This window comes from Triticum urartu, chromosome 1A (genome assembly GCF_056163025.1).
Source record: "Triticum urartu cultivar PI428250 chromosome 1A, HENAU_Tu73, whole genome shotgun sequence".
In the NCBI taxonomy this organism is placed as follows: domain Eukaryota; kingdom Viridiplantae; phylum Streptophyta; class Magnoliopsida; order Poales; family Poaceae; genus Triticum; species Triticum urartu.
In genome coordinates this window covers 419,027,185-419,099,273 of record NC_141873.1, presented here as the reverse complement: position 1 = coordinate 419,099,273, position 72,089 = coordinate 419,027,185, and the positions used below count along the sequence as shown (strand labels likewise).

Genomic DNA, 72,089 nt, shown 5'->3' with positions numbered 1-72,089 from the left:
TAGTGGGAATTTTCATTATAGAACTTGGCTTGTATATTCCAATGATGGGCTTCCTCAAATGCCCTAGGTCTTCATGAGCAAGCAAGTTGGATGCACACCCACTTAGTTTCAGTTTGAGCTTTCATACACTTATAGCTATAGTGCATCCGTTGCATGGCAATCCCTACTCCTCACATTGACATCAATTGATGGGCATCTCCATAGCCCATTGATTAGCCGCGTCGATGTGAGACTTTCTTCCTTTTTGTCTTCTCCACACAACCTCCATCATCATATTCTATTCCACCCATAGTGTTATGTCCATGGCTTGCGCTCATGTATTGCGTGAGGTTTGAAAAGGCTGAAGCGCGTTAAAAAGTATGAACCAATTGCTCGGCTTGTCATCGGGGTTGTGCATGATTTGAATGCTTTGTGTGGTGAAGATGGAGCATAGCCAGACTATATGATTTTGTAGGGATGAGCTTTCTTTGGCTATGTTATTTTGATAAGACATAATTGCTTGGTTAGTATGCTTGAAGTATTATTGTCTTAATGTCAAATGATAGACTATTGCTTTGAATCACTTGTGTCTTAATATTCATGCCATGATTAGATATATGACCAAGATTATGCTAGGTAACATTCCACATCAAAAATTATCTTTTTCATCATTTACCTACTCGAGGACGAGCAGGAATTAAGCTTGGGGGTGCTGATACGTCTCCATCATATCTATAATTTTTGATTGTTCCATGCCAATATTATACAACTTTCATATACTTTTGGCAACTTTTTATACTATTTTTGGGGACTAAAATATTGATCCGGTGCCCAGCGCCAGTTCCTGTTTGTTGCATGTCTTGTGTTTCGCAGTAAATCCATATCAAACAGAGTCCAAACGGGATAAAAACTGACGTAGATTTTTTTAGAATATATGTGATTTTTGGGAAGAAAAATCAACGCGAGACGATGCCCGAGGGGGCCACGAGGCAGGGGGCACGCCCCAGGGGGTCAGGCGCGCCCTGGTCCCTCGTGGCCACCCCATAAGGCCGTTGATGCCCTTCTTTCGCTGCAGGAAAGCTAATATCCGGATAGAAATCGTGTTAAAATTTCAGCCCAATCGGATTTACGGATCTCCTAGAATATAAGAAATGGTGAAAGGGCAGAATTTGAGAACGCAGAAACAGAGAGAGATAGAGATAGAGATACAGAACCAATCTCGGAGGGGCTCTCGCCCCTCCCATGCCATGGAGGCCATGGACCAGAGGGGAAACCCTTCTACCATCTAGGGAGAAGGTCAAGGAAGAAGAATAAGAAGGGGGGACTCTCTCCCCCTCGCTTCCGGTGGCGCCGGAACACCGTCGGGGGCCATCATCATCACCGCAATCTACACCAACACCTCCGCCATCTTCACCAACATCTCCATCACCTTCCCCCCTGTAACTACAGCGGTCCACTCTCCCGCAACCCGCTGTACCCTCTACTTGAACATGGTGCTTTATGCTTCATATTATTATCCAATGATGTGTTGCCATCCTATGATGTCTGAGTAGATTTTCGTTGTCCTATCGGTGATTGGTGAATTAGTATGATTGATTTAATTTTCTTGTGGTTATGTTGCTGTCCTTTGGTGCCCATCATATGAGCACGCGCGTGGATCACACCGTAGGGTTAGTTGTATGTTGATAGGACTATGTATTGGAGGGCAAGAGTGACAGAAGCTTCAACCTAGCATAGAAATTGATGCATACGGGATTGAAGGGTGAGCAATATATCTTAATGCTATGGTTGGGTTTTACCTTAATGAATGTTAGTAGTTGCGTACTCTTGCTAATTGTTCCAATCATAAGTGCATAGAATTCCAAGTCAGGGATGACATGCTAGCAGTGGCCTCTGCCACATAAAACTTGCTATCGGTCTAGTAAAGTAGTCAATTGCTTAGGGACAATTTCGCAACTCCTACCACCACTTTTCCACACTCGCTATACTAACTTTATTGCTTATTTACCTAAACATCCCCTAGTTTTTATTTACACGCTCTTCATTATCTTGCAAACCTATCCAAAAACACCTACAAAGTACTTCTAGTTTCATACTTGTTCTAGGTAAAGCGAACGTTAAGCGTGCGTACAGTTGTATCGGTGGTTGATAGAAATTGAGAGAATATTTGTTCTACCTTTAGCTCCTCGTTGGGTTCGACACTCTTACTTATCGAAAGAGGCTACAATTGATCCCCTATACTTGTGGGTTATCATGGACCAAGGTACACAAAGCAGTAGACTAGTTGTTTCTATCTGGCGATGAACGCCTGGGCAATGAACGCTTAGTTTTTTGTTATTTCTGGATGAATCAAGTCGCTTTGTAACAATCTCAAACTCAAATCACAGAAGGGTTTTATACTGGGGCTGGTGCGCATGATGCAACCCACCTCCCCCACGATCTGGCACCCATGTCTCGCTTGCCCTGGTTGCCCGCCTATGACGTGTTGAGCGCGACTGGCGGAACAGATCGCCACGACCATAGGGACTATGACTCGTACGCGAGCATGACTGATACACGACATAGACACGCACTCCATGCAAGCACGCCTACGGACACGGCACAGCCACGAACTAGTGCACGGCTCGACCAACACGCACACGTAGGCACACTGATCATCACCGTCGTGGCTTATTCCAGAACCACACACTATGTTGTCGGCTACCGCTGGTGTGCCGAGCACCTATGCCGGCATATGCATGTCACTCACTCTAGTCCGCTGACCTTCATAATGTGTGCACTCACTACAAAAAACACTTCTGTGATGATACATGTTTGTCATAGTAGGTCATGTTTTCTGTCATGCATGTACATCCATGATGATTTTATGACAGAATAAAGATAGCCATACATGTGATGTCATAGAATTGTTCCATGACAATACCAAAATTATCATCACGGAAGTGTCCACTTCCATGAAGATAAATGGCATGTCATGGAAGTGTTTTTGTCAAGGGTAACCGACATGTTCGAAAGTAGGTCGAGAGGGGGGTGATTACACTACTTGTCCAAATAAAAGCTAACCATTTCCGAATTTTAGTTATGGGCAGATTTTAGCAATGAGCACAAGTCAAGCAATCAACCTACACATGCAATTCTAAGAGTGTAGCAGCGGAAAGTAAAACATTGCATATGAAAGTAAAGGGAAGGGTTTGGAGAGTGCAAACGCAATGATGACTCGGAGATTTTTGGCGTGGTTCCGATAGGTGGTGCAATCATACATCCACGTTGATGGAGACTTCAACCCACGAAGGGTAACAGTTGTGTGAGTCCACAGAGAGCTACACCCACGAAGGTGTTGGGGAACGCAGTATTTCGAAAAAATTCCTACGATCACGCAAGATCTATCTAGGAGATGCATAGCAATGAGAGGGGAGAGTGTGTCCCCGTACCCTCGTAGACCAAAAGTGGAAGCGTTTAGTAACACGGTTGATGTAGTCGAACGTCTTCATGATTCAATCGATCCAAGCACCGAACATATGGCACCTCCGTGTTCAGCACACGTGCAGCTCGATGACGTCCCTCGGGCTCTTGATCCAGTTGAGGACGAGGGAGAGTTTCGTCAGCACGATAGCGTGTTGACGGTGATGATGAAGTTACCGGTGCAGGGCTTCGCCTAAGCACTACAAAGATATGACCGAGGTGTGTAAATGTGGAGGGGGGCACCGCACACGGCTAAGATAAGACTTGGTGTGTCTTTGGGTGCCCCCCTCCCACGTATATAAAAGGGGAGAGGAGAGGTGGTCGACCCAGGGGGGGGGGGGCGCCATAGGGGGGAGTCCTACTTGGACTCCCGGTCCAAGTAGGATTCGTCCCCCTTCCTATTCCCACTAGGAGAAGGAGGGAAGGAGAAGGAGGAGAGAAGGAAAGGGGGGCTGGCCACCAACCCTAGTCCAATTCGGTTTGGGCTGGGGGGGGGGGCTCCACCACCTAGCCGCCGCCTACTCTCTCCAGTAGGGCCCATGAAGGCCCATTAACTCCCCGGGGGGGGGGGGGGTTCCAGTAACCCTCGGTACTCCGGAAAATGTCCGAACCTTTCTGAAACCATTCCGGTGTCCAAACATAACCTTCCAATATATCAATCTTTATGTCTCGACCATTTCGAGACTCCTCTTCACGTCCGTGATGTCATCCAGGACCCCGAACAAAATTCGGTTCATCAAATCACACAACTCATAATACAAATCGTCATCGAATGTTAAGCGTGCAGACCCTACGGGTTCGAGAACTATGTAGACATGACCGAGACCCATCTCCGGTCAATAACCAATAGCGGAATCTGGATGCTCATATTGGCTCCTACATATTCTATGAAGATCTTTATCGGTCAGACCTCATAACAACATACGTTGTTCCCATTGTCATCGGTATGTTACTTGCCCGAGATTCGATCATCGGTATCCTCATACCTAGTTCAATCTCGTTACCGGCAAGTCTCTTTACTCGTTCCGTAATGCATCATCCTGTGACCAAATCTTTAGACACTTTGCTTGCAAGGCTCATAGTGATGTGCATTTCCGAGAGGGCCCAGAGATACCTCTCCGATACACGAAGTGACAAATCCTAATCTCGATCTATGCCAACTCAATAAACACCATCAGAGACACCCGTAGAGCATCTTTATAATCACCCAGTTACGTTGTGACGTTTGATAGCACACAAGGTGTCCCTTCGGTATTTGGGAGTTGCATAATCTCATAGTCAGAGGAACATGTATAAGTCATGATGAAAGCAATAGAATAAAACTAAACGATCATTATGCTAAGCTAACGGATGGGTCTTGTCCATCACATCATTCTCTAATGATGTGATCTCGTTCATCAAATGACAACACATGTCTATGGTCAGGAAACTTAACCATCTTTGATTAACAACCTAGTCTAGTAGAGGCATACTAGGGACACTCTGTTTGTCTATGTATTCACACATGTACAAGTTTCCGGTTAATACAATTCTAGCATGAATAATAAACTTTAATCATGATATAAGGAAATATAAATAACAACTTTATTATTGTCTCTAGGGCATATTTCCTTCATAAGGGTCCATGAAGAAGCAACCTTGTCTATCCCACCATGGCCATCACCCACGAAGAACTTGGCTCACTCAGGTAGATCTTCACGAAGTAGGCAATCTCCTTGCCCTTACAAACTTCTTGGTTCAACTCCACAATCTTGTCGGAGGCTCCCAAGCAACACCGAACCAATCTAGGAGACACCACTCCCCAAAAGGTAATAGATGTTGTGTTGATGATGAACTCCTGCTTCAAATGATAGTCTCCCCAACACTCAACTCTCTCTCACATATTTGGATTTGGCGAAAAGACAATTTGAGTGGAAAGCAACTTCAGGAATGCTAGAAATCAAGATTCTTGTGGTAGGAATGGAATGTCTTGATCTCAACACATGAGTAGGTGGTTCTCTCTCAGAATATGTAAGCTGGAAGTGTAGGCACGTTCTGATGGCTCTCTCACATATGGATAAGGGGGTGGAGGGGTATATATAGCCTCCACACAAAATCCAACCGTTACACACATTTGACCCAACTCGGTCAGACCGAATAGAGGAACTCGGTGAGACCGATTTAGTTCAAAATGTGAACGTTAGGAATCTCGGTGGCACCGACTAGAACAAATCGGTGGGACCAATGTGCTAGGGCTTAGGGCAAACATCAACTCGGTGGCACCGATTGCATCAACTCGATGCGACCGAGGTGAAGCAATAAGGCAACAGAGAAGATGTCAAGCAAACTCGGTGTGACCGATCACAATTTTGGTGAGACCGAAATAAATGCAACATACAACAGAGAGTTTGCAAGGCCATCTCGATGAGACCGAGATCCGTATCAGTGTGACTGAAGTGTTAGGGTTTCTGGCAGTGTCTATGTCAAATGAACTCGGTGGCGCCGGATAAGAAATTTTGGTGGGTTCGAGTTTGAATTTGGGGTTTGGACATATTTGGAATGAGAAAGTGGTTGAGGGCTTTGGAGCAACATCACTAAGCATTTTGAGAAAGTAGACCATTAAGCAACACCTCATCCCTTTTTAATAGTATTGGATTTCCTATGGATTCAATGTGATCCTGGATCACTAAAATAGAAATGAAGAGTCTTGAGCTTTTTCCAATATGTGTCCTTAGCATTTTGAGGGGTCCACATCTCTAGTACATGCCATGCCATTCATTGAACTTTCTGAAATATTAGACTTGAATGGATATTAGTTCAATGAGCTATATTTTGTTATGGATTACCAAAACCACCCAGGGATTAGTTGCCCTTTCAATCTCCCCTTTTTGGTAATTGATGACAACATATAGGTCAAAGCTTCAACAAATGATAATATGAATGAAATACATCATCTCTTTGAGAAGTATGTGATAAGCAAGAGCTCCCCCTAAATTTGTGCATTATTAAAATTTGCTTTTGAATGCAAATGCACAACTAATTAGGATCATGGGTCACTCTTCCATGTCACATACATCTTGGTGGAGCACACAAAATGATAAGAGTTAAGTAACATGCACTCATCACCAAGGATACAAGTGATTGATCATACACAAACATTCATAGATATAATCATGCAAGCACACACTAAGCATAATATGATCAAACAAATGATCACATAAGTATCTCACGAGCATAGCACAAATTGTAGCATATGAAGCAACAACCAAACAACCAAAGTAGCAAGAGTAGCAAGGAAAATAAAACCAACCAAAGGAAAAAAGGCACTCTCTCGAAGCCTATGATCTATACACTTTCTGCCCCTTTGGAAACAAGTTACCAAAAAGTTCGAAAACATATAGTGCTATGCGACACTCTAAGCACGATCTCTGGGAGCTCCTGAAGGGGTCCTGTCGTGGAATTGTCACGACAGATGTCCTAGTGAAAGGACTTAGTCGTGGAGCCATCGCAACTAGGAAGCTTAAAGGGGTTAATCGGGAAAAAGGACACGAGAGGTTTATACTGGTTCGGACCCTTGCGGTGAAGGTAAGGCCTAGTCCAGTTGTTGTGGTATTTCTAGGTTTCGATGACCAAGGAGCGAAATACGCTAGCTTGGCTCTCGATCTGTTGTTTCTTACCCTAAGCCACCACCGGGTCGTCCCCTTATATACACGGGTGGACGCCTGGCGGCCTACAGAGTCCCGACTGGCTCATACAACGTGTCCGGCTCAGTGACTTCCTTTACATGCCTTTCTTTACAAGTCTTACTTATACATGGCGGTTTACAATGGGCCTCAAGCCGCCTCTGGGCTTGGGCCTACTACAAGTCTTATAATAAACCATCGGCTTGTATATTCGGTGGGCTTCTTTTAATAACCCGCCATGAAGATTAACCCGACCCCTCCTGGGCGGCTCATACCTAGTAGTCATATTCCCAACATTAGGCCCCAGGTTGATTTGAACTTTGTTCTTGTCAACCTCCAACACTTAGTCGAAATCCATCTTCTGCTGTTTTTAAAAGCTCTGTAACCCGCCATGACGTCATCTTCAGAAAATTTGGAAAAACGCCACGACGTCATCTTCAACGGATCCTTATCTTAAATGATTTCCGAAAACCGAGGCATCCATTTAGCTAGATAATCATTACTTTGGTCTTCCTCGATTTTTGCGCCTTCCCGTTCACTTATCCCCTTATAAATAGGCACGGCCGGTCCTTCCTCTTTCTTCTTCTTCCTCCTCTTGCAATTTCTCTGCCACTCGAGCTCCACCACTGCCACAGCACACCGTCGTCCTCAACTCCGGCCGCTGCATCACCCTGAGTCTGTCCAGAGAATAGCAGCGATCCTCCGCAGCAGCTCTGCACCCGTAAGCTCTCGCCTTCTCACCCCCATAGATCTGCATTATGGTTCGGGAGGTTCCTTTCTTGTGTTCTTCGCTGTTCGTCGTAGATTCCTTGCAGCTTCTCCACTGCACCTCTCCTTTGATCTAAAATAAATATAGAATCTATGCGGTAGTTGTTTTACATCCATTTCAGAGGCTAACAAATCCCTTTCTTCTTGTACAAAGATCTCCTTAGAACTGATGAACTCCTCTATTCTGGTTTTTAGGTCTAGATTTATTTCCCTTTTTTGAGCCATTTTGATCCAAAATAATATCAACCACTTGTAAAACCTGTTTATCTCAGTACTTAGCCAATTCTGACTCAGGCAACCATTGAATATTTTTAGTCATGGCGGCTTATTACTCCAGCTCATTTTTCCTTTACATGTCATTAGCCCTTACTTAAGCCGCCATTACTCATCTGTATTATAATCATGAACCTGTAACTCCACTAATAAATTGAACCAGCAAATTACTTTCTTTTCAGTTTGCCCTTTCTTCATCATGCCGTCAAAAGCACCAATAGTCTGCAACTGGCTCCCTTCCACAGTTACTGAGGATACCTTGAAAGAATTTTTCACCATTGGATTTATGCCAGAGAAAAATGTTATGTCTTATCGTGCTCTTGACCCAGACGAAGAATGGCCTCAGCCCAAAGATGGTGAAGTTATCGTTTTCACTGATCACATGAACTCGAGCTTCTCACCACCCGGCTCAAAGTTCTTCCGAGACGTTCTGCATTTTTTCAAGCTTCATCCACAAGATATTGGACCCAACTCTATATCCAATATATGCAACTTTCAAGTTCTTTGTGAGGTATATCTTCAAGAAGAACCGACCATGGAGCTCTTCAGAGAGTACTTTTACTTGAACTGCCAGAATGAGTGCACCAACGGCCTTAGCTTGGAACTTGGCGGAATTTCAATTCAACGCCGACAGGGTGCCGTCTTTCCTTTAGTGGTCTTACCGAGCCATCCCAAAGATTGGAACCAGACTTGGTTCTACTGCCAAGATATATCACCAGCTGATGAAAAACCACTGCCGGGTTATCGCGCGGAGCGTCTTGATTCTAAGTTTGTGCTCCCTGACAAGCTTACTACTGATGAACGCAAAAAGCTTATCCCATCTATCAAAAGGATTCAAGCTTTATTGGGAAACGACTTAACTGGAGTTGACCTGATCAATTGCTGGATTGCTTAGCGGGTCATCCCTCTAAGCCGCCGATCCAAGTTGATGTATAAATATGGCGGACCAGATGACTCTCTGCGTTATAGCTCTATACAATTGACTGAAGAATACATTGTTGCAATGTCAACCATCCTCATGAACGGAAAATATGAGGACTGCAGTAAGGTTGGATTAAACCCCTTCTGCAAACTTAACCTGGCACCAGAGGTAAATCCCCTTGACTTCCTTTTGTTTTCCTCAGTAGTTAAATACTTGCATGGCTTTTTAACCTGTTTACTTGCTTACAGGCCAAATCTGATTTCTGGAAGGCCAAGTATGATCATGAAGCTGCCAAGAAGGCTAGAGCCGCTGCCATAGCAGCCAGGAGAACGACCCGGAAGCCTAAGAAAAAGAAGACTGCATCTGACATGTTCTAGCTGGATGATGCTTCTGAGTCGGAGGTAGCCCTTGACTCCCTTGGTCAGTTTTTTAACAACCTTATTGACACTGACTATTATCAGGACGACACGGGGGCCAGCCAGGCCGTAGAAGAAGAGGTAACTATTTCCTCCGACTCAGCTCCTTTGCCAAGACAGAAAGTTCGACTGGTAACCCGGAAAGTAAGGTTTTGGCACCCTTTGGCTTATTTGGACCCTCATTTTCTTTTGAAAAAGCAGCAGCATGAGAGCCGCCGTCAGGCCCGGACTGATGACGATAATGAAACGCCTACCGACTTACAAAAAACTCCTCGAAAACGCTAGAATGAGGTTTCTTTCACCTTTGTCATTTGTTTTTATCAATGAATCTATTTCCTTATTTTCTTAACTTTATTTTACCTTTGCAGGAGGTTTCTCGCTCTTCTGGCGACTCGTCACAGACTCAATTTCCAGCTTTCAAGACTGCCCCTGGGTAAGGACAATCATCTTTCTTCTGCATCTTTAAAAACTGCATTATTATACTAACTGTCTCATAAAATCTTTCCTAGTGGTCAAGCAAAGTCCAAGAAAGCTAAGGTGACTAAGCCGGCGGAAAACCCGAAAGATCCTGCACCTGAACCGGCAGTACCAACTCCTCCTGATCAATCTGAAGCGCCAGAAAACCCAGCTTTTCAAGTTCAATCAGACCCTCCTGAGTCGTCAGCTGATGAAACCACTCTTAATCCGGCTACCACTGAACCATCTAGCTCAGCTAACCCGCTGATGACTTCTGATGATGTCTTGATTACTGGTAGTCGATTCGTTAAGCCAGGCAACCCCACTGTACTGGCCCAACACTCTGCTAAAGAAGAGGCTTTAGAGAGGTAGAAGGTGCACTTTGATGTCTCTCATTATGCTCATCTGAACGTTAGTGATGTGCTGTCTGGCTACCTCAGTCATGTGCATTCTAGCCGTGACTCGGAAATTGAGATGGTCAAGCAACTTCAGTTAAAATATGAGGTACAGACTTTCACCATCTTATATCTATGCTCTTCCAGCCCCCAAGTCTCCGGATTATGATGAATCTAAATGATCTGTAGACTTGTGATATAGTTTGATACTCTGTCTTAGATTTTCCTTAAATCCACCTTAATTGTCACCTGTAGCCCCCAAGGGCCGGCTCAATTTATCACAAATGAGCTGGTACTTAACTTCATAACTGTCTTGAATCAGTTGAAACAAATAACCTGATCCGGCTCAATATGAAAAAACTTTCATAAGATCATGCATTAGCCCCCAAGTGCCAAGTGTTGTTACTTGCACTACAAAAAAAAGACGCATCCGTGACATTTTGGGCCGAACGAATTTTTTTCCGGTCATACATATGACACTTCTATGACGATAATTGTGACAAAAACCGGTATCATCATAGATGTGGTGGGCTCCTACTTACAACAACAACAACAACAAAGCCTTTAGTCCCAAACAAGTTGGGGTAGGCTAGAGGTGAAACCCATAAGATCTCACAACCAACTCATGGCTCTGGCACATGGATAACAAGCTTCCACGCACCCCTATCCATAGCTAGCTCTTTGGTGATACTCCAATCCTTTAGGTCTCTCTTAACAGACTCCTCCCATGTCAAATTCGGTCTACCCCGCCCTCTCTTGACATTCTCCGCACGCTTCAGCCATCCACTATGCACCGGAGCTTCTGGAGGCCTGCGCTGAATATGCCCAAACCATCTCAGACGATGTTGGACAAGCTTCTCTTCAATTGGTGCTACCCTAACTCTATCTCGTATACCATCATTTCAGACTCGATCCTTCCTCGTGTGGCCACACATCCATCTCAACATACGCATCTCCGCCACACCTAACTGTTGAATATGTCGCCTTTTAGTCGGCCAACACTCAGCGCCATACAACATTGCAAGTCGAACCACCCTCCTGTAGAACTTGCCTTTTAGCTTTTGTGGCACTCTCTTGTCACAGAGAATGCCAGAAGCTTGGTGCCACTTCATCCATCCGGCTTTGATTTGATGGTTCACATCTTCATCAATACACCCATCCTCCTGCAGCATTGACCCCAAATACTGAAAGGTGTCCTTCTGAGGTACCACCTGGCCATCAAGGCTAACCTCCTCCTCACACCTAGTAGTACTGAAACCGCACATCATGTACTCGGTTTTAGTTCTACTAAGCCTAAACCCTTTCGATTCCATTGTTTGTCTCCATAACTCTAACTTCCTATTTACCCCCGTCCGACTATCGTCAACTTGCACCACATCATCCGCAAAGAGCATACACCATGGGATATCTCCTTGTATATCCCTTGTGACCTCATCCATCACCAATGCAAAAAGATAAGGGCTCAAAGCTGACCCCTGATGCAGTCCTATCTTAATCGGGAAGTCGTTAGTGTCGACATCACTTGTTCGATCACTTGTCACAACATTATCGTACATGTCCTTGATGAGGGTAATGTACTTTGCTGGGACTTTGTGTTTCTCCAAGGCCCACCACATGACATTCCGCGGTATCTTATCATAGGCCTTCTCCAAGTCAATGAACACCATATGCAAGTCCTTCTTTTGCTCCCTATATCTCTCCATAAGTTGTCGTACCAAGAAAATGGCTTCCATGGTCGACCTCCCAGGCATGAAACCAAACTGATTTTTGGTCACGCTTGTCATTCTTCTTAAGCAGTGCTCAATGACTCTCTCCCATAGCTTCATTGTATGGCTCATCACCTTAATTCCACGGTAATTAGTACAACTCTGAACATCCCCCTTGTTCTTGAAGATTGGTACTAATATACCCCGTCTCCATTCGTCTGGCATGTTGTTTGCCTGAAAATGAGGTTGAAAAGCTTGGTTAGCCATACTACCACTATGTCCCCGAGACCTTTCCACACCTCAATGGGGATACAATCAGGGCCCATCGCCTTGCCTCCTTTCATCCTTTTTATAGCCTCCTTGACCTCAGACTCCTGGATTCGCCGCACAAAACGCATGCTGGTCTCATCAAAGGAGTCGTCCAGTTCAATGGTAGAACTCTCATTCTCCCCATTGAACAGCTTGTCGAAGTACTCCCGCCATCTATGCTTAATCTCCTCGTCCTTCACCAAGAGTTGGCCTGCTCCGTCCTTGATGCATTTGACTTGGCCAATATCCCTCGTCTTCCTCTCTCGGATCTTGGCCATCTTATAGATGTCCCTTTCACCTTCCTTCGTGCCTAACCATTGGTAGAGGTCCTCATATGCCCGACTCCTTGCTTCACCAACAGCTCGCTTTGCGGCCTTCTTCGCCATCTTGTACTTCTCTATGTGGGCTCCTACTTCTATGACAAAAAATCATGACAGAAAATGGGCTTTTCGTCCTGGGCGGGACGGAGACGCAGCTGCATGACATTCTTTGGGCCGTCCATGACGGAAAAAACCGTGGTAGAAGCGAGGACGAGGAAAATTTTGGCGAGTTCCCGGTTACGGTGGGAGATCAGGGGCCGAGCGATGCGCGTTTCTCTCGTACACGTACGCGCGCGTGTGCGAGGCGTTGGCTCTAACTGAACCCGAGCGATTAGACTGCAGGCTACGTGTTACTGAACCCGAGCGATCGATCGATGGCTGTTAACTGAACCCAATCGAGTGATTCCTTCGCTACTGCTGCTAACTGAAGCCGATCGATGCTGCCTCTGGGATGAACAGTGAGCATTGCGGGGGGTTTGGATGAACAGTGAGCGGTAGCATTGCCTCTGGATGAACATGACCCCGTGGTGTGGTGGAGGGCTGGATGAACAGTAGATGGTGGAGGGGTGCCCATGGAGGGGTGGTTGAACAGGACCCCGTGGTGTGGAAGGCTGGATGAACAGTAGACGGTGGAGGGGTGCCTGTGGAGGGGTGGTTGAACAGTAGCCGGTGGAGTAGCGTGCGGTGGAGGCTGGATGAACAGGAGCCTGTGGAGGCTGGAGGAGGTCGACGGTAGCCCGTGGAGGCTGGAGAAGGATGACGGTAGCCCGTGGAGGCTGGGGGAGGTCGACGGTGGAGATGAACAGTATCCCGTGGAGTCCCGTTTTGTGGTACGCCACACCCCTCCCGATGAACAGGACCCCCGTTTCGACCGTAGGAGGTCCGTTTCGTCCGTTTTGCGGTACGCCACACCCCTCCCGATCAACAGGACCCCCGTTTCGTCCGTTTTGCGGTATGCCACACCTCTCCCGATCAACAGGACCTCCGTTTCGACCGTAGGAGGTCCGTTTCCTCCGTTTTGTAGTACGCCAGACCCCCCCGATCAACAGGACCCCATTCCGAACATAGAAGGTCTGTTTCCCCCGTTGTGCGGTACGCCAGGCCTCATTTCCATCGCCTGTTCCATCCAAGCCCTCCCGATGAACACGACCACGCATTCCGTTCCGACCCAGCCGGTTGTCTCCCACGGGTTTCGTTGCCTCCCGATGAACACGACGCATTCCGTTGCCTCCCCATGAACACGACGACGACGCTGTTTCTCTGTGCCGACCCAGCCACGCACACGAGCCCTGGCCGTACTTATGCGCGAGTAGGCGTTCGAGACCCCGCCCATATGTACACATACGTGGCCGTATTTTCTTTCTTGCACCCTAGCCGTTGTACGTACGTGTACATGCTACATGCGCGCCTCTACTACGACACGTACGCGCCTCTACTACGACACATGCGCGCCTCTACATCCACTAGTACATATGTATGTACTCGTTCGCGACCAGAATGACAATGCTACCTAAGCTTCGACCAGGTGGGTCCCGACTGTCAGACACTTCCTTGCCTGCGAAGATGTAGCTGGTGGGTCCCACCAGTCAGGGGGGCAAATCGTTTTTTTGCCCGGACGCACTTCCTTGCATGCGAAGATGTAGCTGGTGGGTCCCAGCAGTCAGGGGCAAACATTTTTTTCGCGAAATACGGTGGCTCGTCCATTGGGTCCCCGCTGTCAGGTGGAGGAATAATTATTTTGCATGTAATAAGGAGGAACTTCCTTGCTGCGGCTGTGGACCCAGCTGTCAGCTTCTCCACGTACAGTCCATGTCCGAGGGAAGCCGTTCCTTGACCACGTTGACCACGCCGCGCCGAGAGCACCAGGGCGGTGGGCGACGACGAGGCCTAGGAAGGGGACGACACGGAGCCGGGGAAGACGCGACAGTAGATGCCCACGCGTAGAGGAGTACGAGGGTTCACTGGTTCGCTATGGTGTGAGGTTGCCGTTGCTGCAGAATAACAGGGGGTGTGGGTGAGTAGAGGGATGGCCTGGCCAACGGTAGGAGTAGTAGGGGCAGTGAGGCCTCCGCCGCATTGCAGCCGGCCACAGGAGGCAGGAGCACGAGGCACGACCGGCGCTGGTTTGGGCGGCTGGAGCAAGAAGACCAGAGGTTGAAGAAGCACTACAGCCATTGGATGGACATCGTACGGTCACTGGAGCTAGAATCATGCATATTGACTAAGTTGACAAAGCCCTCCGTCCCCGTCAACTTAGTAGGCCCACAAGTCAGCCTGCCACTATACTAGGTCCCAGCTAACAGGGGGAGTATTCATTTTTTTGTGCGTAATAAGGAGGGAATTCCTTGCGTGTGAAGATATAGCTGGTGGGTCCGAGCTGTCAGCTATGGTAACGTTATTTCATGAAATACAGAAGCCCTTTTGGTGGGTCCCTGATGTTAGGTGGAGGAATCATTATTTTGCACGTAATAAGGAGGCATTTCCTTGCGTGCGGCTGTGGACCCAGCTGTCGGCCTCTCCACGTACAGTCCACTTCAGATGCATGTCGGTCGTTGACCACGTTGACCAGGCCGCGCCGAGAGCACCAGGGCGGTGGACAACGGAGAGGCCTAGGAAGGGAACAACACGGAGGCAGGTAAGACTCGAGAGTTGTTTCCCACGCGGAGGGGAGTACGACTGTACGAGGGTTTACTGGTTCGTCTGCCGTCGTCGGAGAATAACAGCAGGTGTGGGTGAGTAGAGGGATTGCTAGGCCAGCGATGGGAGTACTGTGGGGCGGTGAGGCCTGCGCGGCAGCACAGCCGGCCGCGGGGAGGAGGGAGCAGGCAGTCCCGCCGGCGCTTGTTTGAGCGGCTGGAGCAGGAAAAGCAGAGATTGAAGAAGCACGACGACCATTCGATGGACATCCAACAATCACTGCTTGTGCGTCAACCTTTTTTAGGAAAGCCTCAAATCTATGGAAAATAGCATACAGCCCATCTGCCATTATTTCTAATAATTTACAGCCCATTTGCTAATTCTTAAGGTTTTTTTGGAGCCCATATTCTTTTTGTTAGCATTACAACCCATATTGTGGCCACGGTTAAAAATCTTTACGAAATTTTGCATATTTCGGTGCGGTCCGAACTGTTTTTAATCCTGAAATTTCGACTCGCACTCAAACTGATTTTAAAAATAAATGTATATCAATATAAAATCCAACAAATTCTCCACGCATAAAAATTAATGTAATTTAAAATCTTGAAATGAAAAAAAGATATTTGAAACTAATTGCCGGTTTGATGTGTTTTAAAAATGTACAGCCCATTTCTCATTAGTGATAGGCCATTTTCTCGGCCAGCCGAATGAAGCTCTCCCCGTCTTGAAAGATTTGCAGCCCAACAGGCCTGACAAAGCGACTTACTTGGCAAATCACAAAAAACTGGGCTGTGGCTGTGGACCTAGCTGTCAGCCTCTCCACGTACAGTACTCTTCCGATGGAAGTCGGTCGTTGACCACATTGACCACGCCGCATCGAGAGCACCAAGGTGGTGGACGACGGCGAGGCCTAGGAAGGGGATGACGCGGAGCCGGGGAAGATGCGGCAGTGGATGCCCACGCGGAGAGGAGTACGAGGGTTCACTGGTTCGACTGCGGCGTGAGGCTACCGTCGCCGCAGAATAACAAGGGGTGTGGGTGAGTAGAGGGATACCCTGGGCCAGCGGTGGGAGTAGTAGGGGGCGGTGAGGCCTCCGCGGCATCACAGCCGGCCACGAGAGGCAGGAGCAAGCGGCACGACCGACGCTGCTTTGGGCGGCTGGAGCAAGAAGACCAGAGGTTGAAGAAGCACTATGGCCGTTGGATGGACATCGTACAGGCACTAGAGCTAGAATCGTTCATATTAACTAAGTTGACAAAGCCCTCCGTCCTCGTCAACTTAGTAGGCCCACAAGCCAGCCACCCACTATGGTGGGTCCCAGCTAGCAGGGGTATTCATTTTTTGCTGCGTAATAAGGAGGCACTTCCTTGCGTGCGAAGATATAGCTGGTGGGTCCGACCTGTCAGTGGGGTGAACGTTTTTTTCGCGAAATACAGAAGCCCTTCCCACGTACAGTGCACGTACAGGGCGTAATAAGGAGGAACTTTCCTTGCGTGCGATCATGGACCTCGTGGGCCCCAGCCGTCAGGCTCTCCACGTACAGTCTTCTTCCGATGACTCTCGTATGTTGACCATGCCGCGCCGAGCGCACCGAGGCGGTGTGCGACGGCGAGGCCCCAGACTGGAACGACCCGGAGATGTGGAAGACGCGGCAGTGGAGTCGCAGACGGAGAGGAGTGGGAAACTTGACTGCATTTCGGCGGGGTAGCATTTCGTTGAGGAGCGCAAAGCAACGCCACTGGACGCTGATGGCTGGAGCAGGCGGTTTCGGCAGCGCTGGGGGAAGAAGATGAGAGATTGAAGAAGAATGCCGGCCATTGGATGTCAATCCAACGTCTTCTTAGGCTTCGACCTACTGGCCCACATGTCAGCCTGTCCATTTGGTGGGCTGGGTGAAACAATGATGTAGCATCTATGCAGCCCGTTTAAATCCCATTTGCATTTTTCTCGAAATCCGCGGACTTGCTGGGCTGGGTGAAAATATCATGTTGGGCTAGACGGAGAAATGTTATAAAAACATAAACACATGATTGCACGTCAGTAAAATCTTTGCAAGCTTATGTATGCAATCACTAGGAGTTAACTTGCCAAGTTATATATAAACAATTATTATTATTATTTTGTAAGAACTTTCAACTTACGAAATAAAATATCATTTTAATTTGATGAGTTAATAGTACATGGGGTATTATTATTTTCTAGACTAGACGTGGGACAGTTGAGTTGGTTCTATGGGAAAGTACTGGGAGAAAACTCAGTTTACATCGAAAAAGAAAGTGGGAGAAAATTCAGAGACCTGCTGGGTCCACTTGAGGAGAGGAATATGTTGGGAGGAAGGAGATTCAAAGCACGGTAGCCGAGAGAACTAGTTTTTTTACGGACAAGTGAACTAGTTTACATACATAAGCAAATAGCCACTAAAAAAAGCAATCAGGTTAATGGGATCTTAAAAGAAATATTTCGGACAAAACAGATAATTCGGACACATAGGCTAATGCATGAAACACTCAGATGATAAAGGTGCTTATAAACAGATAAAGTACAACATCTAGACCTTCCTAGCACGCTTGATCATGACGCTGCGGCTATCCGTGTACTCATCGGTTACGGGAAGCAGACGCGCCCTCATGTCCAAGATCTGTGTGCACATGTCGTAGCATGCATAGCGTCCTTGGCCGTGTAGGTTTTGTAGGCTAGATTCAGAGGTATCTCCCACGTGTTCAGGTTGTCTTCTTTCATGTTGGCGTATCAGGGGTCGATGATGGTCTCAGCGAGGTCAACCACGGAGTCCTTCTCCTGCCCCTTGCTGATGATCTTGTATTGCTTCTGGATGTCGACAAGCTTGTTGCACCAGATGGCCGAATCATCGTGTTCTTCCTTCTCTCCACCGCAGCGAAGGTGCAGCCGGCGCTGCCGATGAAACGGGCGAATGCTCCAGAACCTGGTGCAGCCATAGGACTGAGGCGAGGCAGAGCTTCACCGAGTCCGTATCGTTGGTGTACATCACATTCAACTTGGTGCAGCCATAGGACTGAACGGCGAACTCAAAGGGGAACTCCTTGCTGAAGTCCATATCTAGCAGGCTCACCCCTCGGATCGCCATTTGATTCTCTTCGAGTGAACGAGTGTGTAGGCGGCGGCAGCAGTTCATTTTTCAGCTCTTGGGGAGCTGGATTCAACAGTAAGCTGAGTGTGTACAGGCGACAAAAGTTACTACCCCTCCCTCATCCGTTGCACGCCCGGCAGAAGATGCACCCTTGGCCACACGTCGGTTCATGAGCGGGTCTGTATTGGTACCGTAATAACATGAGTTAGTGGTCACTTTACTTAAATTTAATTAGCTTTAATAGAAATTTATACTTAAAACAAGCAATGCATTCACTCGTTCTATCAGTGCCACAGGATCAACATGCACAACAATTAGAATTATTATTCTCAGGACGCACACGATCAGCACATTTGTCGCACTTTCACAAAGATAATACTACCAAGTTTGAACTGTTTGTTATGGTTGTTTTCCTCTACATCATCATGCCGTGTTTACCAGCTTGCAGGATTCAGAACCAACAAATAAGATCCAAATAATAAGTACAACAAAGATGCCTACACATCTCATTGATTCCCAGCTTGCAATATTCAAAACCAACAAATAAGATTCAAATAATAAGTACAACAAAGATGCCTACACATCTCACTGATTCCCAGCTTGCAAGATTCAGAACCAACCCATTAGAGCCTTTTGATAAAGTGAATATCGGGATTAAATCCATCTTGGCTAGCCATGTCATACAATCGAAGAACTTGGCGAATGCTCTTGACCGTCACAACATCTGTAGTTGAGTATTCCTGTTTGCACAGCATGTTTGCACAACACAAACAAGGAGACAGGAGAGCATAATTTCGCTTTAATAGCGGCCTCCTTGAACTCAACCTCCAGCTCTACTTGGATGAGGTCTGCCTGGAGTTTCATGATTCAATTCATGCGCCTTTTTCTGCAGTTCACCTGAAATGAAGCAAAGATTGCATCATTCAGCTAACAATAAGTACTTGCTCTTGTGAGCTGGCAAGTTCTTTAGTAGTTGCACTAAAATTGAGGAACATTAAGGTTGGCTGTCCGGCTCATGTAAGGTGCAACTATAATTTTCTTATCCTTTTGTGAAGTTCCACTAAAATAAAGTGCCATTGTGGTGACAGTGACTGCTCCATCTTGCATAGGCTAATAAAATGTTGCACGAGATTACCAGCAGAACTTGACGGAGATTTTGGAAACTCCAATCACCATTTTGTGCAGTTCCACCAAAATTGAGAGATGTTGCCCACGTGACATTTTAGTTAAACTGCAGAAGATACCCATTCCAAAAAAGTGTTTTGTGCAGTTCACCAAAAGGTCACAATAGCAACAAGGTGAAATGGATATCCCTATCTGCACAAAAAGATAGAAAATAAACAGTTGCTGGTCAATAAGAATATACAAAACATATACAAAATGAAAAGAAGCATCTTAATTATGTTCATGGCAATCACACAAGGACAATAGAAATTTTAAAACATCAATAATGCTTCATGTTACCAGAAGCATTACGATCAACAATGAGATTCCTCAAATATGGGATTACTTTAATGGTGGCATTGCTTGTTTACCACACACAGTAAATCAACAACAGCTAAAGAGTTGGTTTAAGGGCATGGGACCGTGGGGAAACCAGGACACTCAGTAGCGTAAAGGAGCAACTTACTTATCATACTGGGGAAAACAGCAGGAGTGCCATTTGTAACACAGTTTAATTGCATCTTATCACTCGAGGCATTAGATTAAGAATAACACTGGTTAGACATGTCCCTAAGGTAACAGTGTGATCGCTTCATTTTACATGTGCCCTTACATTAACAACAGCAAAAGGTTGGTATAAGGACATGCGACAGTGGACGCATCAGCACAATGTACCTACAAGGAGGCATAAAGTGGTGATGCCAAGTTTGTTCATGCTATGTGAGGGCAGCAAACCTAATCCCGGAGACCTTGTACTATGTGAGAGCAGCAAATCTAATCCTGGAGACCTTTTACTATGTGAGGGCAGCAAATCTAATCCTGGAGACCTTTTACTATGTGAGGGCAGCAAATCTAATCCTGGAGACCTTTTACTATGTGAGGGCAGCAAATCTAATCCTGAGACCTTTTACTATGTGAGGGCAGCAAATCTAATCCTGAGACCTTTTACTTTGTGAGGGCAGCAAATCTAATCCTGGAGACCTTTTGCTATGTGATGGCAGCAAATCTAATCCTGGACATACTCTGTTGACTTTTCCACCAGCTGCCACTTTCTATCCCTTTTTCAACCAATAATAGATCTGTTCCTTATCTAGTTTGTACTGCGTTTTCCCATTATTTCCCTTTTCAACCAAGAGACCGGTTGGGTATCCAGTCTCTACTACTTTCACCATATTATTTCCACTTTGAATCAAGTCCTAGATTCATGCTACAACTTTCCCCCCTTTCTTCGTTGTTTGAACAAAGCCCTAGATTCGAATGCATGAAGTAGATTTACCTCTAATAATACTAAAAATTTAGGTGGCTTTGGAAGAGCTGATGGGAGTAGAAAAAGATGCACATGCAGACACGTGGGGAGCTGGGGTAGTAGAGCAAGGCCGCTTTCGAAGAACTTATACCTGAGGGTCGCCGGGATGTCGGCGGTGGTAGGTCGGATCTGCGGACAATACGACAGGGAGGAAGAAGGGTCGAAGGACCTCCCGAGCCGGCGCTATGTCAAAGAGAACGGCACGGGCAGAGGATCGGGCCCCTCTGGCAGTTGTGGGTTTCCTCCCTCGGCGGCGATGACCGCGTGAACGATGCCTGCAGTCGCCAGCACCGTCTGGAAATGCTGCACGGTGCGGGGCCGCAGGCCAGCGCCTAGGATGATTTGGCACAGCCCACTGCCGCTCGCGTCCATCGCCTCCATAGGTGCTTTTGGCTTCTGGTCACTTGGTCTTGGATTGGAGTGAGCAGTGTTGCGCAGAGACTTGGGAGTAGATGGATTGGAGTGGTGGGGCGCCTTTATTATATGAGAGTCCAAACTCTGTTGCATTCACATCGTGCTGGGTCTATTCTGCTTCTCCAATTAATTCCCTCTGCATGTAATTGAGGATGCATCATTAACCGTTCACCGTCTCAGGAATGGCTACCCTCTCCCTCCTTGGCATTCAAGCACCTATGGACCCGTTGACGACGAGGTGCCTATGGTGACTTCGTAAATTTGAAGATGATAGTATCGTGCGTGTGTGCGTTCAAAGGGGTGAGTGTATGCGCGTGTATATGAGCGCTTGCATCTGTACTATGTAAAAAACGTAAGTGCGTGTCAAAAAGAGACTAGTTAGTATACTCAATATTGTGCACCTCGGAGAGGAAAACGATAGAACTAGTACATATTTATTGACGGTGCAGATTCACTCATTTTGCTCCATATGTACTCCGTCTCGGTGTAGTCTAGTCACTTGTTGAAATCTCTAGAAGGGCAAATACTCCTTTCTGGTTTACAGGGCTATACTAGCAAGTAGTTGTATGTACTAGTACAATAGTGGGCTCACATAGCAATTTTGTCTCATGCATGAGCTTGGCTATATGCGTGCTCCAATGTTCACAACTGCAACGTTCGGTTTGCGCTTGGCTCTTCGGCTCTTCGAGAAGACGAATAATGATGTTACTACTACTGCTTCTACATTGTCGAATCCACTGCTGCATGTCCATCCACCGTGAGCGGGACGAATAGCTTGTTGTAGAAGTACTACTAAGCAAAAGCCTGTCCTCGTTTGCGAGCAACCGCACGCATGGGTGAGGGAGAAGGCATGTAGTAAAATCAAGCTTCTCCTCGTTGTACGAGTTGACGCGATACATCATAGCACTGGCCCCACATGCTTGCCTCTAAACTTGGCTGAAAGACCCGTAGTGCACAATATATTTGCCGCAACCTCTAATATTTACCCACCACAAATTAAAATATATGTGGCCGTATGCATCGTTCTGATGCAAAGGCCGGGGAGTCCCCCCTTTTCGAAAAAAACAAATTAAAATATATATTCCTGTCTTGACCAGATGAGCGTGCAAACTATAATCACCAGGGTGTCAGGTAGGGCCAGAAGACTATTTTAATTTTTTAAAAAACTTTGAGACGGCCACATAGCATGGAGCCGACCGCAACGATTTTAAGCTTACAGGCACGGTACATGCTATCCTAGACTACTCTACACATGAAACTGCCACACGAGCATCCGGGCTACGCTTGGCTCTTCGCCTCTTCAGGAAGTCAAACAATGATGGAGTACTACTGCACTGGAGGAGTACTACAGTATGCTTCTGGCCATCTGACACCGATTGAACTGTTGCATGTCCACCGCGTGTGGGAGTGAGAGCGTGTAGCGAAAGCTTCTCCTAGTCTTGCCAGCCACCACACTCATGGGCAAGGGAGGGACGCTCCTGCCTTTGCGTGCATGACAGGTGGGACCGAAAGGTGTGTGGCAAAACCTGTCATACAGCCAAAGGCAGGTGCAGTTAAGTCCGCGAGGGAGAGGATAATCAAACTTCTCGTTGATGTATGAGTTGATGCGACACATCAAAGCACTGCACTCGATATATTTCAATAATTTGCGCTTATCGATGCATTAATTACAATGCATGCATGCATGCCATGACTCTCCTTTTGATACTTGCATGTGTTGATTTAATGCACCTTGAAGTAGTATAAAATATGTGACGGTAAAGCTTTGTAATACCCCGGCCCAAGTCGAGAGATGGTTGTGCACGAGGAGGGCGAGATCATGCAGACCGAACAGGACCCGACGATGGAGCTCTCTAAGGTCTCGATGGACCTCACCGTGCTCCACTGCCCCTTGTGCCTCCGCCCCTTGACGCCTCCAGTGTATGAGGTTCGAATACAACTCGTCCGTTCAGCTGATTGAGCAAGGTGCAGGTTTCTTGATTGATGTGCTGTTCGATTGATTTCTGCAGTGCAAGGGAGGGCACCTGGACTACGCGGACTGTCGTGTCGAGCGCCCCGAGAACCAGCGGCAGTGCCAGAAGTGTGAGCGCGGCGGTGGCTTCAACGTGCGGAACACGGCGGTGGACTCCGTCCGTTCGTCGGTGAGGGTGGAGTGCCCGCATGAAGGCTGTGGGCTCTACGTCACTTACCACAAGCTCGCCGATCACCAGAGCGTGTGTCCGCTCGCGCCCTACAAATGCCCCGTGCCCGTCTGCGGCTACGAAGGCCTGTTGGAAATATGCCCTAGAGGCAATAATAAAATGGTTATTATTATTATATTTCCTTGCTCATGATAATTGTCTATTGTTCATGCTATAATTGTATTAACCGGAAACCGTAATACATGTGTGAATACATAGACCAGAACATGTCCCTAGTAAGCCTCTAGTTGACTAGCTCGTTGATCAATAGATGGTCATGGTTTCTTGACCATGGACATTGGATGTCATTGATAACGGGATCACATCATTAGGAGAATGATGTGATGGACAAGACCCAATCCTAAGCCTAGCACAAGATCGTATAGTTCGTTTGCTAAAGCTTTTCTAATGTCAAGTATCATTTCCTTAGACCATGAGATTGTGCAACTCCCGGATACCGTAGGAATGCTTTGGGTGTACCAAACGCCACAACGTAACTGGGTGTCTATAAAGGTGCACTACGGGTATCTCCGAAAGTGTCTGTTGGGTTGGCACGAATCGAGACTGGGATTTGTCACTCCGTGTAAACGGAGAGGTATCTCTGGGCCCACTCGGTAGGACATCATCATAATGTGCACAATGTGACCAAGGAGTTTATCACGGGATGATGTGTTACGGAACGTGTAAAGAGACTTGCCGGTAACGAGATTGAACAAGGTATCGGGATACCGACGATCGAATCTCGGGCAAGTATCATACCAGTAGACAAAGGGAATTGTATATGGGATTGATTGAATCCTTGACATTGTGGTTCATCCGATGAGATCATCATGGAACATGTGGGAGCCAACGTGGGTATCCAGATCCCGCTGTTGGCTATTGACCAGAGAGATGTCTCGGTCATGTCTGCATGATTCCCGAGCCCGTAGGGTCTACACACTTAAGGTTCGATGACGCTAGGGTTATAGGGAAAGTATGTACGCGGTTACCGAATGTTTTTCAGAGTCCCGGATGAGATCCCGGACGTCACGAGGAGTTCCGGAATGGTCCGGAGGTGAAGATTGATATATTGGACGAAGGGTTTTGGAGTCCGGAAGTGTTCCGGAGGTACCGGGTGTTGACCAGCATGACCGAAAGGTGTTTCGGGAGCCCCGGCAAGTGTTGGGGGGCTTCATGGGCCAAGGGAAGGGGGCAAACCAACCCACTAAGGGGCTGTGTGCCCCCCTCACCTATTCCCATGTGACCAGGGGGTTTGGGGCGCCCCATCTAGGGTTCCCACCTCCTGGCTTGGGGGCCAAGTCACCCAAGGGGGAGATCCCATCTGCCCTGGCCGCCGCCCCCTAGGGGAAACCCTAGGGCGCCTCCCCTAGCCCTTGCCCCTATATATAGTGGAGGTTTTGGGGCTGCACAACACATGAGTCTCTCTCTCCCAAGGCGCAGCCCTACCTCTCTCTCTCCTCGTCTCTCGTAGTGCTTGGCGAAGCCCTGCTGGAGTACCGCGCTCCTCCACCACCACCACGCCATCGTGCTGCTGCTGGACGGAGTCTTCCCCAACCTCTCCCTCTCTCCTTGCTGGATCAAGGCATGGGAGACGTCACCGGGCTGCATGTGTGTTGAAAGCGGAGGCGCCGTTGTTCGGCGCTTAGATCGGAATCGACCACGATCTGAATTGCTACGAGTACGACTACCTCATCCGCATTCTAGTAACGCTTCCGCTTAGCGATCTACATGGGTACGTAGATGCACTCCCCTTCCCCTCGTTGCTAGATTACTCCATAGATTGATCTTGGTGATGCATAGAAAATTTTAAATTTCTGCTATGATCCCCAACAGTGGCATCATGAGCTAGGTCTATGCATAGATTCTATGCACGAGTAGAACACAAAGTAGTTGTGGGCGATGATTTGTTCAATTTGCTTGCCGTTACTAGTCTTATATTGATTCGGCGACATTGTGGGATGAAGCGGCCCGGACCGACCTTACATGTACACTTACGTGAGACAGGTTCCACCGACTGACATGCACTTCATGCATAAGGTGGCTGGCGGGTGTCAGTCTCTCCCAATTTAGTCGGATCAGATTCGATGAAAAGGGTCCTTATGAAGGGTAAATAGCAATTGGAATATCACCGTTGTGGTTTTGCGTAGGTAAGAAACGTTCTTGCTAGAAACCCATAGCAGCCACGTAAAACATGCAGCAACAATTAGAGGACGTCTAACTTGTTTTTGCAGGGTATGCTATGTGATGTGATATGGCCAAAAGGATGTGATGAATGATATATGTGATGTATGAGATTGATCATGTTCTTGTAATAGGAATCACGACTTGCATGTTGACGAGTATGACAACTGGCAGGAGCCATAGGAGTTGTCTTAATATATTTATGACCTGCGTGTCAATGAAAATGCCATGTAATTACTTTACTTTATTGCTAGCCGTTAGCCATAGTAGTAGAAGTAATAGTTGGCGAGGCAACTTCATGAAGACACGATGATGGAGATAATGGTGTCATGCCGGTGACGATGGTGTTCATGCCGCGCCTCGAAGATGGAGATTAAAGGCGCAAGATGATATTGGCCATATCATGTCACTTTATGATTTGCATGTGATGTTTGTCATGTTTACATCATATTTGCTTAGAACGACGGTAGCATAAATAAGATGATCCCTCGCAATAATTTTAAGAAAGTGTTCCCCCTAACTGTGCACCATTGCTAAGGTCCGTTGTTCCGAAGCACCACGTGATGATCGGGTGTGGTAGGTTCTAACGTTCGCATTCAATGGGTGTAAGCCAGATTTACACACGCAATACACTTAGGTTAACTTGACGAGCCTAGCATGTATAGACATGGCCTCGGAACACGGAAGACCGAAAGGTCGAACATGAGTCGTATAGTGGATAAGATCAACATGAAGATGTTCACCGATGATGACTAGTCCGTCTCACGTGATGATCGGACACGGCCTAGTTGACTCAGATCATGTATCACTTAGATGACTAGAGGGATGTCTATCTAAGTGGGAGTTCATTGAATAATTTGATTAGATGAACTTAATTATCATAAACATAGTCAAAAGGTCTTTGCAAATTATGTCGTAGCTCACGCTTTGATTCTACTGTTTTAGATATGTTCCTAGAGAAAATTTAGTTGAGAGTTGACAGTAGCAATTATGCGGACTGGGTCCATGAACTGAGGATTGTCCTCATTGCTGCACAGAAGGGTTATGTCCTTAATGCACCGCTCAGTGTGTTGAACCTCGAGTATCGTCTGTAGATGTTGGGAAACATCTGACATACACGTTTTGATGACTACGTGATAGTTCAGTACGTAATACTAATGGTTTAGAATTGTGGCACCAAAGACGTTTTTGAAACTTCGCAGAACATATGAGATGTTCCAAAGACTGAAATTGGAATTTCAGACTAGTGCCCACGTCAAGAGGTATGAGACCTGTGACAAGTTTCTTAAGCCTACAAACAAAGGGAGAAAAAAAACTCAATCGTTGAGGATGTGCTCAGATTGTCTGAGTACTGCAATCGCTTGAATCGAGTGGGAGTTAATCTTCCAGATGAGATAGTGATGGTTCTCCATAGTCATTGCCACCACGCTATTGGAGCTTTGTGATGAACTATAACATATCAGGGATAGACATGATGATCCTTGAGAAACTCGCGATGTTTGACACCGCGAAAGTAGAAATCAAGTAGGAGCATCAATTGTTGATGGTTAAACCACTAGTTTCAAGAAGGGCAAGGGAAAGAAGGGATACTTCATGAGACGGCAAATCAGTTGCTGCTCTAGTGAAGATACCCAAGGTTGAACCAAACCCGAGACTAAGTGCTTCTATAATGAGGGGAACGGTCACTGAAGCAGAACTACCCTATATACTTGGTAGATGAGAAGGCTAGCAAGGTCGACAGAAGTATTTTGGATATACGTCATATTATTGTGTACTTTACTCGTACTCCTAGTAGCACCAGGGTAATAAATACCAGTTCGGTTGCTAAGCGTTAGTAACTCAAAATAAAAGGCTGCAGAGACTAGCTAAAGGTGAGATGACGATATGTGTTGGAAGTGTTTCCAAGGTTGATGTGATCAAACATCGCACGCTCCCTCTACCTTCGGGATTGGTGTTAAACCGAAATAATTGTTATTTGGTGTTTGCGTTGAGCATAGACATGATTGGATTATGTTTATCGCCACACGGTTATTCATTTAAGGAGAATAATGGTTACTCTGTTTATTTGAATAATACCTTCAATGGTCTTGCACCTAAAATGAATGGTTTATTGAATCTCGATCGTAGTGATACACATGTTCATGCCAAAAGATATAAGATAGTAATAATAGTACCACATACTTGTGGCACTGCCATTTGAGTCATGTTGGTATAAAACACATGAAGAAGCTCCATGTTGATGGATCTTTGGACCCACTCGGTTTTTGAAAAGATTGAGACATGCGAACCATGTCTATTGGTAGATATGCATGAAGAAACTCCATGCAGATGGATCGTTTGGACTCACTTGATTTTGAATCACTTGAGACATGCAAATCATACCACATGGACAAGATGACTGAAAGGCCTCGTTTTCAGTAAGATGGAACAAGAAAGCAACTTGTTGGAAGTAATACATTTTGATGTGTGCAGTCCAATGAGTGCTGAGGCACGTAGTGGATATCGTTATGTTCTTACTTCACAAATGATTTGAGTAGATGCTGGGTATATTTACTTGATGAAACACAAGTCTGAATTATTGAAAGGTTTAAGTAATTTCAGAGTGAAGTTGAAGATCGTCGTGACAAGATGATAAAATGTCTATGATATGATCATAGAGATGAATATCTGAGTTACGAGTTTGGCACACAATTAAGACATTGTGGAAATTGTTTCACAACTAATACCGCCTGGACCACCATAGTGTGATGGTGTGTCCGAACATCACAACTGCACCCTATTGGATATGGTGCATACCATGATGTCTCTTATCGAACTACCACTATCGTTTATGGGTTAGGCATTAGAGAGAACCGCACTCACTTTAAATAGGGCACCACACAATGCCGTTGAGACGACACCGTATGAACTATGGTTTAGAGAAACCTAAGCTGTCGTTTCTTAAAAGTTTGGGGCTGCGATGCTTATGTGAAAAAGTTTCAGGCGGATAAGCTCGAACCCAAAGCGGATAAATGCGTCTTCGTAGAATACCCAAAAATAGTTGGGTATACCTCCTATTTCAGATCCGGAAGCAAAAGTGATTGTTTCTAGAAACGGGTCCTTTCTCAAGGAAAAGTTTCTCTCGAAAGAATTGAGTGGGAGGATGGTGGATACTTGGTGAGGTTATTGAACCGTCACTTAAACTAGTGTGTAGCAGGGCACATGAAGTTGTTCTTGTGGCACCTACACCAATTGAAGTGGCAGCTTATGATAGTGATCATGAAACTTCGGATCAAGTCACTACCAAACCTCATAGGTCGACAAGGATGCATACTACTTCAGAGTGGTACGTAATCCTATCTTGGAAGTCATGTTGCTAGACAAAAATGAACCTACAAGCTATGGAGAAGTGATGGTGGGCCCAAATTCCGAAGAATGGCTCGAGGCCATAAAATCCGAGAGAGGATCCATGTATAAAAGAAAGTATAGACTTTGAAAGAACCACTTGGTGGTCGTAAGGCTGTTGGGTGCAGATGGATTTTAGAAGGAAGACAGACAATGATGGTAAGTGTCACCATTAAGAAAGCTCGACTTGTCGTTAAGATGTTTCCCGACAAGTTCAAGGAGTTGACTACGATGAGACTTTCTCACTCGTAGCGATGCTAAGAGTCTGTTGGAATTATGTTAGCAGTTACTGCATTATTTATGAAATCTTGCAGATAGGATGTAAAAAACATTGTTTCCTCAACATTTTTCTTGAGGAAAGGTTGTATGTGATACAGCCAGAAGGTTTTGTCAATCCTAAAAGATGCTAACAAGTATGCAAAGCTCCACCAATCCTTCTAAGGACTGGAGTAAGCGCCTTAGAATTGGAATATACGCTTTGATGAGATGATCAAAGGTTTTGGGTTTGTACAAAGTTTATGAGAAACTTGTATTTCCAAAGAAGTGAGTGGGAGCACTATAGAATTTTTGATGAGTATATGTTGTTAACATATTGTTGATCAGAAATGATGTAGAATTTCTAGAAAGCATGCAGGGTTATTTGAAAAGTGTTTTTCAATGGAAAATATGGATTAAGCTACTTGAACATTGAGCATCAAGATCTATAAGGATAGATCAAAAACGCTTAATAGTACTTTCGAATGAATACATACCGTGACAAGATTTTGAAGGAGTTCAAAATAGATCAGCAAAGAAGGAGTTCTTAGCTGTGTTACAAGGTGTGAATATTGAGTAAGACTCAAGACCTGACCATGGCAGAAGAGAGAGAAAGGACGAAGGTCGTCCCCTATGCTTTAGACGTAGGCTCTACAGTATGCTATGTACCACACCTGAAGTGTGCCTTGCCATGAGTCAGTCAAGGGGTACAAGAGTGATCCAGGAATGGATCACACGACTGCGGTTGAACTTATCCTTAGTAACTAGTGGACAAAGGAATTTTCTCGATTATGGAGGTGGTAAAAGAGTTCGTCGTAAAGGGTTACGTCGATGCAAACTTTGACACTAATCCGGATGACTCTGAGTAGTAAACTGGATTCGTATAGTAGAACAGTTATTTGGAATAGCTCCAAGTAGCGTGTGGTAGCTGCATCTACAAGATGACAGAGATTTGTGAAGCAAACATGGATCTGAAAAGTTCAGATTCATTGACCAATAAACCTCTCTCACAAGCAAGATATGAACAAACCCCATGGGTGTTGGATTCATTGCAATCACATAGTGATGTGAACTAGATTATTGACTCTAGTGCAAGTGGGAGACTGTTGGAAATATGTCCTAGAGGCAATAATAAAATGGTTATTATTATTGTATTTCCTTGTTCATGATAATTGTTTATTGTTCATGCTATAATTGTATAAACCGGAAACCGTAATACATGTGTGAATACATAGACCAAAACATGTCCCTAGTAAGCCTCTAGTTGACTAGCTTGTTGATCAATAGATGGTCATGGTTTCCTGACCATGGACATTGGATGTCATTGATAACGGGATCACATCATTAGGAGAATGATGTGATGGACAAGACCCAATCCTAAGCCTAGCACAAGATCGTATAGTTCGTCTGCTAAAGCTTTTCTAATGTCAAGTATCATTTCCTTAGACCATGAGATTGTGCAACTCCCGGATACCATAGGAATGCTTTGGGTGTACCAAACGCCACAACGTAACTGGGTGTCTATAAAGGTGCACTACGGGTATCTCCGAAAGTGTCTGTTGGGTTGGCACGAATCGAGACTGGGATTTGTCACTCCGTGTAAACAGAGAGGTATCTCTGGGCCCACTCGGTAGGACATCATCATAATGTGCACAATGTGACCAAGGAGTTGATCATGGGATGATGTGTTACGGAACGAGTAAAGAGACTTGCCGGTAACGAGATTGAACAAGGTATCGGGATACCGACGATCGAATCTCAGGCAAGTATCATACCAGTAGACAAAGGGAATTGTATACGGGATTGATTGAATCCTTGACATCGTGGTTCATCCGATGAGATCATCTTGGAACATGTGGGAGCCAACATGGGTATCTAGATCACGCTATTGGTTATTGACCAGAGAGATGTCTCGGTCATGTCTGCATGATTCCCGAGCCCGTAGGGTCTACACACTTAAGGTTCGATGACGCTAGGGTTATAGGGAAAGTATGTATGCGTTTACCGAATGTTGTTCGGAGTCCCGGATGAGATCCCGGATGTCACGAGGAGTTCCGGAATGGTCCGGAGGTGAATATTGATATATTGGATGAAGGGTTTTGGAGTCCGGAAGTGTTCCGGAGGTACCGGGTGATGACCAGCATGACCGAAAGGTGTTTCGGGAGCCCCGGCAAGTGTTGGGGAGCTTCATGGGCCAAGGGAAGGGGGTAAACCAGCCCACTAAGGGGCTGTGCGCCCCCCTCACCTATTCCCACGTGACCAAGGGGTTTGGGGCGCCCCATCTAGCGTTCCCACCTCCTGGCTTGGGGGCCAAGTCACCCAAGGGGGAGATCCCATCTGCCCTGGCCGCCGCCCCCCCTAGGGGAAATCCTAGGGCGCCTCCCCTAGCCCTTGCCCCTATATATAGTGGAGGTTTTGGGGCTGCACAACACACGAGTCTCTCTCTCCCAAGGCGCAGCCCTACCTCTCTCCCTCCTTGTCTCTCATAGTGCTTGGCGAAGCCCTGCTGGAGTACCGCGCTCCTCCACCACCAGTACCACCACACCGTCATGCTGCTGCTGGACAGAGTCTTACCCAACCTCTCCCTCTCTCCTTGCTGGATCAAGGCATGGGAGACGTCAACGGGCTGCACGTGTGTTGAACGCGGAGGCGCCGTTGTTCGGCGCTTAGATCGAAATCGACCGCGATCTGAATCGCTACGAGTACGACTACCTCATCCGCGTTCTAGTAACGCTTCCGCTTAGCGATCTACAAGGGTACGTAGATGCACTCCCCTTCCCCTCGTTGCTAGATTACTCCATAGATTGATCTTGGTGATGCGTAGAAAATTTTAAATTTCTGCTACAATCCCCAACAAGGCCCGCCGCCGGCGCTCTACCACCACATCAGCACCACGCATCCCATGCCCGTGCACAGGATCCAGTACGGCAAGGTGCTCCAGCTGCAAGTGCCACTATCGGAGCCATGGCTCTTGCTGTTCGTGGAGGAGGACGGTCGCATGTTTTTCTTGGTCGGCGGCGTGCTCGACATCGACGCGCCTATCGCCGTGTCGGTCGTCTGCATCAGAGCGGGGGCGTCCCCACTGCCGCACTATGTGGCCAAGATGTGGGCGAACGGCCCGCTGGTGGAGCCCAAAGGCACGACCGATGCCGTCAAGGTGGAAATGGAGGTGACAAGTAGCAAGGATCCCGGCGACGTCTGTTGGAAATATGAGCAAGTTACTACGAGATTTAATACGAATAATTAGAAGATAAATCATGACTACAGTAGCAGAGATTAAACTAATCATGCGAACTAGCATAGCAGATGAACAGATCACATTTAGGGCACATACTAGAAACATGAATTCTACCACGATCTCGAACAGGAAGGATAGAATCACATACGGTGCAGTGGGAGCAGCACCGCCGACGTGTTGGGGATCGTAGCAGAAATTAAAAAATTTCTACGCATCACCAAGATCAATCTATGGAGTATTCTAGCAACGAGGGGAATAGGAGTTCAACTACATACCCTTGTAGATCGCGAGCGGAAGCGTTCAAGTGAACGGGGATGATGGAGTCGTACTCGCCGTGATCCAAATCACCGATGACCAAGTGCCGAACGGACAGCACCTCCGCGTTCAACACCCGTATGGTTGGGAAGACGTCTCCTCCTTCTTGATCCAGCAAGGGGGAAGGAGAGGTTGATGAAGATCCAGCAGCACGACGGCATGGTGGTGGATGCAGCAAGATCCCGACAGGGCTTCGCCAAGCACAAGCGGGGAGGAGAGGTGTTACTGAGGGAGAGGGAGGCGCCAAGAGCAAGGTGCGGCTGCCCTCCCTCCCTTCCACTATATATAAGGGCTAGGGAGGCGCATTCCCCCTTGGAGATCCCATGTAAAAGGGGGGGGGCGGCGGCCCCTGGGGGCAACGCCCCCCTTAGGGTTTCCAACTAGGGGGGCGCATGCCCACTCGGGGGGCAACGGCCCCCTAGGGTTTCCAACCCTAGGCGCCTTGGGCCCTTGGGTGGGGTGCACCAGCCCATCAGGGGCTGGTTCCCACGCCACTTCAGCCCATGGGGCCCTCCGGGATAGGTGGCCCCATCCGGTGGACCCCCGGGACCCTTCCGGTGGTCCCGGTACAATACCGGTAACCCCCGAAACCTTCCCGCTGGCCGAAACTGGACTTCCTATATATAAATCTTTACCTCCGGGCCATTCCGGAACTCCTCGTGACGTCCGGGATCTCATCTGGTACTTCGAACAACTTTCGGGTTACTGCATACTAATATCTCTACAACCCTAGCGTCACCGAACCTTAAGTGTGTAGACCCTACGGGTTCGGGAGACACACACACATGACCGAGATGCTTCTCCGGTCAATAACCAACAGCGGGATCTGGATACCCATGTTGGCTCCCACATGCTCCTGGATGAAATCATCGGAAGAACCACGACGTCCAGGACTTAATCAATCCCGTATTCAATTCCCTTTGTCAATCGGTACGTTACTTGCCCGAGACTCGATCGTCGGTATCCCAATACCTTGTTCAATCTCGTTACCGGCAAGTCACTTTACTCGTACCGTAATGCATGATCCCTTGACCAACCCCTTGGTCACATTGAGCTCATTATGATGATGCATTACCGAGTGGGCCCAGAGATACCTCTCCGTCATACGGAGTGACAAATCCCAGTCTCGATTCGTGCCAACCCAACAGACACTTTTGGAGATACCCGCAGTGCACCTTTATAGCCACCCAGTTGCGTTGTGATGTTTGATACAACCAAAGCACTCCTACGGTATCCGGGAGTTGCACAATCTCATGGTCTAAGAAAATGATACTTGACATTAGAAAAGCTCTCACAAAACGAACTTACACGATCTTTGTGCTATGCTTAGGTTTGGGTCTTGTCCATCACATCATTCTCCTAATGATGTGATCCCGTTATCAATGACATCCCCATGTCCATAGCCGGGAAACCATGACTATCTGTTGATCAACGAGCTAGTCAACTAGAGGCTCACTAGGGACACATTGTGGTCTATGTATTCACACATGTATTACGATTTCCGGATAATACAATTATAGCATGAATAATAGACAATTATCATGAACAAGGAAATATAATAATCATTTTATTATTGCCTCTAGGGCATATTTCCAATAGTCTCCCACTTGCACTAGAGTCAATCATCTAGTTACATTGTGATGAATCGAACACCCATGGAATTCTGGTGTTGATCATGTTTTGCTCTAGGGAGAGGTTTAGTCAACGGATCTGCTACATTCAGGTCCGTATGTACTTTACAAATTTCTATGTCTCCATTTTGAACACTTTCACGAATGGAGTTGAAGCAACGCTTGATATGCCTGGTCTTCCTGTGAAACCTGGGCTCCTTGGCAAGGGCAATAGCTCCAGTGTTGTCATAGAAGAGAGTCATCGGCCCCGATGCATTGGGTATGACTCCTAGGTCGGTGATGAACTCCTTCACCCAGATTGCTTCTTGTGCTGCCTCCAAGGCTGCCATGTATTCTGCTTCACATGTAGATCCCGCCATGACGCTTTGCTTGCAACTGCACCAGCTTACTGCCCCACCATTCAAAATATACACGTATCCAGTTTGTGACTTAGAGTCATCCAGATCTGTGTCGAAGCTAGCATCGACTTAACCCTTTACGACGAGCTCTTCGCCACCTCCATAAACGAGGAACATATCCTTGGTCCTTTTCAGGTACTTCAGGATGTTTTTAACCGCTGTCCAGTGTTCCTTGCCGGGATTACTTTGGTACCTACCTACCAAACTTACGGCAAGGTTTACATCAGGTCTGGTACACAGCATGGCATACATAATAGACCCTATGGCTGAGGCATAGGGGATGACACTCATCTCTTCTATATCTTCTGCCGTGGTCGGGCATTGAGCCGTGCTCAATCGCACACCTTGCAATACAGGCAAGAACCCCATCTTGGACTGATCCATATTGAACTTCTTCAATATCTTTTCAAGGTATGTACTTTGTGAAAGACCGATGAGGCGTCTCGATCTATCTCTATAGATCTTGATGCCTAATATATAAGCAGCTTCTCCAAGGTCCTTCATTGAAAAACACTTGTTCAAATAGGCCTTTATGCTTTCCAAGAATTCTATATCATTTCCCATCAACAGTATGTCATCCACATATAATATGAGAAATGCTACAGAGCTCCCACTCACTTTCTTGTAAACGCAGGCTTCTCCATAAGTCTGCATAAAACCAAACGCTTTGATCATCTCATCAAAGCGAATGTTCCAACTCCGAGATGCTTGCACCAGCCCATAGATTGAGCGTTGGAGCTTGCACACCTTGTTAGCATTCTTAGGATCGATAAAACCTTCCGGCTGCATCATATACAATTCTTCCTTAAGAAAGCCGTTAAGGAATGCCGTTTTGACGTCCATTTGCCATATCTCATAATCATAGAATGCGGCAATTGCTAACATGATTCGGACGGACTTCAGCTTCGCTACGGGTGAGAAAGTCTCATTGTAGTCAACCCCTTGAACTTGTCGATAACCCTTAGCGACAAGTCGAGCCTTATAGATGGTCACATTACCATCCGCGTATGTCTTCTTCTTTAAGATCTATTTATTTTCTATGGCTCGCCGATCTTCGGGCAAGTTAGTCAAAGTCCATTCTTTGTTTTCATACATTGATTCTATCTCGGATTTCATGGCTTCTGGCCATTTGTTGGAATCTGGGCCCGCCATCGCTTCTACATAGTTCGAAGGTTCACCGTTGTCTAACAACATGATTTCCATGACAGGGTTGCGGTACCACTCTACTGCGGAACGTGTCCTTGTGGACCTACGAAGTTCAGTAGGAGCTTGATCCGAAGTATCTTGATCATCATCATTAACTTCCTCTCTAATCGGTGCAGGTACCACAGGAACATTTTCCTGAGCTGTGCTACTCTCTGCTTCAAGAGGCATTACTTCATCAAGCTCTACTTTCCTCCCACTTACTTATTTCGAGAGAAACTCCTTCTCTAGAAAGGATCCATTCTTGGAAACGAAGATCTTGCCTTCGGATCTGAGGTAGAAGGTATACCCAATGGTTTCCTTAGGGTATCCTATGAAGACGCATTTTTCCGACTTGGGTTCGAGCTTTTCAGGTTGAAGTTTCTTGACATAAGCATCGCATCCCCAAACTTTTAGAAACGACAACTTAGGTTTCTTCCCAAACCATAATTCATACGGTGTCATCTCAACGGATTTCGACGGAGCCCTATTTAAAGTGAATGCGGTAGTCTCTAAAGCATAGCCCCAAAATGAGAGCGGTAGATCGGTAAGAGACATCATAGATCGCACCATATCCAATAGAGTGCGATTACGACGTTCGGACACACCGTTACACTGAGGTGTTCCAGGCGGCGTGAGTTGTGAAACGATTCCACATTTCCTTAAGTGTGTGCCAAATTTGTGACTTATATATTCTCCCCCACGATTTGATCGTAAGAACTTTATTTTTCTGTCACGTTGATTCTCAACCTCACTCTAAAATTCCTTGAACTTTTCGAAGGTCTCAGACTTGTGTTTCATTAAGTAGACATAACCATATCTACTCAAGTCATCAGTGAGAGTGAGAACATAACGATAGCCACCGCGAGCCTCAACACTCATTGGACCGCACACATCAGTACGTATGATTTCTAATAAGTTGGTTGCTCGCTCCATTGTTCCTGAGAACGGAGTCTTGGTCATCTTACCCATGAGGCATGGTCCGCACGTGTCAAATGATTCGTAATCAAGAGACTCTAAAAGTCCATCTGCATGGAGCTTCTTGATGCGTTTGACACCTATGTGACCAAGGCGGCAGTGCCACAAGTATGTGGGACTATCATTATCAACCTTACATCTTTTGGTATTCACACTTTGAATATGTGTAGCATTATGCTCGAGATTCATTAAGAATAAACCATTCACCATCGGAGCATGACCATAAAACATATTTCTCATATAAATAGAACAACCATTATTCTCGGATTTAAATGAGTAGCCATCTCGTATTAAACGAGATCCTGATACAATGTTCATGCTCAAAGCTGGTACTAAATAACAATTATTGAGGTTTAAAACTAATCCCATAGGTAAATGTAGAGGTAACATGCCGACGACGATCACATCAACGTTGGAACCATTCCCGACGCGCATCGTCACCTCGTCCTTCGCCAGTCTCCGTTTATTCCGCAACTCCTGCTTTGTGTTACAAATGTGAGCAACCGCACCGGTATCAAATACCCAGGAGCTACTACGAGTACTGGTAAGGTACACATCAATTACATGTATATCACATATACCTTTCGTGATGCCGGCCTTCTTGTCCGCTAAGTATTTGGGGCAGTTCCGCTTCCAATGACCACTTCCCTTGCAATAAAAACACTCAGTCTCGGGCTTGGGTCCATTCTTTGGCTTCTTCCTGGCAGCTTGCTTACTGGGCATGGCAACTCCCTTGCCGTCCTTCTTGAAGTTCTTCTTACCCTTGCCTTTCTTGAACTTAGTGGTTTTATTCACCATCAACACTTGATGTTCCTTTTTGACTTCTACCTCTGCTGATTTCAGCATTGCAAATACTTCAGGAATGGTCTTTTCCATCCCCTGCATATTGAAGTTCATCACAAAGCTCTTGTAGCTCGGTGGAAGCGACTGAAGGATTCTGTCAATGACCGCGTCATCCGGGAGATTAACTCCCAGCTAAGTCAAGCGGTTATGCAACCCAGACATTTTGAGTATGTGCTCAGTGACAGAACTATTTTCCTCCATCTTACAGCTGAAGAATTTGTCGGAGACTTCATATCTCTCGACCCGGGCATGAGCTTGAAAAACCATTTTCAGCTCTTCGAACATCTCATATGCTCCGTGTCTCTCAAAACGCTTTTGGAGCCCCAGTTCTAAGCTGTAAAGCATGTCGCACTGAACGAGGGAGTAATCATCAGCACGTGTCTGCCAAGCGTTCATAACGTCTTGGTTCTGTGGGACGGGTGCGTCACCTAGTGGTGCTTCTAGGACATAATCTTTCTTGGCAGCTATGAGGATGATCCTCAGGTTCCGGACCCAGTCCGTATAGTTGCTGCCATCGTCTTTCAGCTTGGTTTTCTCTAGGAACGCGTTGAAGTTGAGGACAACATGGGCCATTTGATCTACAAGACATATTGTAAAGATTTTAGACTAAGTTCATGATAATTAAGTTCATCTAATCAAATTATTAAATGAACTCCCACTCAGATAGACATCCCTCCAGTCATCTAAGTATAACATGATCCGAGTTAACTAGGTCGTGTCCGATCATCATGCGAGACGGACTAGTCAACATCGGTGAACATCTTCATGTTGATCGTATCTTCTATACGACTCATGCTCGACCTTTCGGTCTTCTATGTTCTGAGGCCATGTCTGTACATGCTAGGCTCGTCAAGTCAACCTAAGTGTATTGCGTGTGTAAATCTGTCTTACACCCGTTGTATTCGAACGTTAGAATCTATCACACCCGATCATCACGTGGTGCTTCGAAACAACGAACCTTCGCAACGGTGCATAGTTAGGGGGAACACTTTCTTGAAATTATAACGAGGGATCATCTTATTTAAGCTACCGTCGTTCTAAGAAAATAAGATGTAAAACATGATAAACATCACATGCAATCAAATAGTGACATGATATGGCCAATATCATTTGCTCCTTTGATCTCCATCTTCGGGGCTCCATGATCATCGTTGTCACCGGCATGACACCATGATCTCCATCATCATGATATCCATCATCGTGTCTTCTTGAAGTTGTCTCGTCATCTATTACTTCTACTACTATGGCTAACGCTTTAGCAATAAAGTAAAGTAATTACATGACGTTTATGTTGACACGCAGGTCATAAATAAATAAAGATAACTCCTATGGCTCCTGCCGGTTGTCAAACTCATCGACATGCAAGTCGTGATTCCTATTACAAGAACATGATCAATCTCATACATCACATATATCATTCATCATTCATCACAACCCTTTGGCCATATCAAATCACAAAACACTTGCTGCAAAAACAAGTTAGACGTCCTCTAATTGTTGTTGCAAGTTTTTACGTGGCTGCTATTGGTTTCTAGCAAGAACGTTTCTTACCTACGCCAAAACCACAATGTGAATTGCCAATTTCTATTTACCCTTCATAAGGAACCTGTTCATCGAATCCGATCCAACTAAAGTGGGAGAGACAGACACCCGCCAGCCACCTTATGCAACTAGTGCATGTCAGTCGGTGGAACCAGTCTCATGTAAGCGTACGTGTAAGGTTGGTCCGGGCCGCTTCATCCCACGATGCCGCCGAATCAAGATAAGACTAGTAACGGCAAGCAAATTGACAATATCGATGCCCACAACTACTTTGTGTTCTACTCGTGCATAGTAACTACGCATAGACCTAGCTCATGATGCCACTGTTGGGGATCGTAGCAGAAATTAAAAAATTTCTACGCATCACCAAGATCAATCTATGGAGTATTCTAGCAACGAGGGGAATAGGAGTGCATCTACATACCCTTGTAGATCGCGAGCGGAAGCGTTCAAGTGAACGGGGATGATGGAGTCGTACTCGCCGTGATCCAAATCATCGATGACCAAGTGCCGAACGGACAGCACCTCCGCGTTCAACACACGTACGGTTGGGAAGACGTCTCCTCCTTCTTGATACAGCAAGGGGGAAGGAGAGGTTGATGAAGATCCAGCAGCACGACGGCGTGGTGGTGGATGCAGCAAGATCCCGGCAGGGCTTCGCCAAGCACAAGCGGGGAGGAGGGGTGTTACGGAGGGAGAGGGAGGCGCCAAGAGCTAGGTGCGGCTGCCCTCCCTCCCTTCCACTGTATATAAGGGCTAGGGGGCGCATGCCCCCTTGGAGATCCCATCTAAAATGGGGGGGGGGCCCTGGGGCAACGGCCCCCTTAGGGTTTCTAACCAGGGGGGCGCATGCCCCCTCGGGGGGCAACGGCCCCCTAGGGTTTCCAACCCTAGGCGCCTTGGGCCCTTGGGTGGGGTGCACCAGCCCATCAGGGGCTGGTTCCCATGCCACTTCAGCCCATGGGGCCCTCCGGGATAGGTGGCCCCATCCGGTGGACCCCCGGGACCCTTCCGGTGGTCCCGGTACAATACCGGTAACCCCCGAAACCTTCCCGCTGGCCGAAACTACACTTCCTATATATAAATCTTTACCTCCGGACCATTCCGGAACTCCTCGTGGCGTCCATGATCTCATCCAGGACTCCGAACAACTTTCGGGTTACTGCATACTAATATCTCTACAACCCTAGCGTCACCGAACCTTAAGTGTGTAGACCCTACGGGTTCGGGAGACACGCAGACATGACCGAGATGCCTCTCCGGTCAATAACCAACAGCGGGATCTGGATACCCATGTTGGCTCCCACATGCTCCTCGATGATCTCATCGGATGAACCATGATGTCAAGGACTTAATCGATCCCGTATTCAATTCCCTTTGTCAATCGGTACGTTACTTGCCCGAGACTCGATCGTCGGTATCCCAATACCTTGTTCAATCTCGTTACAGGCAAGTCACTTTACTCGTACCATAATGCATGATCCCGTGACCAACCCCTTGGTCACATTGAGCTCATTATGATGATGCACTACTGAGTGGGCCCAGAGATACCTCTCCGTCATATGGAGTGACAAATCCCAGTCTCGATTCGTGCCAACCCAACAGACACTTTCGGAGATACCCGTAGTGCACCTTTATAGCCACCCAGTTACGTTGTGACGTTTGATACACCCAAAGCACTCCTACGGTATCCGGGAGTTGCACAATCTCATGGTCTAAGAAAATGATACTTGACATTAGAAAAGCTCTCACAAAACGAACTTACACGATCTTTGTGCTATGCTTAGGTTTGGGTCTTGTCCATCACATCATTCTCCTAATGATGTGATCCCGTTATCAATGACATCCCCATGTCCATAGCCAGGAAACCATGACTATCTGTTGATCAACGAGCTAGTCAACTAGAGGCTCACTAGGGACACATTGTGGTCTATGTATTCACACATGTATTACGATTTCCGGATAATACAATTATAGCATGAATAATAGACAATTATCATGAACAAGGAAATATAATAATCATTTTATTATTGCCTCTAGGGCATATTTCCAACACGGCATTAACGTTGTCGCCCATGTCGTTGAGGATGAGGTTGTCGAGGTCGGGGAAGAAGTCGTCGTTCGCGAAGTCGTCGCTGCCAGCAGTCGCGCGAGTGCGCTCCCCAAAAACCTGATCGCCCCTCTCCCGTACAGGATCACAAGAGGCGGGGTTCCGGAGGCCTGCTGTCCCTTCTCCCGGTGCATGCCTAAAGGAGGGATGGAGAAGACTTGCTTGGCGGTGCAATGATTTGGAACGGTGGTGAGAAACCATACGAAGTGGCGGCGGCTAGGGTAGACGTCCGCCTGACTATATAGTGCGGGCGGGCAGGTCGTGGGAGTAAACCCCACGTCCGAGTCGTCACAATCCAAAAGAATCAGAAACGGTTCAGTAATTAATGCGCCTGTTAATTATTAATTAATGACTCATTAATTTTTCCCGAGCAGCAAAAATATAGACAACGTGCATAGTTCTGTCCTTGGCTCGGCTCAATCCCGAAACCCGCGGCGCGGCGTGGCGCCGCGCATCGTGATGAGGCGTGGCGTGGCGAGGCGAGCGAGGAGGAGGAGCGCGCGTGTAGGTCTCCTCTTCTCATGCTCATACAAGTGGTAGAAGAGCTCACCTTATAAAGAGGTGCAACTCTCTCTCAACTTCCATGGTGGGACTAAACTTTAGCCTCACTCACTCCACTCACATGTGTGCATGAATGGGCCAAGAGAATTTCAGAATTTTAGTTGGGCTTTGGGCCAAAGGCCTACTAGCAAAATTCCAACAATCCCCCACAAAGTCTCATTGGCACATTTCATCATTTAGTTCCAAAGCATTGTTTATATACTGGTGCTTAGTGGAGACTGTGAAGTTGAACTTCCACTTAGAGATTTATGCTACACTAGATCACAACTTGAATAGTGGACTATGCCTTGAACTACAAGTTTTCTGTGAGACTAGTTTCACACAAATTCTTGACCGATATTGGGCTGCCGCAATGCTTCCCCGCGGGTGGAGCGTATACGTCGTACTCCAGGGCCTTTTCATGAATTTATTAGAGAACACCCAATTCTCACAGACTGCGACGTTAACAGTCAAATTCATATAGGTGTGTTCCTTAGAAGATGTTCTGCAGGACAACATCTCTTCTTACCCGAATAAGCCACTCGAAACACATTAAGATAAGTATCAACCTGCCATGCAGATCAGGAGAGTATTGCATCTTCACGGAGTGGGATAGTTAATATAGGGATACTCTCCTCTGAGCTGACCAACAACTTGTCTCCCACTTCTACTTCATGGGATCTCCGATCACATAGAGTGGGTTACCACTATGGAAAACTCATGCGGTGGGTCTCAAGCCCATCTCCATCGATGCCTTATCTATCATGTTATGTGATAGACCCTTTGTGAAGGGATCTGCCAAGTTTTTCGATGTTTGGATATAATCCAACGTAATAACTCCGGAGTTCCTCAATTTTCTGACAGATTTTAGTCTCCTCTTCACAAGTCTTGAGGACTTCATATTGTCCTTTGAACTGTTTATCTTGACGAACACACTTTGATTATCGCAGTTCATCAGGATAGGAGGTATTGCTTTTTCAACCATAGGTAAGTCCATCAAGAGTTCACGAAGCCACTCCGCTTCAATAGTGGCAGTGTCTAATGCTGTGAGTTCTGCTTCCATAGTTGACCTCGTTAAGATGGTCTGCTTGCAAGACTTCTAGGAAACAGCGCCACCACCAAGTGTAAAAACATAACCACTTGTGGCCTTAATCTCATCAGCATCAGATATCCAGTTTGAGTCATTATAACCCTCCAGTACCCTTGGATACCTGGTGTAGTGAATCCCATAGCTCGCGGTGCCTTTCAAATAGCGCATAACTCTCTTAAGCGCATGCCAATGAACATCTCCCGGTTTCGACTCAGCTTGCTCACAGCAAAAGAGATGTCATGCTTCGTGGCACTCGTCAAATACATAAGCAAGCCAATAATCTGAGAATATCTCAGTTGATCTCTAGAAATCCGTGGGTTCTTTCGAAGCAACACACTAGCATCATATGGAGTTGGAGAAGGCGTGCAGTCGCTATACCCAAAACGACTCAAGACCTTTTCCACATAGTGAGACTGAAGCAGTGTGATCCCACCATTCTCATCTCTCAACAGTTTGATGTTTAAGATAACATCAGCTAGTCCTAGATCCTTCATCTCAAAACAGCGAGATAAGAAATCCTTAACCTCCTTGATTAAATCATGTTTCGTTCCAAAGATTAGTATGTCGTCGACATACAGACAAAGAATAACTCCTTCGCCCCCACCATAGCGATAGTACACGCACTTGTCACCATCGTTTACTACAAAGCTGGCAGCAGTTATTGTTCTTTCGAACTTCTCATGCCACTCCTTAGGAGCTTGTTTAAGGCCATATAAAGACTTTAATAACTTGCACACCTTTCCTTCCTGACCAGGTACTACAAAACCATCTAGCTGATCCTTGTAAATTTCCTCCTTCAACTCTCCATTGAGGAAAGCTGTCTTAACGTCCATTTGATGAACGAGAAGACCATGTGAGGCAACCAGTGATAGTAGCACCCGAATTGTGGTCAGTCTAGCCATGGGTGAGTAAGTATCAAAGAAGTCTTCACCTTCTTTCTGGGTATAACCCTTGGCCACAAGCCATGCCTTGTACTTTTCAATCATACCATCAGGTCTAAGCTTCTTCTTGAACACCCACTTACATCCTACAGGTTTGCATCCATAAGGATGGTCAGTGATATCCCAAGTACCGTTAGCTAAGATGGAATCCATCTCGCTACGAACAGCTTCCTTCCAGTAGTCAGCATCAGGAGATGCATAGGCTTCTTAAATAGTCCTGGGTGTGTCATCCACAAGGTACACAATGAAATCATCACCAAAAGACTTTGTAGTCCTCTGTCTCCTTCTCCTCATAGGAGTTTCATTTTCACCCTCAACAGGATTCTCAACGTGTTCCATCGCAATAGTGGATTCAGGAATTACAGCGAATTCCTCACTAGATGGAGTAGGTATCTCCTGATTTGATGAACTCGACATATCCTTCATAGGAAATATGTCCTCAAAGAAAGTTGCATCATTCGACTCCATAATCATACCAACATGCATGTAGGATACCTCTGATTTTATTATCAAAAATCTATAGCCAATGCTATGAAAAGCATAGCCCAGAAGAACACAATCCACGGTTTTTGGTCCAAGCTTGCGCTTCTTGGAAATTGGTATATTGACTTTCGCCAAACAACCCCAAGTACGTAGGTAAGAGAGTTTCAATCTTTTCCTTTCCCATTCCTCAAATGGAGTCATCGTCTTATGCTTTGTGTGAACTCAGTTTAGGACATGACACGCAATCATTAGCGCCTCCCCCCCACCATTCCTTGGAAAGACCCGATGTGTCTAACATGGTGTTAACCATATCAGTTAGAGTTCGGTTCTTTCTTTCGGCTACCCCATTTGACTGAGGTGAGTAGGGAGGCGTCCTCTCATGGATTATACCATGTTCCGCACAAAACAGATCAAATTCATTGGAAAAATACTCTCCACCACGATCAGACCTAAGCCATTTAATTTTTCGATCAAGTTGGTTCTCTGCCTCAGCTTTATAGTTTTTGAAGAAAGTTAAAGCATCATCTTTTGATTTCAGAAGATACACATAACAATATCTAGTGGAGTCATCAATCAACGTCATGAAGTATCTCTTTCCACCTTTTTTCAATACGCCGTTCATCTCACAAAGATTAGAATGTATAAGCTCTAGTGGCGCCAAGTCTCTTGCCTTTGCAGTCTTATGGGACTTGCGAGGTTGCTTAGCTTGCACACATACTTGGCACTTAGAGCCTTTAACAGTAGAGATTTTCGGAATTAAATTCATATTGGCTAGCCGCGTCATGCAACCAAAGTTAATGTGACAAAGTCCTGAATGCCAAATATCAGACTCATTGTTGTGGCAAACATTATTAATAACTTTAGTGCAAATATCAGACAAAGACAGGCGGAACAAGCCTCCGCTCTCATAACCTTTTCCAACAAATTGTCCATACTTAGAAATTACAAATTTATTGGATTCAAAAACCAACTTAAAACCATCTCGACATAAACGGGAACCGCTAACGAGATTTTTATTTATGGACGGCACATGATGAACGTTCTTCAGACGCACAGTCTTCCCCGAAGTAAACTTCAGATCGACCGTACCAACACCTCGAACGATGGCATGTGACCCGTTCCCCATCAGCACGGGTGAAGTCCCTGTTGCCTAGTAAGAAGAAAACATGGAGGCGCCAGCACAAACATGTACATTGGCACCGGTGTCAATTAACCAATCAGGGGATTGAAATACTGAAAGGATGGTAGGAAAAATACTGTACCCTGATTCCTTCATATCAATATCACCGATGACAACATTAGCGGACTTGCCGCTCTTCTCATGTTCGCGCTCCTCAAAGCGGTTAGGACACTTTGGAGCCCAGTGATTGGGATCACCGCAGACATGGCAAAGTCCCTTCCCCTTCTTATGAGAATTCTTCTTGAAGTTGGTAGAATGTGATGGCTTGTTCTTTGTATCAAACTTGCCTTTGCACTGAGTTTTGTTCTTATTGTTTTTGAACTTGTTGGGCTGGGAGTTCTTCTTATGTACCATGTGGGCACTAGAAGCTCCCTCAACAACTCGAGCACGTGTGTCCTTTGCTCTCGCTTTCTCTTCAACATCAAGAGTACCAATGAGATCCACAACGGAAAACTCCTGTCTCTTGTGTTTCAGGGAAGTAGCAAAATTGTTCCACGAAGGTGGAAGTTTGGCAATGATGCCTCTGGCAACAAATTTGTCCGGCAACACACACTTGAAGTACTCAAGTTCTTTTGCGAGCGACTGTATCTCATGAGCCTGCTGTACAATAGAGCGCTCATCAGTCATCTTGTAGTCATAGAATTGCTCCATGACGTACAACTCGTTGCCGGCGTCCGAGGCACCAAAATTGGCCTTGAGCGCAGCCCACATGTCCTTGCCATTTTCAAACAACATATACGAATACACAATGGAATCATCCAGGACACTCAGAAGAGTGCCTTTAAAGAGAGTATCGATCTTCTCAAAAGCTTCTAGTTGTGCTGGATTAAGATCGCCCTCAGGCTTGCCCTTGGTGGCGTCATAGCAGCCCATGGTCTGAAACCAGTAGACTGCTCTCGTGCGCCACCTCTTATATTGCGCCCCTTAAAGGCGGGCAGCTTCAGATGCGTAGCAAAAACACTCAGAGTAAATTGCCTATAATCAGGTTTTTGGATTGTTGGAAATATGAGCAAGTTACCACAAGATTTAATCCGAATAATTAGAAGATAAATCATGACTACAGTAGCAGAGATTAAACTAATCATGCAAACTAGCATAGCAGATGAACATATCACATCTAGGGCACATACTAGAAACATGAATTCTACCACCATCTCGAACAGGAAGGATAGAATCACATATGGTGCAGCGGGAGCAGCACCGCCAGCGTTGACGTTGTCGCCCATGTCATCGAGGATGAGGTTGCCGAGGTCGGGGAAGAAGTAGTCGTTCGCGAAGTCATCGCGGCCAGCAGTCGCGTGAGTGCGCTCCCCAAAAACCTGATCGCCCCTCTCCCGTACAGGATCACGAGAAGTGGGGTTCCAGAGGCCTGCTGTCCCTTCTCCCGGTGCATGCTGAAAGGAGGGGTGGAGAAGACTTGCTTGTCGGCGCAATGATCTGGAACGATGGTGAGAAACCATATGAAGCAGCGGTGGCTAGGGTAGACGTCCGCCTGACTATATAGTGCGGGTCGGGCAGGTCGTGGGAGTAAACCCCACGTCCGAGTCGTCACGATCCAAAAGAATCAGAAACGGTTCAGTAATTAATGCATCCATTAATTATTAATTAATAACTCATTAATTTTTACCGAGCAGCAAAAATATAGACAACGTGCATAGCTCTGTCCTCGGCTCGGCTCAATCCCGCAACCCGCGGCGCGGCGCGACACGTCGTGACGAGGCATGGCGTGGCGAGGCGAGCGAGGAGGAGGAGCGCGCGTGTAGGTCTCCTCTTCTCATGCTCATACAAGTGGTAGAAGAGCTCACCTTATAAAGAGGTGCAACTCTCTCTCAACTTCCGGGGTGGGACTAAACTTTAGCCTCACTCACTCCACTCACATGTGTGCATGAATGGGCCAAGAGAATTTCAGAATTTTAGTTGGGCTTTGGGCCAAAGGCCTGCTAGCAAAATTCCAACAACGTCGATGTGAAGGACCTGACCTTCTTGACAGTTCCACCCAAGCTGCTGGCCGGGGCTAAGCTTGTGTCCCTCCACATTCAGATTGACAAGCTCACGTCCTAAATGTTTCTATAGTGCCTTCTGTTTATATTAGTAATATGCTAATATAGGGATTACCTTGGTCTACTTTAGCTTAAGAAATGGTGGGTTTTGGTGGTGATGCAACAATTACTTCGACATCAGATCAGTAATTTCCAACAGTCGAACGAATATTTTGTGTCTGTTGGATATAAGTTCCTTTGGGTAAGAAGTACTACTTGTCATCAAAATGGATAAAAGGAGATGTATGTAGACGTATTTTAGTTCTAGATACGTCCCTTTTTATCCATTTTGATGACAAGCACTCCCTTTGTTCCACAATACATGCCTTCCATTTGTCAAAATATAGATGTATCTAGACATGTTTTAGTATATAGGTACATCCATGATAGAGCCAATTGGATGGTTGAGAACACTACAATTCGTAGCTACAGATGCGTGTGTGACTCCCAGATGCAGAGGCCGGGGGTCACCATCCTCCTTTTCGAGAAAACACAGACGCGTGTGTGAGAGGACGAGTGCGTGCGTGCACCTCTTCTCTTCCTGTATAACGTACTACTAAACTCAGATTACAAGTTTTTGTGGGTGGCACGATGGTGCATGCGAGAAGTCCCGAGAGATAGTTTTAATGCGTTTGAAAAAAATACTAGCCTAGAGCTCGCCACGCGGCTATTCCTGTCGAACGCCCCATTAACCGTAAGATATGTATACGACGGTGCCAGTTATTGCACGTACACAACAGTACTCCCTCCTTTCCGGTTTATAGGGCTTAATTCAAAAATCTCACCAACCAAGATGGTGAGTGGTGGAATATTTTTTGTAGTTTGCAAAAGCACCTAATTAATGCTCTTGTTTTTCTCAAAAAATTATGTTTATCAATGCATTAATTGCAATGCATGCATGCATAAAGTACATGCATTGGTCAATTTTCTCTTAATACTTGCATGCAATGATTTAATGCACCTTGGAATCTGAACATGTGTTGGGTAACAACCAAATTGAGCCTTATAAAATGGAAAAACTAAAATTTTGAGATAAGCCCTATAAAACCAGAAAGGAGGGAGTAGAAAAAGAATTACTCCATCCGGGAATAGTGCCACACTTCGAAACTAGAACCATCCATAAATTTTGAGCTTATGTCTCGTCACACTCCATATTACTCCATGCTATATTGAATTGCAAACCTGTTCACACCGATCACAACCTAAACGGTTTCCCACTTAGGAGCGTATTAGTACCACGCTACTCCCTCCGTCCGGGTTTATTAGGCCTAAAGACAATTTCTCTTAGACCAAGACACATAGTAATTTGCTCACATTAATTCTTTCATTTCACTCCCAATGCACTCTCTCACATGCATGCAGCCAATGAAAAAGCACGCATGAAGTATATTATTTTTTCAGCCATGGCACCAACAACAATGGCTTTCAATGCAACCAATGAAATGGTTGCATGCATGCACCTTTCCAAAGCGGGGCCTTACAAAAGGGGACATGCTTGTGATGCTCAGAGGCCTAATAAACCCGGACGGAGGGAGTATATTGAATTTCAAACTTGTTCACACCGATCACAACCTAAACGGTTTCCCACTTAGGAGCGTATTAGTACTCGGTTATAAATACTAGTATGCCAAGATGACTGCACATTCCTCCTCAACTCCTCATCCACAAAAACAAACAAGTCATTCAGCATCCTTCCCTTGCGTCTGCCATGGCCAGCGTGAGTTCTGGGTCGAGAGATTGCCATCAGGGAGAGGCGAGCATGGAAGCGGAAGCACGAGAGATGTCCCGCCTCGCTGCGAGAGCAGCCAACATGTCCCGCCACGCGGAAGTAGCAGCACAAAGGTCCCGCCGCGCCGCTGAAGCAGCACGGAGGTCCCGCCGCGCCATCGATGCAGCAGACTGGTTCGGCCGCGCCACGGAAGCAGCAGAGATGTCCCGCCGTGCCATGAATGCAGCAGAGATGTCCCGCCGCGCCGCGGCGGCCTGGGAAAATTTCTCGCGGGCAGGCGACGACTGTTACAGGCGCATGCATGCGATCGTCCATAGCCAGATGGATCAGATCTCTGGCTAGGCGAGGTTGCAGAATGACATGAAAGCCTCGTTTGAATAGGCTACCAGCGTCATCCGGCAACTAAGGGAGGGCAATGAGAGGCTCCGGGCCGAGCGCGACCTGCTGAGGAAGAAGATCGTTCGAAGTGCAGACCAGCAGGAGGAGACCAGTGCCTTGTTGAAGAGGACCGGCGTCATCGTCAAGAAACTTATGGCCGAGAATGACATGCTCCACAATGAGCACCAAAGGCTGGTGGAGGAATCCGTGGATGTTCTCAAGCAGCGTCTTGAGGACATGAAAGAGCTCATCGCCGCTCACCGCGGAGACTAGTTCCCGTGGCCTGCAGCAACGCATCAAGAAAGTAGAGATCATCGAGCCAGATCCTTGTCTTCTTTCTTCTTTTGCGCTTGTGTATTTCGGGGCGTAGCAGCATGTGGCTTTTTTAATTATATTTCTAACTATGTAAGACAATTAATCGTCCTTATCTTTCTGTGGAAGATCAATGTTGTGAGGCTGGAATGAAGAAAACTCTTGTTGTGGCGACCCTGGCGTTGCTGTTCTTCTAGTTGTTGCTGGGCTTCCTTTAGTTTCTTGGTTTCTTTTGATGTAGTAATCGGTTTAGGATGTGGATTGTGTCGTCGGTTGCGAAATGTTGGGTTCTAGCACGAACGTTTGGCCTTTGTTGGCCACTTGGGATGTTGCGATTTCAATCTGGTAGCTTTTAGTCCTTCGTGTTAGGCTGGAGTTGTGCTGAACTTCTTGTGAATTGTGGTGGTTTTTAGTAATGAAAATCGGAATGGGCACGCCCTTCTTTATCAAAATTTTTTTTAACCGTCCTTATATATTCATTAGTCTTGCTATAAGTCGCAGTAGATGCTATATAGGTCCGTCGGATCTTACATCAAGATCCGTGCTTTCATATTTTCTTTTTTCTCTCTTAAATCTCACTCGAGTTAGATATAGCCACGCCATTAAACAGAGGCTCGGGTGCCATTAATGGAGACCTTGGGAGAGAGGTGGACGACAGATGGAGGTCAAAGGGCTCTCCTCCCAATAAGCACGCGCAGGGGTCTGATCCCACGCCTCTTGTACTCAAATAGCTACCCTGCACGGCGCCTCCTAGCTAATAAAAATGGGGATGCGTGGCAGCACATAAATGGTACTAGTAAGTAGAACGCCCACGGTTTCAATAATACTTGTGTTTCCGATTGTAACGTGACATCACTTGTTCCAAAATGACTTTGTTGATTGTTAATATGTGCGCCTTCGCAAATCGGACTGCAAATTTACCACAGCATGTTGGTGCCATGTCATGGCACCAAGCCAAGTTTCATTATTTTCATGCGTGTTTTGGATTTACAGGAATTAAAAAACTAAGTTTCTCAATGTTTCCAACCCATCCACGACGCCCAGAATTTTGAATTTCATTCCCATTTCTTGCATGTATCCTAGAAATTTACCCGAGGACACACGTGTGATTTTTCAACCAACTTTGGTGCACTGGAACATGTGCTTGTATTTAAAATTTGAATTATGCACACAAAGGTGACACATTCCCTCCCAGAACCACGAGCCTTCTTGAGAGAAGCTCCGACTTGCAGGAAGCTTATACCAAAATTTGTTCCTATTCGGCCAATTTTTTTACCACAGCATGGCACTACCATGACATGACACCATGCCAAGTTTCATGATTTTAAAACCAAGTTTCTCAATTTTCTCGACCGAGCCACGATGCCCAGATGTTTGAATTTTATTCACATTTTTTGCATGGGACCTACTCCCTCCTTCCATCTATATAGGGCCTAATGTGTTTTTCAAGACAGCCTTTGACTATTGACAAGATTAATAGCACATGAGATGTATACTATGAAAATTATATTATTGGAAGCTCCTTTGACATACAATTTTGAAAGTATGATTTGTGTAAGTTGCATGTCATATATTATTGCTCTAATGTTTGGTCAAAGTTAGCCTCGAAAAACGCATTAGGACCTATATAGATGGAAGGAGGGAGTAGAAATTCACCCGAGGACACAAATGTGATTTTTCAACCAACTTTGGTGCACGGGAGCATGCGCTTTTAGTTCAAATTTGAATTATGCACATTAAATGACCAAAAACTCAATTAATGTGTAAATAAGGCCAAACGAAGCCGGAATAATTCCAAAATTTAACAGGGCACTCATGTAGTTCTATGTTGCCTTTGTAAATAAACTCAAGGGGACACCGTATATCGTTTCGCACTCAAAGGTGGCACGTTCGCTCTCAGAACCACGAGCCTTCTTGAGAGAAGCTTCGGTTTGCAAGAAGCTTATACCAAAATCTGTTCCTATTCGGCCAATTTTTTTACCACAACATGGTAGTACCATGACATGACATCCATGCTAAGTTTCATGATTTTCATACGTGTTTTGGATTTACAAGAATTTTAAAACCAAGTTTCTCAATGTTCTCGGCCGAGCCACGATGCCCAGATGTTTTAATTTTATTCTCATTTCTTGCATGGGACCTAGAAATTCACCCGAGGACACAAATGTAATTTTTCAACCAACTTTGGTGCACGAGAGCATGTGCTTGTAGTTCAAAATTGACTTATGCACATTAAATAACCAGAAACTCAATTAATGTATAAAAAACGACAAACGAACCCCTAATAATTCCAAAATTTAACAGGGCACTAATGTAGTTCTATGTTGCCTTTGTTAAGAAACTCAAGGGGGGGCAGCGTATATCGTTTCACACTCAAAGGTGGCACGTTCCCTCTTAGAACCACGAGCTTCCAAATCGGCCCAATTTTTTACCATGACATGACACCATGCCAAGTTTCATGATTTCCAGGCGAGTTTTGGATTTACATGAATTTAAAATCGAAGTTTCTCGATGTTCTCGGTCGAGTCATGATGCCCCGATGTTTGAATTTCATTCTCATTTCTTCCATGGGACCTAGAAATTCAACCAAGGACACACATGTGATTTTTCAACCCACTTTGGTGCACCGGAGCATGTGCATGCAGTTCATATTTAGATTATGCACATTAAAATTCTAGAAACTCAATTAATGTACAAAAATGCCAAATGAACCTGAAATAATTCCAAAATTTAACAGGGCACTCATATAGTTCTATGTTGCCTCTGTAAATAAAATCAGGGGGAGGCAGCGTATATGGTTTCGCACACAAAGGTGACATGTTCCCTCTCGGAACCATGAGGCTTGTTGAGAGAATCTCCGGTTTTGCAAGAGGCTTATACCAAAACTTGTCCCAATTCAGCCAAAAATTATACGTATGAAAACAGGGTTTAGATTATCCCAAATATCTCGCTACCTAGACCAATAATGTACTAGATTTGAATTCAACATAAAATGGATACAAATATTTGAATTGGAGAGCGTATGGTACATGTAGTTCATAGTGAAATATGATCACTGCTATATGTATGTTTTTTGTTATCAAGATAATATTTAAATTATTGTATAACTTGACAAAAATCGTATTCAAATAAGGAAAATTGATTCAAATTTAGTCCATATGGTAGACGACAATATATATGTTCACATGGTGGAGTAAAATGTTCATATATGATGGAAGATCAAAATGTACGACTACATCAATTATAAACCGCAAGGTCACCTAACGATATATTCGAATTCAACATAACATGGATTCAAAAATTGAAATTCGAGATCATGGCATCTGTAATCATATAAAAAGGGACATTACTCTTTCTTTGGCGGGAATTGATTTGTTTTTTGTTGTTGTTGAGGGAAGTGCGAATCGATTTGGTATTGTGCAGGGTAATCTTTTCTCCCGATTTTTTTTAATTTTTTCTTGTAGTTTTTTCAATGGCATCTATAGAAATATAGTAAAAGGGGACATGACTCTCTTGTGTCTTGTATGAATTGTTTTTTTACACATTAAGTTTGTTCTGCCGAACAAGGAATCCACACCTTGTTATCCCGAAATTTTAAAGCTCGAATATCTTTTGTCTCACCTGCTTTGAAACTCCCGCTTCTTCAACCCGTGCCGCGCCTTATTATCCCGAAATTTGGATGCGCGCGAGAACTCCCTCCTCATCCGAAATCGCTCCCGCAGCCCAGACACGTGAAATCCCCCTTCTACCCCTCAGCCGGAAATGAAGCTCCACGTCGCGGTGTCAAAACCGGTGGGGGTACGCTGGTAACTTACCCTACATTTCGGACAAGTGTGTCCCTAAGCTTGGCTCCCCCTCCCCCTTCACCCCCCATTCGTATACCGAGGCCGCCAAAACCCGCGAAACCCCACGCTCCTCCATCGGCCTCCCGACTGCCGCCCAGCCGGTGACTCTTCCTCGACTACGTCGTCCACCGCAATAGCTCGCCATCCCTCATCCATCGCACTGGATGAGGATCCGTTGTCGATCTCGTCGTCCCGCTGGATCAGCCGCCCCATCCTCCACCTCCAAGGAGCTGCCCTAACGTTCGCCTCGTCTATCATGCCACCTCAATACCCACAGCGCCGTGTTGACCTGCCCCACCGGAACCGCAACACCCTCGCCAATTCCTCCGATGAAGCTGAGGCCAACTCGGTGCCACCAAGGAGGTTCTGCACTCACCACTGCATTTTATCTTTTATTCAATCTCACGGGGCTGCCGGTGCTCGATACCGAGAAGACATGGCGTGTCTCCATCGACGGCGCCGTCGCCGGCCACATCATCCATGGCGTCTCTCCTCCATGTCGTTGCTTCCTCGGCGGCGACTTCCACAATGGCACTAGCTGCAGCTGCTCCAGCTCCGGCTCTCGCTCGCGCTGCGGCTCTGTTCTTGCTGTCGGTCGCGCTGCTGCACTGCTCCTGCTTTCGTTCGTGCTGCTGCTCTGCTCTTGCTCTCGGTTGCGCTGCTCCTGCTGCTGCACGACCTTCGGCAGCTACAGGAGTTGCTGCTCTAGCACTCGCTCGCAGTGCTACTGCACGACTTGCTCTCTGCTAGTGCGTTCCCTGCTCGAGCGTCTGCTGATTTAGATCACTACTTCTCTGCTACTAGTGCTCGAACGCCCTAAACATCTATTGCAATGCTCTGTTACTAGTTCAATCAGTTTCGACAGTAAAATTCAGTTTCGACTGTGAAGTTCATTTTCTTCAGTTAAGTTCAGAGTGAACAGTACTTACAGCATCTGTCGGAGCGGCCGTGGTGCGTTTTACATCTAGCACTTTTGGTGATGTATTTTACATCATCTATTGCAGATGATATTAGGGTCCCACTTCAGATTAACGTTGTCTGTCTTGTCATGCTTCAGTCTCGTCGCCGTACACCTTAGCGGAGCTGCTCCAACGACGGAACTGTCCATCACAGCGGACCAGTACCCTCGGCGCCGTTTCCAGAGGCCTCGGATCTTCTTCCCCGCCTCCGACAGTCACACCAGCATCATCACCATCCTCCACGTCCAACCCAATGATGTTGAGGTCCACAAGGCTATGCCAAAGAGGTTGTACACTCGTCGCTTCACTTTGTTTCTCCATTCCTCTGTTCTTCCAATTCATGTGAGCCAAACACCCAGGTTGACTGAAATCCTATGTTTCCAAATGCTCTGTTTTGCACGTGCATTCCTATCCTATTCTTGTGTTTTTCATGTCCCTGCGTTTATAGAATCCTCCAATTCTAAGGAGCCCTTACAGATTTACTTCATTTTCAGATAGGCGTCAAAGAAAACTCTGTGTGTTATGTCCTGCTCCTGCCATGCTGGCATCCACCCCACCTGAGGTGCACCATCGACAGAAGCGTTCACCGCAGCAGAGATCCCCCCTGCAGACTTCCTTTCGCCGCCTCAGATCATCTTCCCCGTTGCCGGCAGCCACGCCAACTGCATTACCATCATTGACTGAGCAGATGAACCTGAGGACTACACAGTTCCGGAAGAGAGGTCGCAGTCTTCCGTGTTTGCTTACGTTATACATCGGTTATTATTACCTGCTACTTTATCGTTCAATCTTGAGTTTTGAATTGCCCATGGGTCTCATATCGAGCCAGCAACGCATAGTATCTGTCTACTGTCTGGTTCATCTAGGGTCTTCTATGTGGTTCATGTTGGGTGGGCAACAAACAATAGATGATCTATTGTCTATCTTTTTAAAACTGAATCTATAATCTACCTGCTATCATTAGTTTTGGATCCATCCACTCGTTTGCTACCATCAGTCTTGATTTTTGCATGCACCCCTTAGGCCTTCCAAAATCTAACTATTTTTTTATTATGCATGTCAGATATTTTTTTTGACCCGTGTGCATGTCAGATATTATACACAATCGTACTGAACATGTAGAGAAAAAGAGAAGCCCGTTGCGTGCGAATATAATGTCATGCAGACGCCGCTCCATGGTGGGCGAAGTGCCCCCTCTCCTGCATTTCCAGATTGTATTGCAGAGAAAGATAACTGTTCAGATGGAGATTCAGAAGGAGCCGACCACGCCTGTTTACCACCTGAGGTGTTTGCTCTAACCTGGCATGCTGATGTTGGTCATATCATGCATATGGCGCCTTGCATTGCTTACATTATACATCTTATATGTCATCAGCTTAGTTTATATTTGCTTTGTGTGAATGCCACCTGTTTGGTTTCTATATCATACTCCCACCATTCCTAAATATTTGTCTTTTTAGAGATTTCAACAAGTGACTACATACGGAACAAAATGAGTGAATCTACACTCTAAAATATGTCTATATACATCCGTATGTGGTAGTCCATTTGAAATCTCTAAAAAGATAAATATTTAGGAACAGAGGGAGTATATGGGAATTATGCAATGCCATCTTATTTAGCTAGGCATCATATATGTGAATCATGCAATGCCATCCTGTTTATCCAGTCATCGTATATGTGAATTGTATCGTGCCATATTTTTTCCATAATGTATTCCATTTGTCAACAATGTTTATATATTCATCTACTCTTCCTGTGCATCAGCCATTTGAGTCGGTCATGGGAAAATCTGGAGTGAAAACAAGGTCTTCTGAGTAGTCAGTGCTACCAATCGATGCAGATTTCTTGCTGGTTACAGATAGCTCCTCAGAGGAGGATTCAGAGAGAGATGACCAGTCGTATCCCCCCCCCCGAGGTGCATGCTCTAACTTGGCTGAGTTATATTGCTCATATCATGCATATGGTGTCTTGCATTGCCATGCCATCTGCTTAGATTAGACATGCTTTGTGTGAATGCCTCCTGGTTGCTTTCTATATCAGATATGTGAATTATGCAATGCCATGTTTTTCAGCCAGTTATCATATATGTGAATTATGCACCGCCATGGAGCCAGACATCATATATGTGAATTATCTCATGCCATCTTTTTTTTCATTACGTATTCCATTTGTCAACAATCTGTGTATATTGAACTACTCTTCATGTGTATCAGCCATTTGAGCCGGTTATGGAAAAATCTGGACTGAAAACAATGTCTTCAAAGTAGGCGATGGTACATGTTGAAGCATATATCTCGATGGTTACAGGGAGCTCCTCAGAGGAGGATTCAGAGACAGATGACCAGTCCTATATCCCACCTGAGGTGTATGCTCTAAGTTGCAATGTTTATATTTCTCATACGATGCATATGGTGTCTTGCATTGCTTAGTTTAGACATCATATGCACAATATTGAATTCTATCTGCTTAGTTTAGAGATCATACATGCGAGTGCCAGCTGCTTAGTATATGAATCAATTATGTCAATTATATCATGCCATCCTGTATACTTAGACAACATGTATGTGAATTATTTCATCCCAACCTATTTTAGAAAGACATCATATAGTTTTTGTCATGTCATCCTGTTTAGGTACTCATCATATGTTGAATTATGCCATTATATCCTGTTAAGTTATCCATCATATATCTGAAACTGTGTCATGCTATCCTGTTTAGTTAGCCATCATACATGTGAAATTGTGTCATGCTGTCCTGTTTGGTTAGACAACATATATGTGAATTACCACATCTGTCTATCATACAATGTCTGCACGTTCAATTTCTTTTCTTGTTTATCAGCCATTTGAATTGGGGGGGGGGGGTGATGGCAGTATCTAAGGGAGCAAAAACCTGTTCTTCACAAAAGACAATGCTACCCGACGATGCAGATAGAACCATGGTTGTACTGGCCCACAAACTAGACCCACCACACATAATCGAGACTCTTCCAGATTGCACACTTACACCGTTGGGCAGAGAACCATCTACAACCCATCTAACCGCAACCCCAGCGGATAGTAACCCACTTATAGTTGACAAAGCACCATGTCCACCACAGAGTACCCCCACACGAGCAGTTTGTAAAGCTACTGCAGTGCCCAAAGCACGAAGACCACCACAGCTAACCCAAACTCCACGTTTAAAGCAGAAGAGCAACTGTTCTCATGTCAGATTCCGTAGCTATGGTCCATACTCCTTTGCTGTTGCATCACTGTATTTACTCATACCAACTACTTTCGAATTTGAAGGATCCAATTGAAACTCCAATGGCACAACAGGTATGTTTTAACCCTATTTCTTTAACTGGATTGTTGTTTAACTTCTTGCTCTATGTTGATTTCAGTTTAAGTTGTATAAACAGTTATGTTCCCATGTGATGCACATTACAAGTTCTGCCAATGCTGTGTAGTTTCTCACACTTATATTCTGTCTATGTTGCTGTGTCTTAAAAATATATGAGTTGAACTGTGTCTCTATCTTGATTAGGGAACATAAACTAGAATGATATGGACAATACAGTGACCATAGTACATAGATATATGTTTGTTTCATGCTGTTATCCTATCCACCTTACTACTGAACCGGTTTATCAAAATGAGTTTCGTATACTACAAGCTAAACCTGTGATGTGTCTGCTTGTTTCTCTTGTATTATGCAAACAAAATATTGGAGAAGAGCACCCCACTATGTAATGGTAGAGAAAGTAATGCAGATAAGGTTCAAGATAGTGAGACAACCCTGTTGGTCTCCAAGAAAGGTGATAAAAACGATCTTGTAGACAGTGAGAAAACCCCACAATCCTACGTTGATGTAGTGTTCGAGTTAATGGCCAGTACCGCTGGCACACGCTCTTTGAACTCGCTGCCTGAATCACTTTGGCTTCTTCAGTCTTAGCTACAAGCTAAAAGGCATCAGTCAGCTGTGCTGCGGCAAGAAGCCGAAGGACTGAGGAAGTCCCTGCAGAATTCAGATGCGTACTTTCTTGTGCAACAGCAAGCGCTGGAGGATTTAAGCGCCAAACAAGAGAAAGCTAATAAGCTTGCTAAGCATCTTGCCAGCATTATGGGTACCCAGGATATTGTTTCTTGAACTCTTATGAAGTGGTTTCAGTTCTGGACTTGTTTTGCTGCGGCGTTTATATGCTGCTTTGTTCCCTATATTTGCACTGGTGGCGAACTTTGATGCCCAGTGAATGTAATATGTGTAATAGCCGTGATAGCCTAGCATAAGTTGCTTGCTTATTTATTTCCTTGTTGCCTTGTTTATTTGTTTGCTTGTAGTCAGTTCAGTTCTTTTTCTGCGGTTTGCTAGTGGCTGCAATAACCTATTTTTTAAAACTAGGCCACATTAACCATGAGCTAATATTTACTGTAGTGACACTAGGCCTCCTATGGGCCGTAGAAACAGTGGGCCTTCTACGGGCCGTAGAAACAGTAGGCCTTCTACGGGCCGTAGAAAAAATGGGCCTTCTACGGGCCGTAGAAACAATGGGCCTTCTACGGGCCGTATCATCAATGGGCCTTACACGGGCCATATGATCGATTGGCCAAACATGGGCCAATAACAGGCCGCTTTATGGCCGTAAACGGGCTAGAGTTGGAATCATCTTTTCATGGGCCGACCATAATGGGCCATCATTAATAGGCCGTATTTGATGACGCTATGAAAACGGCCCAACGTATTAACGGACCATAAACGGGCCGACTGTAACCACGGGCTGAATTTGGCCCACAAGTAGAAAATGACAGCAACGGGCCGTAAGTAAACGAATGCTGGAAATGAGCCCAAGAATAAATGGGCTTTGAGAAGGCCGAAAGATAACATGGGCTGGAAACGACCCAACGGAATAACGGGCCGTTAATGGGTATAAAGTGATACACTGTTCATTACGGGCCAGTTTCACCACGGGCCGTTAATGGGTGTAAAGTGATACACTATTCATTACGGGCCAGTTTCACCACGGGCCGTTAATAGGCCAAGAGTTACATAGGGCCCCATATGGGCCAAAAGACGTCATGGGCCATACATGGGCCAGAAGTGAAAACGGGCTGGAATCATATTGGATGGCCCAGATGACGCTACTGGGCCTAATTTGGATAGGGCGTAACTGGCCTTGGGTTAGCGGGTTGTAAATGGGCTATATGCGAACAGGCCGTTAACAGGCTTTCCATGGGCCGGCCCGCCACCTTTTGACCAAGTCAAATGGGCCGACCTTTTCACAAGAATGGGCCTCTGTTGGGCCGTGCCACGTGTCGACGTATCATAGGCACCTTCTGTCCAATGAGTGGATGACATCTGTCCCAACGATGAGCCGACATGTGTTTCCTCCAACCAATGATGATTTTACACGTGGAAAATCCCCATTGGCCGGGGCTATTAACGGGTTATCGGATCCAAAACCTGACCCGATAGCTTAACGACGTTCCGTTATGGTGGATGCCACGTGTCGTTCACCCTTGACGAAAGCACTTCTGTGACGCGCGATTTATCGTCATGGAAGTGCACACTTCCGTGATGATAATTTTGGCAATGTCATGGAACACTTCTACGACAGCACGGGTATGACTATCTTGATTCTGTCATAAAATCGTCATGGATGTACATGCATGACAAAAAATGTGACCTACTGCGACAAACACGTATCATCACGGAAGTGTATTTTTTTGTAGTGTTGTAAAATACTTGGGACTTTAAGCTTGGAAAAAAGGAACTTCATTGGCAGACATTAGCCCCCAAGTGCCAAGTGGTGTTGCATTGCAAAGCACTTGGGACTTTAATCATTATAACCTTTATTTAAATTTTGACACCCCTGTGTATGTTTGTAGACTGCCCTAACTGAATTGGGCTCTCAATTGACGGATGCAAAGACCCGGCTAGCGGATCAAGAAGCGGAGATTAAGACCGCTGACTCCAAACTTCATTTGAGCCTCTCTGAAGCTGAAAAACTAAAGACTAGTTTAGATGCGAAGAAGAAATCATGGGCCTATGAGAAGGCCATGCTGATACAACATGCTAAGACAGCAGAGGCGGCTCTCGAGGAGGTTACGACATAGCTCACCGGCTTAAAAAACTGTGTGTCTCGAATTTTCTCCACAATCTTTGGTGAGTCATTTGCATAAGTCACTTACATTCTGTTCTGACTAGGAATATAATCCGCCTGCTGAACCTTTGATAAAACACTCACAGGTCCACGGAGTAATAATTTGAGTCAAAACAATGTGATAAAACTGAAGGCGGTTTATACCTTGGTGGAGCAACTGCACACTGGGGCTCAAAGGGAACTTGCTAGTATCTCCCCTGCCAATCAAGGACCCAACCTTTTGAGTGATGTTTTGGAGAAGCTGTCTATCTTACCCGCCAGATTTCAAGAGGTCAAGCGGTCTAGTGCAAGAGCCGGAGCCCGGACTGCCCTGAGCCGCTCCAAAGCCTGGGTGCCGGATTTCGACCCGGTGGACGTGGCCAAGGGGTACCCTACCGTGAAGGAAGATGGGACTCCGTTTGTGCAAGATGACTTTATCGCCTGTGTGAGGGGAGTTCATCCTCAGGCTACCATTCTTGGCGAGGAAACCAACATTGACAAATATCAGCCGGGTTTTGATATGGAGAATAAAAAGATGGCGACTCCCTCTTATAAAGTGATGGATCTTATCCCGCCGGTTCGCCAACATACTTTTGCCCCGGAAATTGACCTAGGCGGCCTAATTGATGATGAAGCTGAGTTCATTGCTCTGAACGGCTTTGACTGGTCTAACCCCAGCTTCCAACCAGTGGAAGGAGGTGAGCCGGCAAGGGGAGAGTCATAACCATCTGAATAATCCAGCTTTTTAGCTTAAGGCCTGCTTAAGAGAGAAAAACAGTCTAACCTTTTGGGCTCTCAATGCCTTGTAATAGGTTAGTGTGAAAACTACATATTTTGCCTATGCCATCGTGCATAGGATGTTGCATATGACCTTTTACCTATGATGTCAATATATGCATTATGTCCGTGGTCGCATCTGCAGTGTTTGCATCTGTTCCTGTATGCAAAAGATAAAGATATTGTCCTGGCGGTTGATCGCTAGACGGGTCAAAAATACCCGATACATAACTATGAAAACATCATAGTGCAAAAAACAGGACCAGATATGAGATACACAAGGCTGAAAAAACCTTTGATTAACGAAAAGATACAGATAAGTCTGTTTATAAACGACAATACCTATGTTCTTTGACTTTGAATTGCCGGCTTATATGACCCAGACCATAAGGCTGACAACCTTAATGTTTGTAGAAGCCAACCCTTTGATATGCCTGATGATTGCTATCCCTTGGCCACTCATTGTCAAATAACCGAGCCGGTTCAAATTTAAACCATACGTGAAGTTAGCTTTGAGACAACAAAAATGAGGAAAGCAAAATAGTATGTTTCAAAATGATGTAAATCAAGGATTAAGAGTAATTTGGAGGCTTCTGATTCGAATAAGATCAGTAAACCGGACCAAAAGGGTTAAGCTAGATTCGGATACGATCAGCCCACATTGGTTTTGGCATTGCACCGATCAAGAGGGTACCGACAGCTATGTTCTCTTTGGTTCGAATACGACCTATGTTTGAACAGGAAGCCCCCAAATGACCTTGAGCGGTTTTTAACGACCCTTATTCAAATACAATGCAAGTCGGACCCAAAAGGGGTGAAGCTATGATTCGAATACGATCAAGAAGCCCCCTAGTGAGTTTGGCTTTGCGCCGGTCAAGAGGGTTACGACAGCTATGTTCTCTTTGGTTCGAATACGACCTATGTTTGAACAGGAAGCCCCCAAGTGACCATGAGGTTTACGGCTAGATTCGGATACAATCATGAGCCGGACCAAAAGGGTTAAGCTAGATTCGGATACGATCAGCCCCCTAATGGTTGTTTGAATTATGAGAATAATAAAAATATTTAACCATTGAGGAGGAAAAAGGACAGAGGTCCTGCTTTATTACTTATCATAACATATCAAAGTATATACATGGTGAGAGCTGGTGGCTCAAGTATAGTATGGCCGAAGCTGAGAAATATTCCACGGCCGGCGGGTCTCCTCCTCCGACTTACGTGAGTCTTTATGCTCTTGAACGTCGATAAGGTAATATGACCCGTTGTTTAGATTCTTGCTGACAACAAAGGGTCCTTCCCAAGGTGGGGATAGCTTGTGTGCGTCAGACTAATCCTGGATGAGCCAGAGCACTAGGTCACCTTCTTGAAAGGTTCTGGACTTAACCCGACGGCTGTGATAACGGCGCAGGTCCTGTTGGTAAATTGCAGACCAGGCTGCTACCAAATCTCTCTCTTCATCTAACAAGTCAAGTGCATCCTGTCAGGCTTGTTCATTATCAGCTTCAACGTAAGCCGCCACACGGGGCGAGTCATGACGAATGTCACTAGGCAGGACTGCTTCTGCTCCATAAACCATGAAGAAAGGCGTATAGCCCGTAGACCTGCTAGGAGTGGTATTGATGCTCCACAACACTGAGGGTAACTCCTCTACCCAACAACCCGACATCCGTTGTAAAGGAACCATAAGCCGGGGCTTGAGACCTTTTAAGATTTCTTGATTTGCTCTCTCAGCTTGACCATTGGATTGGGGGTGAGCTACTGACGAAACATTAAGCCGGATATGCTCACATTGACAAAACTCCTCCATATCGCCTTTGGACAGATTAGTACCATTGTCAGTTATAATGCTATGTGAAAAGCCAAAACAAAAGATCACCTTTTTCATGAACTGAACCATTGTGGCTGCATCACACTTACTAACTGGCTCTGCCTCAACCCATTTTGTAAATTTGTCAACTGTCACCAAAAGATGTGTCTTTTTATCCTTGGATCTTTTAAAAGGTCCAACCATGTCAAGCCCCCAGACTGCAAACGGCCAAGTGATTGGAATCATCCGCAATTCTTGAGCCGCCACATGCGCTCGTCGTGCAAATTTTTGAGACCCATCACACCTACTGACCAGATCCTCTGCATCAGCATGAGCCGTTAGCCAGTAAAAGCCATGCCGAAAAGCTTTGGCCAAAAGAGACTTTGAACCGGCGTGATGACCACAATCCCCTTCATGGATCTCACGAAGAATTTCTTGACCTTCTTCAGGAGAGACACAACGTTGAAACGCTCCAGTGACGTTGCGATGATACAACTCACCGTTGTAAATTGTCATTGACTTAGACCGCCGGGTTATCTGTCGAGCCAAGGTCTCATCCTCTGGCAACTCACCTCGGGTCATGTAAGCCAAATATGGTAATGTCCAATCTGGAATAACATGAAGAGCCGCCACTAACTGTGCCTCCGGGTCTGGAACGGCCAAATCTTCCTCTGTAGGCAATTTAACAGAAGGGTTATGTAGAACATCTGGAAAAGTGTTAGGTGGCATTAGCTTACGCTGAGATCCCAACCGGCTTAAAGCATCAGCCGCTTCATTTTTTCTGCGGTCAATGTGCTCCACCTGATAACCTTTGAAATGTCCAGCAACAACATCAACTTCCCGGCGATAAGCCGCCATGAGAGGGTCCTTGGAATCCCACTTGCCTGACACCTGCTGAGCCACCAAATCTGAGTCGCCAAGGCACCGTACCCGGCTTAAACTCATCTCTTCAGCCATTTGAAGACCATGGAGCAAGGCCTCATACTCTAATGCGTTGTCAGTACAAGTAAACATCAATCGCAACACATAACAAAACTTGTCACCTCGAGGAGAGGTTAAAACAACTCCAGCCCCCGAGCCTTCCAACTGTTTGGACCCATCGAAATGAATCGTCCAATATGTGTTGTTTGGCTTCTCTTCGGGTATCTGTGACTCCGTCCAATCGTTAATGAAGTCCACCAGTGCTTGAGACTTAATGGCCATACGTGGCACATACTTTAAATGATGAGATCCAAGCTCAATGGCCCACTTGGCGACTCGTCCTGTGGCTTCTCTATTCTGAATAATATATCCTAAAGGAGCAGAGCTAACCATAGTGATAGGATGACCCTGGAAGTAATGCTTAAGCTTTCGGCTTGCCATGAACACCCCATAAACAAGATTTTGCCAATGTGGGTATCTTTGCTTGGATTCAATGAGCACCTCACTGACATAGTAAACCGGCCGTTGAACCGGATGTTCCTTGTTAGCCTCCTTGCACTCCACAATAATGGACACGCTGACGGCTCGTGAGTTAGCAACCACGTATACAATAGCAGCTCCTTCTCAATGGGGCAACAAGAATCGGCGGCTCAGCAAGCTATCTTTTCAAACCTTCAAAGGCGGAGTCGGCAGCGTCACTCTAGACAAAGTCAACCATATTTTTCATCACTCGATATAGCGGCATAGCCTTTTCACCCAACCGGCTTATGAACCGGCTCAAAGCTGCAACACGACCCACCAGCCGCTGAACATCGTTGATGCACGCCGGTTTAGCCAAAGATGTAATCGCCTTGATTTTTTCCAAGTTAGCCTCAATGCCTCTGTTAGACACCAAAAAGCTCAAAAGCTTGCTAGCTGGGACTCCAAAAACGCACTTGGCCGTGTTAAGCATCATCTTGTAGACCCGGAGATTATCAAAGGTTTCCTTCAGGTCAGTTACCAAGGTTTCCTTTGCTCTGGATTTAACCACTATATCATCCACATAAGCATGAACATTACGCCCAATCTGGTCATGAAGACAGTTCTGCACACATCGCTGATAAGTAGCCTGGGCGCTCTTAAGCCCAAAAGGCATAGACACATAGCAGAAGGCTCCAAACGGAGTGATGAAAGCTGTCTTCTCCTAGTCCTTAACTGCCATATTGATCTGATGATAACCAGAATAAGCATCCAAAAAACTCAAACGCTCACATTCCGCCGTAGCATCAATGATTTGATCAATACGAGGGAGAGCAAAAGGATCAGCCGGACAAGCCTTGTTTAAATCTGTGTAATCCACACACATATGCCAGGTGCCGTTCTTTTTGAGTACAAGCACCGGGTTAGCGAACCACTCTGGGTGAAAAACTTCAACAATAAACCCGGCCGCCAAGAGCCGGGCTACCTCTTCTCCAATAGCCTTATGCCTTTCCTCATTAAACCGCCGAAGAATCTGCCTGACCAGCTTAAACTTTGGATCAATGTTGAGAGTGTGCTCAGCGAGTTCCCTCAGTACACCCGGCATGTCAGAAGGCTTCCATGCAAAGATATCCCAGTTCTCACGGATGAACTCGATGAGCGCGCCTTCCTATTTTGGATCCAAATTGGCACTGATAATGAACTATAAGTTTGGATGAGTCGCCAGGCACAAAATCAATCATCTTAGTATCATTAGCTGACTTAAATTTCAGTGCGGCTCATTCTCCGTAGTTGGCTTCTTCAAAGATGTCATATCCACCAGGTCAACATTATCCTTATAAAACTTTAATTCCTCCATTGCGCAAACAGATTCGGCATAAGCCGCATCACCTTCTTCACATTCCAAGGCTATCTTCTGGCTTCCATGTACTGTGATGGTGCCTTTATAACCCGGCATTTTGAGCTGCAGATAAACATAACATGGCCGAGCCATGAACTTAGCATAAGCTGGCCGACCAAACAGAGCGTGATATGGGCTTTTGATCTTAACCACTTCAAAAGTTAACTTCTCAGCCCTAGAATCATACTCATCCCCAAAGGCCACTTCTAGCTCAATCTTACCAACCGGGTACACCGACTACCCCATGAAAAACAGTGTTGGATGTTTTAAGACTCTTATCAGTCAACCCCATGCGACGGAACATCTCGTAATAGAGGATGTTGATGCTACTGCCTTCGTCCATGAGCACTTTAGTGAATTTATATCCACCAACCTGAGGCGCCACCACCAAAGCCAGATGACCCGGATTATCAACCCGGTGAGGATGATCTTCCCTACTCCATACAATAGGCTGCTCAAACCATCTCAAATAACGTGGAACCGCCAGCTCAACAGCATTTACAGCCCTCTTATGAAGTTTCTGGTCCCTTTTGCACAAACTGGTGGTGACCACGTGATACTGCCCACCGTTCAGCTGCTTTGGGTTACTCTGATACCCGGACTGCTGCTGCTGACTGCCCTGGCCGGATTGCTGATTATAGCCGCCTTCACTACCTTGATGGCCCTGGCCATGAAAACCACCACCGCATGATTTGCCGCCAGGTCCGTGGTTACCATCGAACATGTTAGAATTCTTAAAAGCCTTCATGATTGTGCAGTCTTTCCACAAATGGGTAGCTGGCTGAAGGAAATATGCCCTAGAGGCAATAATAAAGTTATTATTTATTTCCTTATATCATGATAAATGTTTATTATTCATGCTAGAATTGTATTAACCGGAAACATAATACATGTGTGAATACATAGACAAACAGTGTGTCACTAGTATGCCTCTACTTGACTAGCTCGTTGATCAAAGATGGTTATGTTTCCTAACCATAGACATGAGTTATCATTTGATTAACGGGATCACATCATTAGGAGAATGATGTGATTGACTTGACCCATTCCGTTAGCATAGCACTTGATCGTTTAGTTTGTTGTTATTGCTTTCTTCATGACTTATACATGTTCCTATGACTATGAGATTATGCAACTCCCGTTTACCAGAGGAACACTTTGTGTGCTACCAAACGTCACAACGTAACTGGGTGATTATAAAGGTGTTCTATAGGTGTCTCCGAAGGTACTTGTTGGGTTGGCGTATTTCGAGATTAGGATTTGTCACTCCGATTGTCGAAGAGGTATCTCTGGGCCCTCTCGGTAATGCACATCACTTAAGCCTTGCAAGCATTAGAACTAATGAGTTAGTTGCGGAATGATGTATTATGGAACGAGTAAAGAGACTTGCCGGTAACGAGATTGAACTAGGTATTGATATACCAACGATTGAATCTTGGGCAAGTAACATACCGATGACAAAGGGAACAACGTATGTTGTTATGCGGTCTGACCGATAAAGATCTTCGTAGAATATGTAGGAGCCAATATGAGGATCCAGGTTCCGCTATTGGTTATTGGCCGGAGACGTGTCTCGATCATGTCTACATAGTTCTCGAACCCGTAGGGTCCGCACGCTTAAAGTTTCAATGACGATTATATTATGAGTTTATGTGATTTGATGTACCGAAGGTAGTTCGGAGTCCCGGATGAGATTGGGGACATGATGAGGAGTCTCTAAATGGTCGAGACATAAAGATCGATATATTGGATGACTATATTCGGACATCGGAAGGTTCCCAGTGATTCAGGTATTTTCGGGGGTACCGGGGAGTTACGGGAATACGAGGAAGAATTAATGGGCCTCATGGGCCAAGTGGTGGAAGAGAGGAGGCAGGGCGCGCGGCCCCCCTAGCCCAAACCGAATTGGACTAGGGGGCTGGCCCCCCTTTCCTCCTTTTCCTCCCTCTCCTTCCTTCTCCTTCTCCTCCTTCCTTTCCTCCTCCTAGTAGGAGTAGGAAAGGGGAGTCCTATTCCTAGTAGGAGGAGGACTCCTCCTCCTGGCGCACCCATAGAGGGCCGGCCGGCCTCCCCCCTTGCTCCTTTATATAGAGGGGCAGGGGGCACCTCTAGACACACAAGTTGATCTGTTGATCTCTCTCAGCCATGTGTGGTGCCCCCCTCCACCATATTCCACCTCGGTCATATCGTAGCGGTGCTTAGGCGAAGCCCTGCGTCGGTAGCAACATCATCACCGTCATCACGCCGTCGTGCTGAACTCGGAGGTGCCGTGCGTTCAGTACTTGGATCGGTCAGATCGTGAAGACGTACGACTACATCAACCGCGTTGTGCTAGCGCTTCCGCTTTCGGTCTACGAGGGTACGTGGACAACACTCTCCCGTCTCGTTGCTATGCATCACCATGATCTTGCGTGTGCATAGGATTTTTTTTGAAATTACTACGTTCCCCAACAGTGGCATCCGAGCCAGGTTTTATGCGTAGATGGCATATGCACGAGTAGAACACAAGTGAGTTGTGGGCGATATAAGTCATACTACTTACCAGCATGTCACACTTTGGTTCGGCGGTATTGTTGGATGAAGCGGCCCGGACCGACATAACGCGTACGCTTACGCGAGACTGGTTTTACCGCCGTGCTATGCACACATGTGACTAGCGGGTGTCAGTTTCTCCAACTTTAGTTGACCCGAGTGTGGCTACGTCCGGTCCTTGAGAAGGTTTAAACAGCAGTAACTTGACAAACTATCGTTGTGGTTTTCGATGCGTAGGTAAGAACGGTTCTTGCTCAGCCTGTAGCAGCCATGTAAAAACTTGCAATAACAAAGTAGAGGACGTCTAACTTGTTTTTGCAGGGCATGTTGTGATGTGATATGGTCAAGACGTGATGAGATATAAGTTGTTGTATGAGATGATCATGTTTTGTTGAAGTTATCGGCAACTGGCAAAAGCCTTATGGTTATCTCTCTATTGCATAAGATGCAAGCGCCAAATAATTGCTTTACTTTATCGCTATGCGATAGCAATAGTTGCAAGAGCAATTGTTGGCGAGACGACCATGTGACGACACATTGATATAGATCAAGATGATGGAGATCATGGTGTCATGCCGGTGACAATGGAAATCATGACGATGCTTTGGAGATGGAGATCAAAGGCACAAGAAGATGATGGCCATATCATGTCACATATTTTGATTGCATGTGATGTTTATCTTTTATACATCTTATTTTGCTTAGTTCGGCGGTAGCTTTATAAGATAATCTTTCATTGAATTATCAAGGTATAAGTGTTCTCCCTGAGTATGCACCATTGCGAAAGTTCTTCGTGCTGAGACACCACGTGATGATCGGGTGTGATAGGCTCTACGTTCAAATACAACGGGTGCAAAACAGTTGCACACGCGGAATACTCGGTTTAAACTTGACGAGCCTAGCATATAACAGATATGGCCTCGGAACACGGAGACCGAAAGGTCGAGCGTGAATCATATAGTACATATGATCAACATAGTGATGTTTACCATTGAAACTACTCCATCTCACGTGATGATCGGACATGGTTTAGTTGATATGGATCACGTGATCACTTAGAGGATTAGAGGGATGTCTATCCAAGTGGGATTTCTTAAATAATATGATTAATTGAACTTTAATTTATCATGAACTTTGTCCTGGTAGTATTAGCATATCTATGTTGTAGATCAATAGCTCGCGTTTACCTCCCCTGTTTTATTTTTGATATGTTCCTAGAGAAAACTAAGTTGAAAGATGTTAGTAGCAATGATGCGGATTGGATCCGTGATCTGAGGTTTATCCTCATTGCTGCACAGAAGAATTATGTCCTTAATGCACCGCTACGTGACAGACCTATTGCAGGAGCAGATGCAGACGTCATGAACGTTTGGCTAGCTCAATATGATGACTACTTAATAGTTTAGTGCACCATGCTTAACAGCTTATAATCGGGACTTCAAAGATGTTTTGAACGTCATGGATCATATGGATGTTCCAGGAGTTGAAGTTAATATTTCAAGCAAATACCCGAGTTGAGAGATATGAAGTCACCAACAAGTTCTATAGCTAAAAGATGGAGGAGAATAGCTCAAGCAGTGAGCATGTGTTAAGATTGTATGGGTACTACAATTGCTTGAATCCAGTGGGAGTTAATCTTCCAGATAAAATAATGATTGACAGAATTCTCTAGTCACCATCACCAAGTTAGTAGAACTTCGTGATGAACTATAGTATGCAAGGGTTGATGAAAACAATTCCCGAGCTTTTCATGATGATGAAATCGATGAAGGTAGAAATCAAGAAAGAGCATCAAGTGTTGATGATTAACAAGACCACTAGTTTCAAGAAAAGGGCAAAGGGAAAGAAAGGGAACTTCAAGAAGAACGACAAGCAAGTTGCTGCTCAAGTGAAGAAGCCCAAGACTGGTCCTAAGCCTAAGACTAAGTGCTTCTACTGCAAAGGGACTGGTCACTGGAAGCGGAACTGCCCCAAGTATTTGGCGGATAAGAAGGATGGCAAAGTGAACAAAGGTATATTTGATATACAGATTATTGATGTGTATTTTACTAGTGTTCGTAGCAACCCCTCGGTATTTGATACTAGTTCAGTTGCTAAGAGTAGTAACTCAAAATGGGAGTTGCAGAATGAACAGAGACTAGTTAAGGGTGAAGTGACGATGTGTGTTGGAAGTGGTTCCAAGATTGATATGATCATCATCGCACACTCCCTATACTTTCGGGATTAGTGTTGAACCTAAATAAGTGTTATTTGGTGTTTGCGTTGAGCATGAATATGATTTGATCATGTTTATTGCAATACGATTATTCATTTAAGTAAGGGAATAAATTGTTGTTCTGTTTACATGAATAAAACCTTATATGGTTACACACCCAACGAAAATGGTTCGTTGGATCTCGATCATAGTGATACACATATTCATAATATTGAAACCAAAAGATGCAAAGTTAATAATGATAGTGCAACTTATTTGTGGCACTGCCGTTTAGGTCATATTGGTGTAAAGCGCATGAAGAAACTCCATGCTGATGGACTTTTGGAATCACTTGATTATGAATCACTTGATGCTTGCGAACCATGCCTCATGGGCAAGATGACTAAGACTCCGTTCTCCGGAACAATGGAGCGAGCAACTGACTTATTGGAAATAATACATACTGATGTATGCAGTTCGATGAGTGTTAAGGCTCATGGCAAGTATCGTTATTTTCTGAAGTTCACAGATGATTTGAGCAGATATGGGTATATCTACTTAATGAAACACAAGTCTGAAACATTTGAAAAGTTCAAAGAATTTTAGAGTGAAGTGGAGAATCATCGTAACAAAAATAAAAGTTTCTACAATATGATCGCAGAAGTAAAATATTTGAGTTACGAGTTTGGCCTTTAGTTAAAACAATGTGAAATAGTTTCACTACTCACGCCACCTGGAACACCACAGTGTAATGGTGTGTCCGAACGTCGTAACCATGCTTTATTAGATATGGTGCGATCTATGATGTATCTTACCGATTACCACTATCGTTTTGGGATTATGCATT

The 72,089-nt window shown here is 45.7% G+C and overlaps 1 protein-coding gene across 1 annotated transcript; it reads left to right on the top strand.

The window, feature by feature from the left end:
* Positions 1-23,088: 23,088 nt before the first annotated feature.
* LOC147991489 (putative E3 ubiquitin-protein ligase SINA-like 6) lies at positions 23,089-47,828 on the top strand. Its single transcript, XM_087538689.1, has 5 exons — positions 23,089-23,223; positions 23,306-23,561; positions 32,155-32,492; positions 37,410-37,421; positions 47,739-47,828. Exons 1-5 carry the CDS (start codon positions 23,089-23,091, stop codon positions 47,826-47,828), a joined length of 831 nt encoding a protein of 276 aa, XP_087394815.1.
* The last annotated feature ends 24,261 nt before the right edge of the window (positions 47,829-72,089 follow it).

What these genes read in the sequence shown, in the direction of transcription:
- LOC147991489 (XM_087538689.1), top strand. Translation starts at nt 23,089, where the DNA reads ATGGTTGTGCACGAGGAGGGCGAGATCATGCAGACCGAACAGGACCCG. An exon ending in TGACGCCTCCAGTGTATGAG is followed by an intron (nt 23,224 to 23,305) that starts GTTCGAATACAA and finishes TGATTTCTGCAG; the next exon opens with TGCAAGGGAGGGCACCTGGA. An exon ending in GCCCGTCTGCGGCTACGAAG is followed by an intron (nt 23,562 to 32,154) that starts GCCTGTTGGAAA and finishes ATCCCCAACAAG; the next exon opens with GCCCGCCGCCGGCGCTCTAC.